At 53.0% G+C, this 66603-nt stretch overlaps 5 protein-coding genes across 15 annotated transcripts in view; 4 read left to right on the top strand and 1 right to left on the bottom strand.

Moving 5' to 3' along the window:
• The first annotated feature begins 1624 nt into the window (after positions 1 to 1624).
• Positions 1625 to 17639, top strand: ATP2A1 (ATPase sarcoplasmic/endoplasmic reticulum Ca2+ transporting 1). 2 transcript variants are annotated; one of them, XM_030871644.2, is made up of 22 exons: positions 1634 to 1782; positions 2090 to 2107; positions 2444 to 2526; positions 3919 to 4023; positions 4715 to 4853; positions 6784 to 6864; positions 7749 to 7834; positions 7986 to 8283; positions 8477 to 8643; positions 11462 to 11550; positions 11818 to 11920; positions 12169 to 12300; positions 13590 to 13712; positions 13838 to 14056; positions 14712 to 15047; positions 15245 to 15465; positions 15562 to 15764; positions 15957 to 16042; positions 16141 to 16274; positions 16388 to 16505; positions 16670 to 16787; positions 17546 to 17639. In XM_030871644.2, exons 1-22 carry the CDS (start codon positions 1665 to 1667, stop codon positions 17569 to 17571), a joined length of 3003 nt encoding a protein of 1000 aa, XP_030727504.1. In that variant the 5' UTR covers positions 1634 to 1664; the 3' UTR covers positions 17572 to 17639. The 2 variants fall into 2 exon arrangements, with proteins under 2 accessions (XP_030727503.1, XP_030727504.1); XM_030871643.3 differs by lacking the exon at positions 17546 to 17639 and having other exon boundaries at positions 1625 to 1782; positions 16670 to 17370.
• A 152-nt stretch (positions 17640 to 17791) lies between these two features.
• Positions 17792 to 29831, bottom strand: RABEP2 (rabaptin, RAB GTPase binding effector protein 2). Of its 4 annotated transcripts, none has more exons than XM_060284931.2 (14): positions 29299 to 29826; positions 28584 to 28793; positions 26377 to 26534; positions 23762 to 23872; positions 23123 to 23470; positions 22095 to 22190; positions 21912 to 22010; positions 20558 to 20842; positions 19563 to 19740; positions 19401 to 19412; positions 19253 to 19308; positions 19103 to 19156; positions 18894 to 18980; positions 17792 to 18452 (listed from the first exon to the last, which is right to left on the bottom strand). In XM_060284931.2, exons 1-14 carry the CDS (start codon positions 29357 to 29359, stop codon positions 18351 to 18353), a joined length of 1857 nt encoding a protein of 618 aa, XP_060140914.1. In that variant the 5' UTR covers positions 29360 to 29826; the 3' UTR covers positions 17792 to 18350. The 4 variants fall into 4 exon arrangements, with proteins under 4 accessions (XP_060140914.1, XP_030727493.1, XP_030727495.1 ...); XM_030871633.3 differs by having other exon boundaries at positions 18894 to 19010; positions 29299 to 29808; XM_030871635.3 differs by having other exon boundaries at positions 18894 to 19010; positions 20558 to 20713; positions 29299 to 29446.
• Positions 29832 to 34502: 4671 nt separating this feature from the next.
• On the top strand, positions 34503 to 40508 carry CD19 (CD19 molecule). Its single transcript, XM_070043641.1, has 15 exons — positions 34503 to 34593; positions 34843 to 35130; positions 35453 to 35656; positions 35766 to 36059; positions 37088 to 37198; positions 37456 to 37504; positions 37828 to 37916; positions 38304 to 38417; positions 38540 to 38644; positions 38727 to 38795; positions 38903 to 38959; positions 39059 to 39115; positions 39694 to 39786; positions 39889 to 39991; positions 40102 to 40508. The coding sequence occupies exons 1-14, from the start codon at positions 34503 to 34505 to the stop codon at positions 39975 to 39977; spliced, it is 1710 nt and encodes a 569-aa protein (XP_069899742.1). The 3' UTR covers positions 39978 to 39991; positions 40102 to 40508.
• A 7206-nt stretch (positions 40509 to 47714) lies between these two features.
• Positions 47715 to 58447, top strand: NFATC2IP (nuclear factor of activated T cells 2 interacting protein). Its single transcript, XM_030871613.2, has 8 exons — positions 47715 to 48131; positions 49413 to 49485; positions 51796 to 51910; positions 52615 to 52695; positions 52786 to 52972; positions 54214 to 54358; positions 54484 to 54593; positions 56195 to 58447. Exons 1-8 carry the CDS (start codon positions 47745 to 47747, stop codon positions 56351 to 56353), a joined length of 1257 nt encoding a protein of 418 aa, XP_030727473.1. The 5' UTR covers positions 47715 to 47744; the 3' UTR covers positions 56354 to 58447.
• Positions 58448 to 64453: 6006 nt separating this feature from the next.
• Positions 64454 to 66603, top strand: part of SPNS1 (SPNS lysolipid transporter 1, lysophospholipid) — a 7924-nt gene continuing 5774 nt past the window's right edge. Inside the window, exons 1-3 of one of the 7 annotated variants that reach the window (XM_030871592.2) lie at positions 64454 to 64539; positions 64788 to 65078; positions 65177 to 65242. In XM_030871592.2, the coding sequence (XP_030727452.1) occupies positions 64518 to 64539; positions 64788 to 65078; positions 65177 to 65242 (379 nt within the window). In that variant the 5' untranslated portion in view covers positions 64454 to 64517. Of the gene's footprint in view, positions 65079 to 65176; positions 65243 to 66603 lie in introns of all 7 variants that reach the window. The other 6 variants (XM_030871597.2, XM_030871595.2, XM_030871594.2 and 3 more) reach the window with 6 other exon arrangements.

Here is a 66603-nt window from a genome sequence, read left to right on the forward strand (position 1 = left end):
TCTTCCCCTGCCTACAGCCCATGCTACCCTCTTGTCTGTTCCTCCCGCAGCTGGTAGTAACCAAGAGACGCCCCTATCCCAGAGCAGGGATGGGGGTGGGGTGTTCAGAGCAGCTGCTTCTCTGAGGAAGCTGATACTGAGGCCAGCCGCTCAGCGACAGCTTGTGGCTTTGCACCTAGCCCTGGGCCCCCACCCACCTGGCTGCCGCGTGCCAGCTCCCTGCTGTCCCTTTTCCCCACTGCTCCTCAGACTTCCCTCTGACCCTGGCAGCCCTGTCTCTATTCCCCCAGCTATGACTGTCCTTATTTCCCCTAGACCTGTCCCCATCAATCTGCCTGCCGTCCATTCCTTTGGTCCAGAGCCTCTGCTCTATCCGGCTTCCCCGAGCCCCTTCCCTTAACGTCCCTTCCCTCAGCCCTCTGCCAACAGGGTATGTGCCCAGGGTATGCCTGAGCACACAGCTCTGATCTTCACTCCCTTTGAGGACAGCTACTTCAGGGCCAGGGCGGAGTGCAACCACACGCCACGTGGGGTCTGCCATGTAAACCCCGTGGGTTAAAGAGAGCACAGTGTGGGATGAGGTGACCCTTATTCCATGACTTGGGGTGACCCCTGCCCCCATTCTGAAACATTGATCCCTCTCCCCCTGCCATCAGCACATTCTGTAGGCTCTTGGGTTACCCGGCTGCCTGGGTATCCCATTTTCTTGGTGGAGGGGATTCCCTGTCAGGGATGCGAGGCCCTGAAGGCTCTGTTCCCAGTGGCTGAGTTAGAGTGATGGGGAGGGGTGGGGAGGGGAGAGACAGGCAGTCCTGGCTTTGCTCACCAGGGCCTGGACACTAAATCCCTTGTTGATGGCTGCGGCATCCCCTCCCTAGGGTAGGGTTACCATCTTCTGCCCTGTCCCCTTGACCCTCTCCCCTCCCTACTTCCCCTTGTCCCTCTAGAGCCACTTCCTCTCGCCCCCAAGGGATGTTCTCCCCCTTTTCAATCCCCTGAGGGTTGGAGTATCTCTGCTGCCCTTTCAACAAGGTAAGTGAGAAAGGAGGAGACAGGGGCAGTAGAAACAGGCAGGTTCAGGGAGATGAGATGGGAAGGGGACACGAGGAAAGGGAACGGTGAAGGCCTGAGAGGAGAAGTGGGTTTAAGGGAAGAACTGGAAGGGGTGAGGTTGGAACAGGAAATTCAGTGCAGCTGAAGAAGTCGAGGCAGTTGGGGGAGGGCTCAGTAGCAGAAGACAGAAAGTGAAGTCTCTCTCTGCCCCCCCTTCCCTGGGGCTGGGGCCACCTTAGCTTCCCTCATGAGTGACATCTCAGGCTGCAGCCCCACTGTTCCCCCTCTGTCAGCAGAAATATCTCTCTCTTCTGACCCCTCCTGCTAGAGTCTCAGCCAGCCAATCCCTGATCTGGGGGAGGGGGGAGCCTGGCCCCCCCCACTCCCTCATAAGGACCAGCTGGGGGCTGGGGCGGGTGGCTGGCTGCTGCAAGTGGAACGGGGCCGGGGCTCAGAGCTTCGTGGAGGGAAGAATAACTTGGGGGGGGGCAGAAGAGAAAAAGGAAGAAACCCAGACAAACAGGCAGGTGGACACACTGAAGAAGGCCCCTGACGTGTGAGAACCCCCCAGAAGGAACACACCGCCCCCTGGCCCCCAGGAAGGGAGCACAATGGAGGCTGCACACTCCAAGACCACAGAAGAGTGTTTGGCCTATTTTGGGGTGAGCGAAACTACAGGCCTTACCCCGGACCAAGTTAAGCGGCATCTGGAGAAATACGGCCACAATGGTAAGTGTCCCTTGATGGACACACATACACACACACACACACACACACACACACTCACACTCAAACACACTGGAGCCTCTCCCTCCAGGGTATCTTAGGGAAGAGGCAGGACATGGTCCAATGACTGCAACGGAGGGGAGGATACTAAGAAAACAGGGTCCCTGAGACCCTGATTTTTGGGAAGTTTTATGGGATAAAAAACTTTTGGTGGCCTGATTCTCTTACCTTAGCCACAAAGTCCTGGGTGTGGGCGGCATTAGACTGAACTCCAAATGAATATGTCCTTTTCTTCTTTTTCCCTGGGCAGAGCTCCCTGCCGAGGAAGGTAAGTTACTGGAAGCCCTGAGCTCTCATAAATGACACCTCCTCCCCTCTGTGCCCCACTCCCTTCTCCCTGCCCTTTCCTTCCAACTCCTGGGGCAATCGTTCCTCCCCAAAGGTTAGAGTCTGGCTGGGGTCAGAAGTTTCCAGGCACTTTCTCCTTGAGGCATCCAGTCCTTGAACAACTGCCCACCACTTTAAGGAGCCTGTTTCTGGACTCCGGGCCAGCTCCTCTCAGCCCTTTTCTCAGTACCAAATGGCCTGCCGGCACCTGGAGTCCCAGCCGTTCATCCGTTAGACCTTAACCCCGGGGGCCCCCTCCCCTTGCCTCTTCCCTCAGGGAAGTCCCTGTGGGAGTTGGTGGTAGAGCAGTTTGAAGACCTCCTGGTGCGGATCCTTCTCCTGGCCGCCTGCATTTCCTTTGTAAGTGTGGGAGGGCATCTGGGGGCAGGCTGGGAGCGTGGGTTGGGGGATCTGGAGAGTCTGCTGGCGGGCAGCTCCAAATCATCGGCTCCTGTAGACCAAGCATTCAGCATCCTTTCCTACAGACCAGAAATGAGGGAGGTGGGGTGACGCTGATTTGTATACTCCTCTGTCCTCCCCCACACCCCGCAGGCAGGTTTTATTTTAAGCTTTAAGGGTGTTCTCAGCCAAAACACTGAAGTTAAGCCGCCCCCGGAGCTTCAAGGGCTCCGAGGGCTCGGGTTACCCCCGCGAAGCGCTGGTCTCCGCGGCTCCAACGCTGCTGCTGTTCCCAGGCCACCGCTGCTCCCAGCATGCCCCGGGGGCACATGCACTGCTCCACCAATCCCGCGGCATCCTGGCGCCCCTGCCCCGCCCTCCTGACACTGATTGGTCGAGGCAGAGACTCCCCTCGTAGAGGCGGGAAAGGGCTGCTGGTGCGAGGGTGACTCCAAAGAACCAGAGCCTCTCCTGTCTCTGGGCCTCACCTCCCTACTCACCCCATCAGGGCTAGAACTCCCAGGATCCCCCTCGTCACCTACCTGGCCTGACCCTCCCCTTCCTCCTCACAGCCTCAGGGCTGCCCCACGCCGGGTCTCAAGGCCCTGCCACCTCTCCTGCCCTGGAGCTCCCCTCTGCACCCACCATCCTAGCAGGCCGGCCTGCGTTTTGGAGTTTCTTCCTTAACATCTTAATGGTCCTGGAAGACAAGACTCTGGAGGCAAAGAAGTCTCTCTGTCCCCTGGTGTCTTTAGTGGAGGCCCCTGGGCCCCTGAGTGTAGCTGGCAGGGCCTCACTTCTCCCTCCTCAGATTTGCTCCTTGACATTTGCCTGAGGCTGTTGCCTGGCAGAGGCAACAGCTGGGGTGGGGTGTGCACAGGAGGCCCCGTAACACTATCCCCCACTTCTGCTCCCTCATGAAATTGGAGCTCCCCTGCCTTGGGCTGTTGGGGGAGGGCCGTGCGTGGGCCGGGCGCCTGCGAGGACCACAGGGTTTTTCCTACTGAGTTTTGGCTCCCGGGGGATGGATGTGGCTGCGGGGGTAGTTGGCCTGGGTGTCCCCTGAGCTTCGTTTACAAGCCAGTAACTTGGTCAGGGAAACCTGAAAGCATTCCCAGTTAATCCCCTAGCTGCGCATGTCTGTGCCGGCCTGCACCCGCTGAATAACAGTAGTGGCCACGCTTACGTGAGTTCGAGCTGTGGAGCACGTAGACCCTTAAAGGGATGTGGGGCTGCAGTGCCCCCGTGGTGCCCTGCCCCGTTTGCTCCTGCACATGTTCTCACCTCCATTTCCTCTCCTTCCTCACGTGAGGGGCTTTAGAACCTGTTATTCTCCCTTCCCTTGCTCCCCAGGTGCTGGCCTGGTTCGAGGAAGGCGAAGAGACCATCACCGCCTTTGTTGAACCCTTTGTCATCCTCTTGATCCTCATTGCCAATGCCATCGTGGGGGTTTGGCAGGTTAGCTTTGACCCCGCCTTGTTCCTTCACATCCTGACACTGGACATGAGGCCAGCCTCCCTCCCTGTCTCCTTCTCCTCCATCACTTACCCTGGGCTTGCCTTGTTCTGAATTGGGCAAAAGGACCAGAATGTTGGAAAGAGGCAGGAGACTGGTGTTCCCACTCTCACTTGCTGGTTGTACAACCCTGGGCAGGTTCCTTCATCTCTCTGAGTCTCAGTTTCCTCATCCATAAAATGGGGCTCATAATCCTATCCCTCAGAGTTGTGGTGAAATTTAACAAGATGATGAGTGTGAAAGTGCCCAGCCCTGTGTCTGGCATAAAGGAGGATCTCAGGAAATGCTAGTTTGATGTCCTTCTTTCTCTTACCTTATACCATCCTCTGCTTCTCCTGTCCCCTGCTTTCTGGTTTTCTTTGTTTCTCCTTCCTTCTCTCCCCGAAACCCCCTTACCTGTTCTCAGCTGTGGGTGATGGTTTCCTTAACCGTCATGTGGGGTTTGTCTGCTCCCCTGGGCCAGGAGCCAGAACTGCATAACCTGCCTCCTTCTCTGTGATGCCCCTACTTCCCCTGAGACTCTGGCCCCTGCTCCTGCATCCCTACACCTCCCCATCCTCCCTGACCAGTCTTCTGTCATTCCACAACCTTCCTCCCTCTGCTGACCCTCCCCTCCCCAACCCTGTCCCCCCAGGAAAGGAATGCAGAGAATGCCATTGAGGCTCTGAAGGAATATGAACCAGAGATGGGGAAGGTCTACCGGGCTGACCGCAAGTCGGTGCAAAGGATCAAGGCTCGGGACATTGTCCCCGGAGACATCGTGGAGGTGGCTGGTGAGTGATGGGGACGAGTGGTCCAGGATGGGTTCGAGGCCAAGAAGATGTGCATGTTGGGGGCTGGTTGGGCCCTGATCCCCACTGTCCAGGAGGTAGCCAGGATGGTAGAGTCTCTGCTTCTCCTTCCCAGACTCCTCAGGAGGTCACCCCAGGGCACTGTGGCCACAGCACCCCCTCTCCATCAGAGTCTCAGCAGGAACAGCCAGTCCTGTCCCTGACGCTGCAGGCAGACCCCTGCTCCCCCTCCTCTCACCCAGCACTTGCAAGTAACAGGTGGAACCCAGTCCCTGCCAATGGCCCTGTCTCCACCCCCCTCCTGAGGCCTGGCTTCCCTCTCCTTCCACCCACCCCCAAGCTTGGTCAGCTTTAAATCTTGACCTCTCCGTACCCTTGAGGCTTCTCAAAGGGGAAGGAGCAAGGGTAGAAGGGAGGAGGGGGGCCGGAGGCTCAAGCCCCCGACCATGTAAGGGAAACTCAGGCCCCAGCAGAGAGCACGGGACTGGGAGGAGGGGAGCTCAAGGAGGGCCCCGCCTCTCCGGTGAGGGACACTTAATGCCTGACCAGGGAGGGGTGGGGGCCGGGAGGCTAAGATTACTGGAATTCTGCCCCCTTCAGCGGTTTTTATATTTGCCCTGTGCAGGCCTTCCCACGGCTCCAGGCCCCTGGCATAGGAAGATGTGTCTTTCTAGGCCTACTTCCCTCCACCAGATACCCAAGTCCCCACCCTGGGAAGCTTGGTGACAGAGAGGGCGGGTGGGCTGAAGACTCCGGTGCCCCATCACAGGGCCGTTCTGCCACGGTGACAGTTTGGAGTCAGCGCCATGAATGTCTATAAATATCGCTTCAGTTTGGGTGACAGGGTGTCCCGCCCAACTCCATTGCCGACCTCCTCCCTCCTCCATCAGCTTCCTCTGGCACCGGAGGAGGAACCTTGGGGATGGGGAAAGGAAAGCAGTCAAACCCCACCCCCAGGACCATCCTTGGGACCAGGCGGGATGAGGCTGGGAGGCAGTTGGCTTCCTTGGAGGCCTCGAAGTCTGGTGGGGCATCTGCCGTGTTCCCCAGCAAGTTTCCTTTGTGGACCCCCTCCTTCTGTGCACATCCCTTGCCCTCCCCCTCCCTGTTTTCTCAGCTCTCTGTTGTGTATGGCTTCCCCCCCCACCGCCCCCCACCCCCCCCAGAGCCTTGTTTCCTGCAGACTCCCCTTCTCTGCTGCCGTCTCCCCAGCTCGCTCACCGTGGCTTCCTGCCTTCCCCAGATACTCAGACCAGGGCCCGGCAGGCTTCTGATGTGCGTCCCATCCACGCCGTGTGGACCTGCCAGGCCTGCACCCTCTGCCTCCGCTGCTCCGCCCTCTCCGCCTGCATCTGTCCTTCTCACACTTCCCTCTCCTGCTTCTCACTCCACATTTTGTCTGGGTTGACACTGATTTTCTCAATTCCCATATTTTCCTCCTGTTTCTTGCTGCCTTCTCCGGCTGTTCCACTTTGTTCTCCGCCACGGACGCAGGTCTGTGAGACTTACCCTGTTTTCTCTAGTTCTTTTCTTGCCTGTCCCTCATCACCTTTCTCCCTCGTGTTTCCCTCTCTGTTTTGCTCTCTCCCGGCCTCAGTTTTAGTTTCTCGTTAGATGACAGGATTGGCCCTGATTTTCCCTGTGTCATTCAGGGTACATTTAGTGAGCACATACTGTGTGCCCAGACCTCCACTCGCCAGGCTCACAGCCTGGTAGGGAGAAAAACATTCAGCAGGGGGGACAATTGGAGTGAGTGTTAGAGGGGGATGCTTGCTTGGGTGACAGGAGCACAACCCGGGTGACCTCCCTGAGACCTGAAGGATGAGGTGAGATCATCAAAGACTGGGTTTTTCTTAGGAAGAAAGAAAACTCCCATCTCAGCTGACTTCACTCTCCTCTCATCTCTCCACAGTGGGGGACAAAGTCCCTGCAGATATCCGAATCCTCACCATCAAGTCCACCACCCTCCGGGTCGACCAGTCCATCCTGACAGGTCTGCTGGCCAGGGTCAGGGGATGCATCAAAGGGGAGGGTGATGAGGATTTGATGAGGGAAGAGCTGAGTGGACAGACAGGGATGAAAGGGGACCCTCAGCAGTAGGGCCCCCTCCTGGCCCCGTAGTGGCAGCGACATCAACCCTGCTCAGCTTTGCCCACTGCCTAAGCCTGGAACACAAGGGGTCATGGGAAATGGCGGGATGTTTGTCCCCATTTCCAGATGGCCATCAACCCATCCCTTCCACACGGACATACGGACACGCTCACCCAGAGAACTATCCTGCCTCCTCAGAAGCCCCCAACTGAGGAAGCAGAGATTCTGGGATAGGATGCAGGATTCAGATACACTTAAAACCTCAGCTGCTTCTCCTTTTGTCCTGGGAGAGAGAGGGTGAAGAGCCAGTGCGCATGCTCCATGGTCCAAGGAGGCAGGGTGGGCTGGCCCAGGGTGATTGCCTGAGCTCCTGCCATCAGGTGAAGGAGGCAAGGTCCCAAGGGTGGGGGCCTTTCCCTCCCAGGAACGTGCTCTCCAGTTGACTGCGCACTTCCACATACGTCAGCTTGTTTGACTTTCACCAAGACCTTGCTCTGAAGTGTACACATCCTTGTCCCCATTTTACAGAAGAGCAAACCAAGGCTAAGTGATCCAAAGCCATGCTGCTTGTGAGTGGTCAGGCTGGGACTGGGGTCAAGGTCTTTTCACTCTAAGTGCAGTGGGTTTCCCATCTGCCTCCAGGGCCTTCCTCCAGAGTCCAGACTTCCTCCAGGATTGTTGCTTGGTCCTTACCAGGCCCTGTCCCGCCAAGCAGAGAGTTAGGGGGGGGAAGTATGGGAGAACGACATGATGTCATCTGAAAACCCCTCTGCCCCTTCTCCACAGGCGAGTCTGTCTCTGTCATCAAGCACACAGAACCTGTTCCCGACCCCCGAGCTGTCAACCAGGATAAGAAGAACATGCTCTTCTCGGTGAGGCTTCCAGGGCCAGCTGTCGTGCGCTCAAGCCGGGGGCCCTGGTCTGGGAGAGACATGGCGGTGTGGGAAGAGATGAGACCCACAGCTGGGGGGATGCGGCACGAGGGGCGTCACCTGACTCCCTGCCTCTTCTTCCCCCTCCAAGGGCACCAACATTGCAGCCGGTAAGGCCATAGGCATCGTGGCCTCTACCGGTGTGAACACTGAGATTGGGAAGATCCGTGACCAAATGGCCGCGACGGAGCAGGACAAGACCCCTCTGCAGCAGAAGCTGGATGAGTTTGGGGAGCAGCTCTCCAAGGTCATCTCCCTCATCTGCGTGGCCGTGTGGCTCATCAATATTGGCCACTTCAACGATCCCATCCACGGGGGCTCCTGGATCCGTGGTGCCATCTACTACTTTAAGATTGCCGTGGCCCTCGCTGTGGCTGCAATCCCAGAAGGTAGGGCCCCCTCTCTCTTTCCTCCCATTCGCTGATCTCATCTGAAGAGATCCTTTACCCAAATAACGTAACAGTTACGCGTTCCAGGGATCGGGACCGATACCTTTGGGAGCTGCTCTTCAGCCTACCCCACTAGGCCTCTCCCTCCCTCCCCCAGTGTCGTTCCCTCACCCCCTCTCCTTCCTCGCCACAGGCCTTCCTGCAGTCATCACCACCTGCCTGGCCCTGGGCACCCGCCGGATGGCAAAGAAGAACGCAATTGTGAGGAGCTTGCCCTCCGTGGAGACGCTGGGCTGCACCTCTGTCATCTGTTCCGACAAGACAGGCACCCTCACCACGAACCAGATGTCTGTCTGCAAGGTCAGGGAAGGGTGGCAACTCCCACTTAGATGGGAGGTGAAACGAGCCCTCCAAAGTTGTGGTTACCCCTTCATCATGGGTAGCTTTTCATTTTGGCCTGAGAAAGAAATGCTTAGATGGCACAGAGAGTGCCATCCTGCCAGCTAGGAGAGGGAGCAGAGAAGCCCCCCTGGCCCAGGCAGGCAGCTCCCTGCAGCCTCCGTCCGTGTGCTAGGTGCTGCCCTGTGTTATCTCTAATCCCCCAGAGCAGCCCTTCAGGGGAAGGTCTTGTTTACCCAGTTTTCCCAAAGAGGGAACTGAGGCTCTAGGAGATTCAGTGCACAGTTAATAAGGAGCAGAATTGAGTTTCAAACCCAAGTCTGTCTGGCCCTAGAGTGCCTGCCTGTGCACCAGGCTACCCTCCAGAGTGGTCATCCATGACAGGGCCCGGGGAGCCCAGCCACACGAATCTTGAACAGCATTTCCTGAACCAGGGCCCTTGATCTTTTCCGTGCCTTGGACTCTTTTTTATATATATATAAATTTATTTATTTGTTTATTTATTTTTGGTTGCATTGGGTCTTCATTGCTGCACGTGGGCTTTCTCTAGTTGAGGTGAGCAGGGGCTACTCTTCCTTGCGGTGCGTGGGCTTCTCGTTGCAGTGGCTTCTCTTGTTGCGGAGCACGGGCTCTCGGCTCACAGGCTTCAGTAGTTGTGGCACGCAGGCTCAGTAGTTGTGGCTCGTGGGCTCTAGAGCGCAGGCTCAGTAGTTGTGGCGCATGGGCTTAGTTGCTCTGCGGTATGTGGGATCTTCCCAGGCCAGGGCGGTAATCCATGTCCCCTGCATTGGCAGGCAGATTCTTAACCACTGCGCCACCAGGGAAGTCCCGCCTTGGACTCTTTGGCAGTCTGGATCTCTACATTTAATATTTTCAATGTATAAAATAAAACGCACAGGATTCTGTTTCTAAAATACATCGGATTGGGAATTCCCTGGTGGTCCAGTGGTTAGGACTTGGTGCTTTCACTGCAGTGAGCCCGGGTTCGATCCCTGGTCAGGGAACTAAGATCCTGCTAGCCACACAGCGCGGCCAAAAACATAAATTAAATAAAATACTTTGGACTGGGCTTCCCTGGTGGCGCAGTGGTTAAGAATCCGCCTGCCAATGCAGGGGACATGGGTTCAAGCCCTGGTCCGGGAAGATCCCACATGCCGCTGAGCAGCTAAGCCAGTGCGCCACAACTACTGAGTCTGCACCCTACAGCCCACGAACCACAACTACTGAGCACACGTGCCGCAACTACTGAAGCCCACGCCCCAGAGCCCGTGCTCCTCAACAAGAGAAGCCACTGCAATGAGAAGCCCACGCACCACAATGAAGAGTAGGCCCCGCTCTCCGCAACCAGAGAGAAGCCCGAGCGCAGCAATGAAGACCCAACGCAACCAAAAAAAATAAAAATAGATAATAAAATAAATAAATTTTAAAAAACTACGCATTTAAAAAATAAATAAATAGAGTGTCTCTATTAAAAAAAATACATTGGATTACAGAGGAAGCCAATGATTGAAATACAGTAGTCAAAGTATTTTAAAAACAGATTTGTACGTATAGCTGATTCACTTTGTTATACAGCAGAAACTAACACAACATTGTAAAGCAATTATACTCCAATAAAGATGTTAAAAAAAAACACAGATTTGTGATTTGGTAAAACGTATGCTTCTTTATTAATGTATTAAGTAGCAAGTCCAGCAGTGGGTCTCACAATTGCCATAACGCTGAAGCAGTGATGAGCGTAAATGCTGTTTTGAGAGCCCTGCAACAATACAATGTGACAAGAGAGTATTTGTGATTATATTGGTGGCCAAGTCACAGGTTTTGCTAATATTAATGTGGTCCATTGCCCCCATTCATAATTGGATGGAAATGCTAAATGTCAGAGAGAAAATAAAAGATGTAATTTTTGTTTCGCCATCAAAGTTCACAGACACCCTTGGTCCGGGGTGTCATCCATGGACCCCAGGCAAAGAACCCCTGACCTAAACAGAGTTTTCTGGAATAGCATGTTTGTGAAACAGAAATTGGTGTCCTAAGGATCAAGGGTTGTGTGGTCAGACCAGGCCGAGAAAGGCTGTACCACATGCCTGTTGGCATTTGAAAGCCTCGGAGAAGGCTGACCATAGAGAGGGTGGATTTCGCTCAGTTTAAACGAGTTTGCCAAACTTACCTGGCCACAGAACCATTTTATCCTGGAGCACATCTTAAGCCCCATCCCTTCCACGCGTGCTCTGGCTCAGAGTGGGCTGCTCCCCTCTGCTCTGTGTGATCTCCATCCCTCCAAAGCACAGGCTTCAAAGCCAGACCACTGGTCTTCTGTCATGTTTCATAAAAATGAATTAATTGCCCACATTTGAAAAGTCAAGGGATATCATAGGAAAATAACCTGAATTTCTAATTCTTCCTGCAAAACTGGAAGATCTGGCCACAAGAGGCTGGAGCTGTAGATGGGCCATGTACTGACAGGTAGACTGGTGGCCACCACACCTTGTGATGCACGTCTTATTTTACTAATTGATCTGGAAGAACCTCCAGCATGGCCTTTTGTTTTAAGGCCATGAACACAGAACTTAGAGAATGATTTGCAAGGGAGTGGTGTGAGAGGGGAGGAAAAGGGAGGAAAAGGGAAGGACGAATCAGGGGATGATGGTGGGAAGTTGGGTAAGTCCTAGCAGATGGCCGGGTAGAGGGACACTTGGGGCACGGGCCCCCTCAGTGCAGACTGCCTTCGGGGATGGGGAGAGTTAAACATCTGTGTGCATGCCCTTGTCCTCTGCAGATGTTCATCATCGAAAAGGTGGACGGGGACATCTGCCTTCTGAACAAGTTCTCTATCACTGGCTCCACTTACGCTCCAGAAGGAGAGATGTAAGTTCCCCCAAAGTCGTCTTCCCAGTTCCTCGTGCCCCTCCCCACCACACACACACACACACACATATCCTCTCTCCCTGGGGCCTCCCTCTAGTTTTGTCTTCCTGTTTCTCTCTTGTTCCTTCCCCAACCTTATTCTCTCTCCCACCTGATCTCCAAGTTGGTTGCCATCTCCTTGCTGCATTCCCTGTGCTCTCTCTGCATCTCATTCCCTATCTTCTCTACCTGTCTCTTTCCCTTCCTTCCTCCCCACGCGGCCGCCAGCTTGAAGAATGATAAGCCAGTCCGGACAGGGCAGTATGATGGGCTGGTAGAGCTAGCCACCATTTGTGCCCTCTGCAATGACTCCTCCTTGGACTTCAATGAGGTAACCTCTCCACTCCTGAAGCCGCCCCTCCTTCCCCCTCCAGCTGCCTCAGAGTCCAGGCCTCCTCGACAGGCTGCAAGGAAGGGCTCGGGGGAAGGGGGTCCCTTGTACCAAGCCCTCTCCTGGGTGTAAGGGGAAGGGAGTGGCTTGCTCCCTTCCTGTTCTAGGTGGAAGGTGGGCATGATAGATGGGAGCACGGGGCTGGGAGCCCAGGGCACCTACTTTCTCTTCCTCCTCTGCCCTCTCAGGCCAAAGGTGCTTATGAGAAGGTGGGCGAGGCCACCGAGACTGCACTCACCACCCTGGTGGAGAAGATGAATGTATTCAACACTGAACTGAGAAACCTCTCAAAGGTGGAGAGGGCCAACGCCTGCAACTTGGTGAGTCTAGGCACTCCCTCCCACGGTCCTTCTCCAGCCCATACTGTACAGGCCAGGACCTAAGGAACCTCAGGAGACAGGGCCCCCCACCCCCACCCAGGTCAGGCTGGTCAGGGCCTTGTGCCCCATGCTGGGACCCAGCCGGCACAGGCAGAGAGCCTCTCCGCAGCTTTCCTTGGCAAGGCTGACTTGGGGTAGGACCTACTGCACCTGCACTTACACTGCTCTTCCTGGTGCCCGGTTGCAGCATCCCTGGAAGAATTTAAGATCACTTTTCCTGTCGTGTCCCTAGTTGAAAGGGACAGAGCTGGACACAGAAACCACAAGTGACCCATCCTGGGACAGCCCCAATTTCAACTATTTCCCATTGTCTCTAGAAACACACTTGTTTTTATCAGATCACAATGCCTGATTTAGGATTTGGGAAATATGACTGCCTCATATGCCTCTGCTTCCCCGTGTCCAGGTGAACAAGCCCAATTCTGTGACTGTCACTCCAAGTTCTTGCTATTAATATTTACTGAATGTCTCTATTGAATTCCTCTGGGGTATTATATTATATTCCCCACACCACTCATTCCTTTTTTTTTATATAGGCAAGATGCTCATGGCTGCTTTATTTAATATGACAAAAATAATGCAAACAACCTAAGTATTTATCAATACAGGATTCATTTTAAAAATTTACAAATGATAATAAAAACATCAAATTATTTTTAATTTTATTTATCGTTTTTATTTTTGTTTTGTGGAGAAACATCTAGAATGCATTTGGCACATTCACTTTTAGGGAGTGCTTAGTACTACGTGCCAGGTACCAGCTCTCCACTGTCTAGCAACGTACGTCTGTAGACTCACACAGGTGGTTGTCTACATTTAAATGATTACATAAAAGTAGAAACTCAGTTCTTCAGCTGCACTCATCACATTCCCCAGGCTCAGTAGCCGTTGTTCGATTGCACTGTATTGAACCATCCAGATTATTAAACATTCCCATCATCACGGAAGGTTCTATCGGGCAGTGCCACACTACGCCATCCTGTTTCTATTGTGCTTTAACCTGAACATAGGAAGACAGTGGCAGCACTAGCCTTGGAATTCTCTCCATTTCTGCTGTAGGCAGCAGACTTAGCTTTATCTCAGACTCAGCTTGGGGTCTGCTCTGACCTCCAGATCCTTTTCGACTATGTTTTAAAGGGTCTGGGACTCTTCCCTTCTAGCATAGCATCATCACTCTTTCTCCACTGGTCTCATATCTGGCCTCTCCCTCCCTGTCTCCTCTCTCTCAGGTGATCCGCCAGCTAATGAAGAAGGAATTCACCCTGGAGTTCTCCCGGGACAGAAAGTCCATGTCTGTCTATTGCTCTCCAGCAAAATCCCGGGCTGCTGTGGGCAACAAAATGTTTGTCAAGGTCAGGAATCCGAGTGCGCCTCAGCCCCGCTTCTTCCCAGTCCTGAACCCTCCTCTCTTCTCCCTGCCCCGCTCACCGTGCACTGGAAGGAACAGTAGTCTCTGAATACTGTTCTGTTCTCCTAGGGTGCCCCAGAGGGGGTCATCGATCGCTGTAACTACGTGCGAGTCGGCACCACTCGGGTGCCCATGACAGGGCCGGTGAAGGAGACGATTCTGTCGGTAATCAAGGAGTGGGGCACTGGCCGGGACACCCTGCGCTGCCTGGCCCTGGCCACCCGGGACACCCCCCCAAAGCGAGAGGAGATGGTCCTGGATGACTCTTCCAGGTTCATGGAGTACGAGGTGAGCAGACGGAAGCATCCCGTTGTCCCAGAGTCACCTGCCTCACCCCTTCCACCACCCTTGTCATTTCCTACTTCGTCACGGGGCCTAGAATCACAGGACGTTAGAGTTTGAGAGAACCTTAGGAATAATCCAGCCCAGGACTACTTGGCATGTGGTCCGTGGACCCATCTGAGATGAGGTGAGGTGCTTGCTCCAGAACAGAAGCCAGCCAGGTCCACTCGGGTTTAGCTGATGTGTTTCCACAGTGAGGTTTTCTAAGGACGTGCATCAGCCTCCATTCTGGCACTAGCGCTTTATCTCGTAGTGGACCTGCTCTCTGAACAGCACCAAAGCCCACTCCATCTTACAGAGGGAACAGCGTGGCCTGGCAGGTAACACAGATTTGCTCCAAGTTGTAGATCAAGTGAGCAGCCCTGCTGAAAGCAGAAACCACCTGCCTCACTTCCAGTTCAAGTTCTTTCTATGAAAGACACGCTCTGCCACCTACAATGGGCCTGGCACCGCCAGGCCTGCAGACACACATGTGAACATTTCCCACCCCTGAGCTTTGAGGCCCCACTGAGGTTTAAACACCAGGCCCAGGGACAGCTCTCCCCTCAGCTCCCCCCAGGCTTCCTCCTTGACCCTGTCGCTCTCTTCTCTGTCTCCCCAGACGGACCTGACATTCGTTGGCGTGGTGGGCATGCTGGACCCACCCCGCAAGGAGGTCACAGACTCTATCCTCCTGTGCCGTGATGCTGGCATCCGAGTGATCATGATCACTGGGGACAACAAGGGCACAGCCATTGCCATCTGCCGACGAATTGGCATCTTCGGGGAGAACGAGGATGTGGCTGACCGAGCCTACACTGGCCGGGAGTTTGATGACCTGCCCCTGACCACGCAGCGGGAGGCCTGCAAACGCGCCTGCTGCTTTGCCCGCGTGGAGCCCTCGCACAAGTCGAAGATCGTGGAGTATCTGCAGTCCTACGACGAGATCACAGCGATGGTGCGACGACTGGCGTGGGGCGGTCTGCTTGGTGTCTATTGACATGACCGTCCTGGGGAGCTGGGGACCGAGGGAGGACGGGGCTGAGCAGGGGCCCTGGCGAGATGCACGGAGGGGAGGGATTCGGGCCCCGATGGAAGAGTCTCAAGGAGGGTACGAGGAAGGGGCTGGTGCCCACCTTCTCTCCCTCCCCACAGACAGGTGATGGCGTCAACGACGCCCCTGCCCTGAAGAAGGCGGAGATCGGCATTGCCATGGGATCCGGCACCGCCGTGGCCAAGTCGGCCTCCGAGATGGTACTGGCCGACGACAACTTCTCCACCATCGTGGCTGCCGTGGAGGAGGGCCGCGCCATCTACAACAACATGAAGCAGTTCATCCGCTACCTCATCTCCTCCAATGTGGGAGAGGTGGTCTGGTGAGCAGAAGGGCATCTAGGAGGAGCTCGGGGCTGGTGGGGGGTGACCACAGGCCTGGGAGGCAAGACAGACATGTGACCTCCTCCTTCTGGCAGCATCTTCCTGACAGCTGCCCTGGGGCTGCCTGAGGCCCTGATCCCCGTGCAGCTGCTGTGGGTGAACCTGGTGACAGACGGGCTCCCGGCCACAGCCCTGGGCTTCAACCCCCCCGACCTGGACATCATGGACCGGCCCCCCCGGAGCCCCAAGGAGCCCCTCATCAGTGGCTGGCTCTTCTTCCGCTACATGGCAATTGGGGGTGAGCAGGATGAGACCCCACACCCCTTCCCGACCCTCAGGGCTGATCCCCTCTCTGGGACACCAGCTTCCCCACAGCAGCCACTGCGGCGGGCCCTCTTCCTCCAGCTGCTGTTCATGGCCAGGAGGCCCTCTCAGCTCCTCCCGTCTCCCCAGCCCTGGGCCCCCAACTCCCATCTTCTCTCCACCACAGGCTATGTGGGTGCAGCCACGGTGGGAGCAGCAGCCTGGTGGTTCCTATACGCTGAGGACGGGCCTCACATCACCTACAGCCAGCTGGTAGGGCAGCACGGAGGGAGGTGGGAGGAGGCGAGGGGAGCAGGAGGGTGCCGTGGAGGCTTTTTCGGAACCCCGGCTTCTCCCCTCTCCTCCTGCAGACTCACTACATGAAGTGTGCGGAGCACAACCCTGACTTTGAGGGTGTGGATTGCGAGGTCTTCGAGGCCCCCGAGCCCATGACCATGGCCTTGTCCGTGCTGGTTACCATCGAGATGTGCAATGCTCTCAACAGGTGGGGTCCGCGCTCCCTCACTCTGCGGCCCTCTGGAGGCCACCCTCCCCCTGCTTACCGCTTCTCTCCCCTTGTGCCTCCACCCCTGGCTCTGCCCGGCCGCCCCCTTGCAGCCTGTCTGAGAACCAGTCCCTCCTGCGGATGCCGCCCTGGGTGAACATCTGGCTGGTGGGCTCCATCTGCCTCTCCATGTCCCTCCATTTCCTCATCCTCTACGTGGACCCTCTGCCGGTGAGCCTTCTTCTGGCCAGGGGCTGCCTGCCCCCCCCCCACCCACAGGGGGCCTCTGCAGGGGTCCGCGACCACAACCCCTGCCAGAGGGAGGAGGGCGGGGTCAGGCTGGCGCAGTGGCAGCTCCTGGGCTCCTTCTCACTGCCCTTCCCGCCTCCTCCCAGATGATCTTCAAGCTGCAGGCCCTGGACCTGCCCCATTGGCTCATGGTCTTCAAGATCTCGTTACCAGTCATCGGGCTAGATGAACTCCTCAAGTTCATTGCTCGGAACTACCTGGAGGGTAAGAGCGCGCCGCCCCCAGCCCTGTCAGCCCCTGGCCCCTGACACAGCCCCTCCCTCCAGGCCGTGAAGGCGCCTGCCCCGCTTCCTTGTCAGGTGGGTGAGTTCCCAGAGCCCCTGCAGGCCCCGTGTCCTCCGCTGAGGGGCGCACCCAGCCCCTGCCCCGCCTTTGCCCGCTCCTCCGAGCCCGTCTCCTTGGCGCCCCAAAGCCTCCTCAGCCCTCTTGGTCCCCTGCGCCCACCTCCCTCCCTCGATAACGGCTGTCTCTCTGTCCTCTCTGGCCATAGGATAACTCGTTTCCCCCTCCTCCATCTCTCTGAGCCGTGTCACAGGTATCAACCCCCTTCTTGCCCGTGCCCTAGCTGCTGTGCCCCCTCTGCCCACCCCCTCTCCCCCTCAGGCGGCGCCGGGGTCACGTGCCCTCACAGCTCCACCTGGAGCCACCGCCGCCGCCGCCACTGCCGTGCTTCCAAGTGGGGCTGGGCTGCTGCCTCTACTCTGCGGGGGTGGCACTGCCCGGCCCCGGGCACCACTGTCTGCTGGGCTGAGCTGCGTCGCGCTGGCTGGCCGCTGAGCCGTGTGCCGCTGGGGCTGCAGTGGCTGGGGGGAGTGGGGGCTGGGGACACAGGTGAGTGGGGGGGTGGCGGGGGGCCTCCAGGTGAGTGTGCTGGGGGACTGGGACAGGTAGGGAGCTGAGAGGGACTTCTCCTCTCCTGTGCCGCCCTGCCACCAGTCTCATCCGCCCCCTTTTTCTTCCAGATCCAGAAGATGAAAGAAGGAAGTAACCAGTCCTTTTGCCCTCCCTTCCCCACCCTGATAGTGACACGTCTTCAGCCAGAGCTGTGGCACAGGCCGCCACCACGTGCCCCCCAGCCCGACATTCTTGTTTATAAACATAATGTCCCCTTCACGTCTCCTCCCCCCTCAGCAACCGCCCCCCCCCTTTGCCCTTGTAAAACCTCCCCTCCCCGACCCCGTGGGGCTTGCAGGGACAAGGCGACCGACTGAGCTGAGCTGCTTATTTATTGAAAATAAATGACAGAAAAATCTGGCCTTGTCTCTGTGCACACCTTGGGGCCTGGTTCGGGCCCCTGGGGACAAGCATCTTAGTGTCATGCAGTCCAGGAAGCAGCCACCTGTCCCAGGGCGCGTGTGTGGAGGGACCCGGGGACACAACCCAGGGCTCCCGGCCACCACTCACAGCTCGGCTGTGCCTGGGGAAGGGGACGGAGGTAACAGGCATGGCTGTTAGGCTGGGTGGGGGCGGGGGCGGGAGGCTTGGAGCCCAGGAGGCAGCATGGCAGCCAGAAAGCCACAGGGCTGAGCCTGCCCCTCTGGTTTCCAGAGGGGGTTGGGACCCTCACCCAGGTGTCATCTTTGGAAGCAGAAGACCCAGCCGCCCCTGGGAGGAGGCGCTGGAGGGACAGGGCAGCGGTGGCCCCGTCACCTCAACCCCAGGCTTGGAGAGGGTGAAGACTCCATCCTGAGACCCCCCAAAGCCTCGGCCTCACGGTTCAGGAGTGGAGAAAGACGGTCTCCCCCCAGGGTGGGTGGTGCTGGCCCCTCAGGTGTCCTTGATGTCCCCGACGTCCCTGAGGGGCGCCTCGTCCATGATGCTGCGCACCTGCTCCAGACTCTCTGCCTGGCGGATCCGTTCCAGGCGCACCTGTGGGGGCCGGCGAGGGAGGCAGAGGGCCCTTGGTGGGAAAATGCAGCCTCCACCCCATCGGCCAGCCCCCTGAGGGGCAAGAGCACGGGACCAGTGTACCCATGTACCTCACCTCTCCCAACCCCCAGTGAAAATGGTTCAAGGGAAGAAATGGATCCTAAGAGAGCAGCCTGAGGAAGGGTTGGCAGGGGCAGGTGGAAGTGACGTGATGAGCACGGGGCACGTCGGCGTGCCAGGCCCTGGGCCACGGGCTTCGCACCACCGACAAAGATGGAAGCACAAAATCTTCAACGTTTTTTGAGCACTAGCTCAGAGGAAAGAACCATGCCAGCCCCAGAGGGAGGGAGAGGACTCTTCTAACTGGGAGACTATCCTTGCAAGACGGAGGACAAGTCACCTGGAGTCATGCCAGTCTGGTGGGGAGGGGGCACGCCGTACCTGCAAGGCCTGGGACAGTCGTACAAAATCCCTCTGCACTTGCTCACTGGTCTCCAGCTCAGCCTGCAGCCGCAGCATCTTTGCCCTCTGTTCCGAGAGGAGGTCTGTGAGCTGGGCCTAGGGGCACAGGACGCAGAGCTAGGGCCCTGGGCTGAAGAAACAGGATGTCTGGACAGGGTAACCCCTTCAATATCGCCCCCGATCCTCACCTCTTCTGTGCGGCCCGAGCCCAGTGGCTGCCTCAGGACTTCCTGCTGCCTGGCCTAAGGGAGACATAAAGGGCAGCAGGGGCTGGTGAGGGTCCTCTCCACGCTGCCACCCTCCTCCGCCATCCCGGCCTGGCCCGGGTCCTGCCTCACCTTGCTCTGCTCCTGCTGGACCCGCTCCATCTCCATCCTCAGGCTGCACAGGGAGGCTGGGAAGTCAGGCAGGGCCAAGGCGTCAGGCCCACAACCTCTCTCCTTCCCCGCCCCGCCCGGCCCAGCACAGGCTCCAGCCCATACTCACCCTCTAACACCTCTGTGCGGGAAGGAAAGAAAGAGAGGTCAAAGCTCATCATTCTCGCACTGCATCCTCTCTCCCCTCCTGGTGCCCAGGCAGTCCCCGAGGGGGTGGGGACTCAGCCTCCTGGGGAGCGAGGGTGGGGTGGCTCGCTGCCTCCTCCCTCACCTGTCTCCTCCCGCTGCCCCCTCAGCTGCCCCTCCAGGCTGGCCCTCGCCGCCGTCTCTTCCTCCAGCGCCTCCCGCAGGGTCACGATCTCAATCCGCAGCCGCTCGGCCTCGTGCTCCTGGGCCTGCTGGTGGGCCCGCGCCTCCTGCTGAGTGCGGCGCACCAGCTGCCGCAGCTCCTGGAAGGATGCAAGTCACGGGCTGGGTGCGGGGCCGGCCAGGGGCCAGCGGCTAGAAGGGGATTGTGGGGAGGGGAAAGGAAGGAAAGAAGGAAGAAAACATAACAGAGGAAACAACCCGAACACCCATCACGGGGAGAGTGGACAAATACCCTGGGACGGCAGTGAATGTTTTCCCACAGCACAACCCGGGGTGGAGGACCTCAGGAGCGGTGCTGAGTGAAAGCTCCAGGAGACTACCCAGAGCAAGATTCTGAGTTTTTATAACTAAAAACAACTAAAATTAGCACTCCACGGTTTAGGCAGACGTGTATATGTAATAAAAAGGATCCCAGAGAAGGGCAAGGGAATGATAAAGCTCAGGACGGCAGGAAGAGAGCCAAGGACCACGGGGCGGGGCGCACGTAAGGCGATGTCAGTTACAGTTCTCAAGGTGGGCAAGGGTTCCGGCTGACGTTCATATTTTTAATAAATTCAATCAGCAGAGGCCACACACAGATCAATGATGACAGCTTGTTATGAACCAAAGATGATGATGAATTCAATTTTGTGGATCTCATGTCACTTAAAAATAACAATCCAAATTACTGCTTCCTTTGCATCAAGCATTCTGTTAACTCGTTTTCTCTCTGTGCTGATGCTGGGAGGGGGGTGTGGTCCCATTTGGCAGAGGAGGAAACTGAGCCTTAGAAAAGCTGAGTGAGTTGGCCGTGGTGACGCAGCTAATACACAGCAGCCTGGGTGCGTCCCCGACTCCCGTGGCCCCAGGCCAATGCTTTGCTGTGCGTGGAGAGGAAGGGCCTGTCCCCCGCCTTACCAGCAGCGAGCCGGGCAGCGACTCCTCCTGGCCCTCATCCTGCTCCAGGCCCCGGGGGACTGAAGACGGCGGCTGCTCAGCCCGGAGCCCTTGGTTTTCCTCAGTCAGTCGCTTTACCTCGTGGCTCAGGCACTTGTGCGAGGTAGCCAGCTCTGCCTGGGGATGGACAGTTAGGACGAGGCGATAAGGGGACAGGGGGTCTCCAGTCTCCCGTGAGGCCAAAGCCTGAACACTCCTCCCAGTGGTCAGGAATGAGAGCCAGGAAGCCCACGCCCTCCTTCTAGGCTGAGAAAGAAAGAAACACCCTTTAGTAAGCGTCTTTGGCTCCCAAGCTCTTTTTTTTTTTTTCCTGGCCACACCACGTGGCTCACGAGATCTTAGTTCCCTGACCAGGGATCGAACCTGGGCCCCCTGCAGTGGAAGCGTGGAGTCTTAACCAATGGACTGCCAGGGAACTCCCTCAAGCTCTTTCTACACCGTCCTCAATGACTTGGAGGTCACACAGTGGCAGCCACAGGCCACATCGGGTGTTTTATTTGGTCCATATGGGTGTTTTTAAACCTTAAACAAGGGGCTTCCCTGGTGGCGCAGGGGTTGAGAGTCCGCCTGCCGATGCAGGGAACGCGAGTTCGTGCCTTGGTCCGGGAGGATCCCACATGCCGCGGAGTGGCTGGGCCCGTGAGCCATGGCCGCTGAGCCTGCACGTCCGGAGCCTGTGCTCCGTAATGGGAGAACAGGAGAGGCCACAACAGTGAGAGGCCCGTGTATCGCAAAACAAACAAACAAACAAAAAAACCTTCAACAAGTACAACATTAAAAACTGGGAGACTACACACAAACATCCGGATCTCTGGCTTCTCCCAACAAATGAGAAAACCAGGCAGCATCAAGCCTGCACTCCCACGCACCATGGGCAGCGAGTCAAGGGGCACTAGCTCCCTTTACAGGGTCTCTTGGTTTGCCCTGCTACTCCTTCCTGCCTCACACGTGGCCCAGTTCAATCATCTGCCTCTCTGGTCTCAGGAAGTATCTGATTTTGCAATCCCTGCTTTTCATTCTCACAACTCTGTAAGCTAGGACCGATTATCTCAATTTCAAGGCATCAAGGCTGAGGCTCTGGGCTTGTGGGATTAGCTCAAGATCACAGTGAGGGTGTGGTGGGTTCTTCTGAATCAGTACCAGGTGCCCTTGAAACCCTTTTACCCTCCTGGCACCAACTCCAGGGCAAAGCCAGAGCGGCTGGTGGGGGGGGGGCAGGGGGCGAGGAAGGACAGGTGCCTCAACCTTCCACGTGGCTCCCTCAACCAATTCCCGTCCCACTCCTCTCCCTCCCGTCCCGGCCCCCAGCCCTCACCATCTGCAGCTGAACCCGCTCCTGGGCCTGGCTCACGGTCCCCTGCAAGGTCCGCAGCAGCTGCTCTGAGTTCTGGACCTGGGCCAGGAGCACCTGCATCTGTGGGTGGAAGGAGGGCAAGGGTGAGGCCAGGCCAGGAGGAGGCAGGGAGCGGAGGCCCTGCGGAGCAGAGGCTGAACCCACCTGCTTAGCGCAGTCCTCGTTACTCCGTCTCAGGCCCTCTTGCAGCTCATCCCGCTCCCGGCTGATGCTCTCCAGCTCCTTCTGCAGCTGCCGCCCCTGCCACAGACGCCGGCCTCAGCCCCAGCCGCCAAGGGGAGGCCTTCCCTCCTCGCCAGACCTCTCACGCCTTGCTCCCTGCACCTCGGTGGGCAGTGCCATCTTTCACCCAGTCGTTCAAGGCAAAGGCCCAGGAACGGATGCTGACTCTTCTAAGTCCTCCACTCCCCAGGTCCAACCCACCAGCAGTCCCTGCCCGGTGGCCTCCAAAGTGGATTCCAAATCCACCCATTTCTCTCCACCTCTGCTGCCATCTCCTGGTCCCAGTCACCACCTTTCTCTAAACTATGTCAAGCATCGCCCTCCCAACCGGTCACTACCCTGCTTCTCCCGTTGCCCCCTCCCCCAACTGCAGTCCATTCCCACCCAGAGGCCCCAGTGACCTGATAAAGGCCTGGAGCAGAGAAGGCTTCTCCCTGCCTGACACACCACAGAGGCTTCCTGCAGCTTCTCCTCTAAGATGCAAACTCCATGGCTGGCCCCAAGGCCAAGGCCGACCTCCTGTGACCCCTGCCTGCCTTTCTGACCTCATCTCTCTTCCCCTCCTCTGTGGCCTTCCTGCTCCTCAGACACACCGTGGTCTGTCCGTCCTCTGGGCCTTGGAAACTGCAGTTCCTTAGGTCCCCAATCTTCAAAAAGCACCTCACTTTCCAGCCAGGATGGTCTCCTGCATTGCCAGTCTCTACCCCATTACCCTATTAAGTCTTGTTCTGGGTGTCTCACCCAGTGACACTGTCTTCCTCATGTGTCCATGTGCATGTTTGGGCCTGGCTCCCTCACTAGAGGAAGCTCCAAGAGGGTGGGAAGTTTCTTCTTCACTGCAGGATCCCCAGCTCTAGCTCAGGGCCTGGACATAGTAGGTGCTCAGTAAGTACCTGAAGCAAGAAACGGATGCGTGCACGTCGGCTGCCCACTCCACCCACTCCACTCACCTCCACCTGCAGCTGCTCCCACTGGTTGTCTGGGACGAGCTGGTAACCAGGAGGGGGCAGGTAGATGCCCTCAGGGACCAGGGTGCCCGTGGACACCAGAGAGGCTGTCTCCTCCTGCTCGGGGCTCAGGCCATGGCGGGTGCGGGGCAGGGAGGCACTGCCGCTGGCTCCACCGCCGAGGGAGAAGGAGGAGATGGAGGCGCTGTCATCACAGTTGTGGGCGAAGGCCTCCGCCGCCGCACCCCCGTCTCCACTCAGCTCCTCAAGAGGCTCCAGTGGTGGAGATGGGTCCCGGGACAGGAGCAACTCCGCGGAGCCGTGCAGGGAAGGGGGATGCCGGGGACGTCTCTAGGGAGAGGGGGCAGGGAAGAGGCTGGGGGGCCAGGGTCCTACGGCGCCGCTTCTTCTCTCAGCGCCCCCTGGCCAACCCCTCACCTGGATCTCTTTTTTTTTTTTTTTGCGGTATGTGGGCCTCTCATTGTTGTGGCCTCTCCCATTGCCGAGCACAGGCTCAGCGGCCACGGCTCACGGGCCCAGCCGCTCCGCGGCATGTGGGATCTTCCCGGACCGGGGCACGAACCCGTGTCCCCTGCATCGGCAGGCGGACTCTCAACCACTGCGCCACCAGGGAAGCCCCACCTGGATCTCTTGGATCAGCTCCTCTGCCCTCAGCAATTTCGCCTTCAGCTCCTCAATCTCCTGCTCCATGGGCAACACGATCTCCCGCAGCTTCTCCGAGTCCTCGTGGGCCTGAGGAAGGGGGGTTGGGCAGTGACTGTCCCCCTCTCCCGACTGCAGGACCCTCAGGACTGTTCAGAGCTTTCCCTCTAAGCACATCAGCTCTTCTAATTCTCCCAAGCAGGCACCGTCCACCCCCACTTTATTTATTTACTTTTTAAATATTTTATTTATTTATTTTTGGCTGTGTTGGGTCTTCGTTGCTGCGCGCAGGCTTTCTCTTGTTGCGGCGAGCGGGGGCTACTCTTTGTTGCGGTGCACAGGCTTCTTATTGCAGTGGCTTCTCTTGCTGTGGAGCACGGGCTCTAGGCGCGCAGGCTTCAGCAGTTGCGGCACGTGGGCTCAGTAATTGTGGCTCGCGGGCTCTAGGGCGCAGACTCAGTAGTTGTGGAGCACGGGCTTCAATGCTCTGCAGCATGTGGGATCCTCCTGGACCGGGGCTCAAACCCGTGTCCCCTGCATTGGCAGGCGGATTCTTAACCACTGCGCCACCAGGGAAATCCCCACCCCCATTTTAGAGAGAGGAACACAGAGGCTCTGAGAGCTTACATGACTTGCCCCAGGTCACATGGTACAGAGCCAAAGTCACAACTACCTTCCTGTTGCCCACTTGTAGAGTGACATACATTTCTTTCCCAAACATCATGTATCCCGTTTTATCATAGAACGTCACATTTTTAGTTGGGCTCATGACCTAAATTCTAGAATACCATCTACATTTCTCAGCTTCCCTATAACTAAGCATGGCCATATGATTAAGTTCCAGCTATGAGATGTAGGCATATGTGTCAGGTGCAACTTCCAGGACAACTCCTCAAAGGGAGAGGGTATGCTTTTCTTTACTCCTCCTCCTTCTTGCTGGCTAAAATGTGGATGTGATGGCTGGTGCTCAAGCAGTCATCTTGGACCATGAGGCAGTAAGCTACCTATGGCAAAACAGCAACATAGGAGAAGCCTGGGTTCCTATTGACTTGTTGAGCTGCCACATAAGTCCTGGAATGTCTACCTCTGGTTCTAAGAAAAACAGATTTCTATCTTATTTAAGCCACTGTTATTTGGGCTTTCAAACTTTGTCCTAATCAATATGTCTTCCCATATTCCCATTACTGGCATATTTCTGGCCACTTCTTTTCAGTCTTTTCAGGTTTGGGATCCTGTCGAACTTGCACAGCCAACAGCCTCTGGACACCTCCACTTGGATGTTGCACAGGCTCCTCTGTCCAAGTACAGCCAAATCTGAAACAACTCATGATGCCGTTTCTCCTCCCATAAGCGCTAGATTGGCGAGAATGACACTGCTATCCACCCAGCTATCCAAGGCAGAAATCTGCCAGTCATCCATCCTCTTCCAAGTCATGCCATTTCTACCTCGTGAATCACTCAAAAACCCGTCTCAGACAAGTTCAGTCTAACCCTCCAAATCTCTTGTGTGCACAGTGGCAACAGGTAGGGTAAGCCTGCATGCTCTGCAGATGCCCACGCCGTAGATGGATGCAAGGCCAGGACTGGAACTTCCCGACTCTGGCCCTGTGGCTCCTTGCGCTGTACCAGGTAGCCTTAATTCACCGGAGTCCTCTCCTTCACCACCCTGTGTAACCGCTCCCGGAGGAACACTCTGAATGCAAGTAAGTAGCAGCCTCTGCTGGCAAACTGTGGGTTGGAACCTTCCTTTCTTGGGCTCCTATTTTGATCTGTGTCCTTCTAACCAGGCAACTTACTCCATCTGCCTGAGTCGCAGTTTCCTCACGTATAAAGTGAGGTAAGTACCTACCTCACAGGGCAGCTGTGTGAATCAAATGAGGGAAGATGTGAATTTGCTCTGAAAGATGAAGAGTTTGGTAATATGTGCTTCCTACAATTGTTCATGACAAGAATAATGGAGGCAATATACCACAGAGATTAAGAGCAAAGCTTTAGAACCAGACTGCCTAGATTTTAAAATCCCAGATCTGCTCCTTTTTACGTGCATAACCTGGGGAGAATTACTAAACTTCTCTGAGCCTCACCTTACTCATCTGTTAAATGGATCTAATGGGTCCCTCTTTTAGGGGAAAGACTGGGGAGACTTGAATCCGTCAAGCAGGTATTGCAATGCCGAGTGCATGAGAGGTATCCTTAAATGCTAGCTCCCTCCCCTCTACACGACATGACTTTTTTCTTTTTTTTGGCTGCGCCACGTGGCTTGCGGGATTTTAGTTCCCCGACCAGGGATCGAACCCGGGCCCCTGCAGTGAAAGCACAAGTCCCAACCACTGGACCGCCAGGGAATTCCCTACATGACTTTTCTTAATTTGAGGGGTAAACGCACCTGGCCATCCCACTAGTAAGTGGCAAGCCAGGACCGTGCTGAGTACAGGGCTCGTGTATGTTATACCTAGAATTATTACTGGGTGCCCTGCTCCCAGTGATGTGGCAGTGGGACACAGATAATCCCTCTGCCCCACGGTCACCTTTGGCTGCTTCAACATATTTCCAAATCCCTGAGGAGGGGGCGGGTAGGCTATCCCAACCCCAACCTTTTCCATCTGCTTCTCCAAGGAGTCCAGGGGGTGAGCCCTGGACAGCAGCTGCTTCAGGCGCCCCAGCTCCCGCTCCTTCTCCTCACAGTCCTGCTGCTGCTGCTGCCGCTCCTGCTTCAGAGACGTGATCTGGGCTTCATAGCTGCTGATGGAGTCTGGCGAGACAGGAAGGGCAGAGGAGAGGGAGGGTCAGTGCACTAGCCATACCTCGGGGCGAGCGGGGGGCGCTCCATCACTGCCGCTCTCTGCAAGGCAATTTACCATAGCAGTGATGACAGTGGACTTTGTGGTGGGATGGTCCTGGGCAATCAGTTCGCCTCTCTGTATAATGTCCTCGGCCAATGATTATCCCACTGGCTTGTTACAGGATCAAATGACGTGATATCTGGAAGGGGTTCAGCCCTCTTCCTGGTACATAATAAATGCTAAAGATAGGCTATCTGTTGCTATTAATACATACCGATAACAATCAAAATCTAGTAAGAGTCATAAATATTCACTCTGGACCAGACTCTGAGCTGGGCTCTGGAAATAGAGAAATTAATCAAACACAAACCCTGACACCAGGAGCCCACAGTCCAGTGAGGAAGACAGCCGTGGAAATAGTTACAAAGCAGTGTGAGGAGAGCTCATGAAAGGACCACTCCTGGGCTTGCGGATCCCAGAGGAAAGAGCCCCTCACTCTACCTGCCAGGCCAGGAGAGACACCAGCAAGTGGTAAAGGATGGAAAGGACACATTAAGTAACAGGAGCAAAGGCTCACAGGTGGGAAGGTGGATGGTGTGGCTGGGGCATGGTGGACACATTGGAAAAACTGGAGTGAAGATGTAGGAGGAGATGCTGGGAAGGGTGAAGAGGGTGGCCGTGAATGGCTCCTAAGGCCTTGAATGCCATGCCAAGGAGTTTGGGATTTATCCTACATGTCAGTGGGAGGTAAGCGGATGCTGGGCGGAACATGGTCATTTTTCATTTGCATAGTTATTTATTTTAACACATACTAACATTAGAAGTAAGGGTTCTGTTGCCAGACTGCCTGGGTTCAAATCTCCTTTCTATCTGTATGACCTTAGGCAAGTTATCTAACCTCTCTGGGCCTCAGAGCTTCCTCTGTAAAATGGAGATGGATAATAGTTCCTTACTCATAGAGATTATTATGAAGATTAAATACTCATAAAGCATTTAGCTCAGTGCCTGGCACTCAATAAATGTTAGTTATTGTAATTATTATTACTATTATTATTATTTAGGACACAGTTTCTTACAGGGACAGGAAGTTCCCTTTAAAATAAATGTATATAGGTTTTTAAAAAGTGGATCTATTTAAAGAACAATATTAAGTAGATGACAGGGTAAGTCATACAAGGACAACCATGTTGCACAGATGGTACATGGATGCCTGAAATGTGGGGAACCATGGCCCCAGAGAAGTCTGGAGCCAGGAGCAGCTGTTAGAAAGGGAAATGACATGGTGGGACGGGAACTGTAGGAAGTTTACTCTGGAAGTCAATGTCAAGGCCAGATTATAGAGGGAGACTTGTAAGAAGGCTGGGACAACAGTCCGGGGAAGTTGACGAGAGCTTTGCTACAGCAGTGGCCGTGGAAGCAAAGGGGTGGGATGCAACTGGGAGCTATTGCAGAGACTCTGGCCTTGGACTACAGGAGAAGGGGAATGGAGGAAAAGAAGCTGGGGGATCTGGGATAAGGGGAGCTGATGCGTCCCAAGTACAGAGGATGAGAGGGGAAGAAGTCGGTGCATGTGGGGCGGGGTTGCGGGGAGGTTGTGCGCAGATGCAGGGGTGTTTGGGGAAGAAGGGAAACCAGATGATGAGACTTACAGAGACTAGGCCCAGGGCCGAGTCTGAAGGCCAGAGGCTCAAACGAGTTCTCAGGGAACTGAGAAGCTGCTCACTTTCAGGGTTGATCAGTCATCAGTGAGGGACAAGAAATGACACGACATGGGGCCAGGGAACAGGTAGCAGCTCCGAGCTAAACTTAGCTGGAACTGACAGAGCTGCTGCTAGCGCAGGCAACGCCGCTATGCAAATTAGAAAAGGGCGCGTCTCCCTCTGAGCCCCTGGGTCTGCCCTGCGCTAGGCAGCCCTGCTAACCTACCCCATAGGTGTAGGTTATGCCCGCTGACCCCTTTCTTGTCATGTACTCCCCCTTATGGGGCTGAGGGAGTCTGGGAGGAGTGCCTGCCTCACCTTTCAGGATGGCCTGCAGCGAGGCCACCTCCTCTTGGCATTGCCGCTGCACTGCAGCCACAGCCTCGGCCTTCGTGCTCTCGCTCACCTCGGCCACAGCCTTCATGGTTTCCATTTCTGCCAGGGCGCCTGCCAGCTCAGCCCGAAGCCGGTCGAGCTCCCCTGACTCGGCCTCAACTTTTGTCCCCTCCGGAGTCTGGGGGTCCAGCGCTGTGAAGGACAGGGATCAGCCTCTTTTCTCATCACTCTCGGATTCCCAATATTCCCAGGGCATCAAATCCTCAACTTCTGCAACTTAGTACAGCAGCCAAGGTCCCTGCACCTTTACCTAGCCCCGCCCCCCTCACCTGGCCCCTCGCCTTCCCCGACTCCTCCTCACCTAGCTCTGCCTAGTGTTGCCTAGAGCCCCGCCTCTTCCTCCCTCGGTTCACCCAATCCCCTCTTTTCTCTGACACGACCCCTCCCTTTTAGTGGCTCGCCCCTTGTCCACCTGGCTCCTCCCCTCCCACACTGGGCCCCACCTCTAACCTGCCACTGGCCCTCTCCCTTGAATCGCTAGACCACGCCCCCTCCGTCTCCCCCCCCCACACACACCGGCGGCGTGGTCCCGCCCCTTTCTCCAGGCTCCCCGCACCACCCCCCACCCACCGACGCCAAGCTCGGCCCCGCCTCCGGCCTCGCCGCCCCTCGCGTGCACGGACGCATCCTCACATACCGGCCTCCGGCTGCCGCCGCCGGGCATCCTCGCCCGCGGCCGCCGGCGCAGGTGCCGCCATCGCCTCCGCTCAAACGGCGGGTTCCCGCACTCCCTGGTGACCGCGCTCACCGCTTCCGGGTCCTCTCGGCTGTTTCCGGATCCGCTCGGCTGTTTCCGGATCGGCCCTGGGCTCGAGGCTGAGGCCGGAGTTGGGGAGGGGTGGCCGAGACTCGGCCGAAGACTTCCGAGTGGACTCCCGGGCGCGGCCCCAGGTCCCGCCCCTCCCCGCCTTCTTTGTTGGGCAGCGATGCTCGAGAAGGACGCCTGCCGTTCAAACCACGAAGTAGTTCTTTCGTCAAAGGCCTTTGGGCGTCTCCGCGTGACCTTGGAAGCTTTGCTCAAATTACACGTCCTCCGGGACGCCCACTGCCTCAGCCTACGGAGGGCGAAGCTCTCGCGGTCTCTCCCAAGCCTCGGAGCTGACCCCTTTGATCGGTTCCTGGCCGCCCTTCCGCCTGAGCTAGGCTCACGTTACAGCGAATTGTGGTCTGGCCTCCTTGCACCTCCGCTTTCGTGGAGCGTCCTCGGGGCAGGGCTAATGGGTCGACTTCACTTTTCTGGGCGCCTGGGTCCCCGCGTAGTCAGTCGTAGAAGTCAGAAACTTCCAAGTCCCCATCCCCACTTTGATATTCAGCCGGTCACCGCTTCCTGCTAATCCTCCCTCCACCTCCCAGTGCCTCTCAAATCCCTCCTTTCCTCTGTTGGCCGCTGCCCTAGGTCAAGCTCTCATTATCTGTGACCTCTCCCCTCCAACAGCCGACCTGATTTCTCCCCTTGGACGGTGACAGGTAACTCAAACTTCAGTCTAGAGCCTTGATTGCCTTTCTCCCAAACCCGTTTCTCCCTCTGGAAAGTACATTCCAGGAGCCTGCAAGTCCTTGGTTCTTCGTGTCCTCCTGCAAGTCCTGTAAGCTCTACCTCCAAAAGACTGAATATTCCAGAACGGGTCCCTTTTTCTTCATCTTCAGCTCTGACACCTAGCCCCAGTCCCACCATCACTAGCCCCACCCAGCCCCAGTCCCCATCATCTCTTTCCTGAACTTCCACGCAGCCAGAGGCTCCCCCTGTGTTGCCATTTGGCCCCTTTAGTTAATTCTCAAAGCAATTAAGAGTGATCTTTGTAAAACAGGTCATGTCTCATTTAAAAATGGGCGAAGGACAGGAATAGACATTTCATTGATGTCGCAGATGGCAAATATGTGCATGAAAGAAGATATTCAACATCATTAGCCATTAGGGAAGTGCAGATTTCCTACTTGCACACCTACCAGGACAGCTAAAATTTAAAGAGTGATAATACCAAATGCTGGTGAATAGATGGAGAAACTGAGTTTCTCATATATTCCGGATGGGAATGTAAAACGGTATAGCTACTGTGGAAAAGGGTACGACAATTTCTTACGAAACTAAACATGACCGGGCTTCCCTGGTGGTGCAGTGGTTGGGAGTCCGTCTGCCGATGCAGGGGACGCGGGTTCGTGCCCCGGTCCGGGAGGATCGCACATGCCGCGGAGCGGCTGGGCCCGTGAGCCATGGCCGCTGAAAACTAAACATGACCTTACCTGAACACATCAAGCTTTTCCCCACCCCAGGTCTTGGCTCCGAAGTCACCTTCTCAGTGATGCCTTCCCTGACCACCCTATCTAAAGTAGCCACTTCTATCACCTGTCCACCATTAGATCGCGTTAGAGACTTCTCACCACCTGAAATTGTTTATTGGTTAACTTATTTATTATTTATTAACAATTGGTTAACCAATTGTTTACTGGTTAACATGTTTATTACCCCCTTTAGCCTTCTGTGGCCCCCAAGACTTGAATCAGAGCTCCATGAGATTAGGAACATTGTCTTTCTTGTACCCTGTTATTTTCCCAGCACCTAGCACAGTGCCGGGTAAATAAACAGTAATAAATAAATATTTGGTGAATGAGTGAATGAACACTTTCCTTACTGATCTCTCTGGCCTCCCTCCAACCCCCTCCCCTCCCCCACCCCACTGCAGCCTGGGTAGTTTTAGAAAATGCAAATCTGACCAGGTCAACTCCTAGATTATAAATCCCCAAGAGCTTCTTGCCCTCAGAATAGAGTCCAGACTCCCTGTATATGTGGCAGGGTTTCTTGGGAAGGGCATGAAATGATGCCTGTAAATAAGGTTCCGGTCAACTATCAGGCTTGGATTTTAACCCGAGACCCTGGGAGTCATTGAAGGCTGTTGAGCAGGGGAAGCACAGGGCTAATTCCAAGGAAACACTCTCTGTGAGGAATGTGAGGAATGTGGGTGGGAAGTAAAGGAAGTAGAGGACAGAGAGCCCACAAAAGAAGCTGTTGAAATGGTTCTGGTTGAGAAGAGTCCAAAATAGGAGAAAATTGACTCTAGAAATATTGAGGATAGAAAATGAACTAGCTTTGGTGACTGAGTACATGGGGGAAAGAGAAAAAGTTTCCTGTCACTCTTCCTAACTTCCTTCCCCTTTTTATTTATTTATTTATTTTAGTTGATTTACAATATTATGTTAGTTTCAGGGTACAGCAGAGTGATTCGGTTGTGTATATATATATTTTTTTCAGATTTTTTTCCATTATAGGTTATTACAAGATATTGAAGATAGTTTCCTGTGTTATACACTAAATCCTTGTTGCTTATCTCTTTTATGTATAGTAATTTGTATCTGTTAATCGCATACTCCTAATTTATTCCCCCCCCCCCGTTCATTTCCCCTTCGGAAACCATAACTAACTTCCTTCCTTTATACAACAAACACTTATTGAGCACCTACTGGATGCCAGTGAACCAGGCAGTAAAGAGCCCTGTTGTAGCACAATGAATAATCTAGGGCAGGTGGCTAATGAGAAGACTAAAAAATAAACAATCGAACTTTGGGACTGGGGCAAATGCTGGGAAGGAAATAAAACAGGCGTGTGAGGTTAATTTCAAAGTACCTGGGGTGTCAGGAAAGGCCTCTCTGAGGAAGGAATGTTTGAACTGAGAGTTGAGCAATGGAAAGGAGCCAGTGGAGTGAAGAGCAGAGAGTAGATCCAGGAAGAAGGGCAGTAAGTGCACAGGCCCTGAGTCAGGGGCAGCGTGGCGGAGAGTTGAGGTAGGAAATGTAGTCACGGGCAGCCTCCCTCAGGCCTTTGGAATATTTATTTTAGGCAGATAACAGTCTCTGGAACCTTCTAAGCAGGGAGCTGGCATGCTCTAGCAAGAAGACTACGTGTGAGGCAGCTGGGAAGCTAGTGAAGGGATGAGAGAGATTCTGTTGAAGGAAAGGCAGATGGGGTCCTGCCCCCTCACTGGCTCCATGTTCTTCCCCCCTCCCCAGCCACCCCAACCCCCCCAAAGGGAGGTGGGGGCCCTGCCAGCTGGAGGGTCCCCTGGGGTTTGCCTAAGGCAAACAGGAAGCCACAGCCCAGTGAGACAGGCCTGGGAACCAGCAACTGAGAAAGCAGGTCTCCTGGGTCCCTGGCCCTTTTCCCTCGGTGACTGCAGCAGTGACAGACACAGAGATTCACATGGACGGGGTGGGGTGGGGTGGGGTGGGGGGGAGAGAGAGAGAGAGAGAGAGAGAGAGACATGGAGGGGTGTGTGTCAGAAGAACAGATTTAAGAGTCAGGACGCCTGGGTTCTGGTGCCCAGTTGTACCACCAGCCCAATGTGTGATCTCAGGCAACACCCTGCCTTTGTGTGTGTGGGGGGGCTCAATTTTCCCACTTCTAAATGGGTTCCTTCCATAACTGAAGCAGGGGCTTCCTGGGGAAGAACTGGGAGACAAAGGGGCATTAAGCGTCAGTCATTCCTCAGCACCGCTGCAAAGGAGCCCCAGTAGCAGAATGGCTTGAATCCTTAGCTATTAATGGACACTGTCTCTCACGAACTGAGAGTGCTTGCTATGTGCTGTGCTAAGCTACAAGTGCCGTATGTATATCATCCTGTTTAATCTCCACAAACAATATATATACATTTTTTAATTTATGAAATTTATTTTCTTATATAAATTATGAATTTCTCTGGGCAGACAGCCTTCACCTTACTGCACGAATAGCACATCTGTAATACCAAGCTACAGGACAAGTCTTAACAAGGTCTGTATTCAACATAGCACTTGTCTACCGGGCACTGTAGAGCAGGATGAGGAAAAGCCAGGATCCATCTCAGGGGAAGAAGGGCGAGGGGGCAATGTGTCTCCCTTTCTGACAGTTGGTTTTCTCCCGGGAAGGGGAACATGCAAAGTTATGTCTGGATTCTGGAAGTGGGAGGAGATCTTGGAGGCCGAGAAGCCCAATGCAGCACTGCAGCTCGGCTCCCTTTATCTCTGAGGGAAGCAGGGACTCCTCTTTCACTCATCTGTAACACGTCACTCTGGCCCAGCTGATGCTTTGGGGAAACGGGGACAGGGGTCATCATCGAATTAGCAGCAATTAAGAACAGGCCATACACTGCCACAGTGTGGAGGTGTCATCCTGGCCCCAGGGACCTGAAAGCACAAACAATATTTTGAGACTACGGTTATTATCCCCAGTTTACAGAGAAAGAAACTAAGGCTTAGAAAGATGAAGACATTTAGCCAAGTGGCGGAGGTGGAGGATTCACACTCAGGTCTGCCAGATCCCACCGTATGTGTGATGGGCTGCTTGTACGGAGGTGGAGAAAGGCCCAAGAGACGTTGGTTGAATGAATGAAGGGTGTGTGTGTGTGAAGGGAAATGAACTAAGAGCCTGAGGTTGAAGGAGGGAGGAGGGGGAGAAGGAGGGAGCCTGGACCCACTCATTCAATAAATATTCCTTGGGTGCCTACACAATAACGTGCCAAGCACTGTTCCGGGGCACTGCGTGTACAGTTGTGAACAGGACAAAGTCTCTGCCACAAGGGGCTTTCTAGTGGGGAAACAGAAATCCACCAAGAAAGGAGACACGCAAATAAGATCACCTCACATGGTGGTAAGTGCTGTGATGAAAATAAAACACGGTAGCAGGGAGGAGGCGAGTTTTGTGGCTCTGGAGGGGTGCATGGAGAAAGGGCCTGAGGCATGACCACCCCTTCCTCTCCGGGGGGACTGCCTGTCCTCCCCCACAGACGCCCATGGTTCAGTGCCCACCAGGTCCCCGCCTGCCCCAGCATCCCCCGCGCGGCGAAGCTGGGTGCCCCGGGGAGTCTGGCCACCATGCCACCTCCTCTCCTCCTCTTCTTCCTCCACCTGTTCCTTACCCCCATGGGAGTCAGGCCCCAGGAAAAACACCTACTGGAGGCTAAAGGTATGTCCGGAGGGCAGAGGTGGATGGAAGGGCTGGAAACCTGGGTTCCGGTTGGGTGCCCTTGGCCAAGTCACTTACCCTCTCTGAGCCTCCATTTTGTTACTTGTAAAATTCAGGGGACGACTGCAAGGACTCTGAGGACTCTTCCACTCCCAGCTGGTGGGGTCGTTGGCTTTATAACCCAGTGTGAGGAGTGAAGGGGGCTAGGGGCTCCTCACTCCCCACCCCCATCCTTCTCTCTCTCCACAGAGGGAGGCAATGCTGTGCTGCCATGCCTTGACGGTCTCTCAGATGGTCCCCCTGAGCAACTGGCCTGGTTTCGGGGCTCCCAATCAACACCCTTCTTAGAGCTGAGCCTAGGGTTACCAGGCCTGGGCATCCATGTGGGGCCCCTGGGCACCCTGAAGGAGCCCCAGGGAACCTTGCTGTTCATCTTCAATGTCTCCGACCAGATGGGGGGCTTCTACCTGTGCCAGCGAGGCCCCTTTTCTGAGCAAGCCTGGCAGCCTGGCTGGACGGTCAGCGTGAAGGGCAGCGGTGAGGTCCGGGCTGGGGCAGGGAGGGCTGGATGAGAAGAGGGAGGCCCACCGTAGATGGAGGAGGTCCAGCAGCTGAAATGGATCTGGAGGGAGGGGCTGGAGGGTCCGAGGGACAAGCTGGGAGCCAGTTTTAGGTGGCTTCTAAAAACTGCTGTGGCTTCGTGACGTCAGCACTGCGCGCTCTGTATTTGTCTTTCACTCTTTTCTCTGAGTCGCTGTTTCTCTGTCTCTCTCTGGGTCTTTGCCTCTGCCTTTCTGGGTCTCCGTATCTCTCTGCCTCTCCTAGATGTCTCTGTATCTGGTTCTGGGTATCTTCCCAGGAGAACTGTTCCGGTGGAATGCTTCAGACCTAAATGACCCAAGCTGTGGCCTGCGGAACAGGTCCTCAAAGGGCCCCAGGCCCTCTTCTGGTCACCCCACAAGGTCCCAGGTCTATGTGTGGGCCAAGAACAACCCTAAGATCTTACACACAGACTCTGCCTGTGCCCCACCTAACGGCACTTTGAACCAGAGCAACAACCATGGTAAGGTGCTGGGGAGATGCCAGGAAGTGGTGGGATGGGAACTGGATGGTGTGCAGGGGAGGAGACCCCAAGGACTACACTTCCCTAGCCTTGGCTCTCCTTGCCCCAGACCTCACGGTGGCCCCTGGCTCCACACTCTCGCTGTCCTGTGGGGCATCCCGTACCTCACTGGCCAGAGGCCCCATCTCCTGGATCCATGTGCGTCCCAAGAAGCCTAGGATCAAATTGCTGAGCCTAAACCTGAGTGAGGATGCCCAACTCAGAGAGATGTGGGTCATGGGCACCCTCGGGGGAAAGGCTGTTCTGTTGCTGCCCGAGACCACAGCTCAAGATGCTGGCATCTATCACTGTAACCATGGCAACGTGACCACCCAGATGCAGCTGAAGGTCACTGCCCAGTCAGGTAGAGTTTCTCCCAATTGTGGGGCATCTGAGTGGGGCTACTGGGAAGAACCGGAAGCCCGGCAACCTTGGTTCCCCAACCTGAGGGCTAGTAGCAGCCTCATCCCGAGCCCCAACCTCTACACTGAACACTGACCCCAACTTTTTCCTCCCTTGCTTCCAAGACACTACTTTTCTGGGTCTTTTGCCACTGGTTGTTTCTTCCCATCAACTTTGGGAGAGGCTTCCTTCCTCCCTCATTCCTCACTGTTGGAGCCTTGAGCCCTCTTCTTATCCCTGTCTACACTTTCTCGCCCTTGATTACACACTCTTCTTGTTTGACCTCCTTTACTCCCATGGCTCCTTAGGCCACCATGCCTTGGTGACTCAGCTCCATACACCCCACAGCCAGCCAACTCGTGGCATTGCCATTTGATGTCCATGGACATTGCAACATGTACAAAATCAAACTCGATATCTTCCTCAAGCACAGTCTTCTAGGTGGCCCTAGAAGTGAAGGACACTACCACCTGCCCGTGTGCCCAAGCCAGCAACCTGGGCATCCTTCCTTTTCCTCCCCTGTCCACCAAATTGGCCGTAATGTTCTGCCCATTCTGTCTCCCTTCTTTCAATCCTACCATGCTACTGCAACCACAGTTCTCAAACTCATCCTGAACTTTCCCTCCAAACTCGACCTCGGCAGCACATTGCCGCATCTCACCTCTAACCTTGTGAACTTGACTTTGCCCTTTACGTTGACCATGGCTGTCCTTAACTGCAGCAGGAAGCTGATAATTATGCTCCCCTTAATCCTAACATTGTGTCTGACTATAGTCATAGTTTGTTCATGGTTTGCTTAACAGATGCCACTCCAGGCTCCGTGCCAGGCTCCGGGTCCTCAGAGGGAGGGAGGAGAGCCCTCCCTGTGGCTTGGGACGTTGAGGATCTGTGTCTTGCCCCGGCCCCCCAGACTTAGGGCCCTTTGAGGTATTGAGGCTGGACAGCAAGATGCCAGCCCGGGGTCTTCATCTCATAGCTCCTTCCCCCTAGCAGTATGGCATTGGCTACTGGAGACTGGTGGCTGGATAGTCCCTGTTGTGACTTTAGTTTATCTGATCTTCTGCCTGGCTTCCCTGGTGGGCTTTCTTCATCTTCGAAGAGGTGAGTCATGTCCCCCAGCTGGTCTTCCCGAACTTACCCCTCCCTCCTCAGGAGAGGCCACACTGGCCATCTGTTTCTCATCCCACACCTCCCCCACAGACCTCAGAATCCTGCCCCCACTCCTTTTCTACCCCCTCCCCCAACTACCCGAGCTCTTTGGAATTTGAAATCCCATCTCCTCCAAGTGACTTCCCCAGCATCCCCCAAATCTTCACTCTTGAGTCCCTCCTCTGATCATTCCCCTTAACTCCCCCCAGCCCTGATCCTGAGGAGGAAAAGAAAGCGAATGACAGATCCCACTAGAAGGTAATGATGCCAGTGCTCTCCAGGCTCCCACTCCTGCACTTTCACCTTATGCTTTGCACTTGCTGTTTCCTCTGCTCGGGGTGTTTTTTCTCCATCTCTATGGTTGAAATACTGCCCAACCTTCAAAGCCCAGCACCAAAGCTACCTCCTCTGTGAAGTCCCCCTTCGAGTGAGCGCAGACCCCTCTGTAGGCTGTGGCAGAACAGAGGTGCTCATAACAAGTGACCACATTTTAACCTCTGAGGGTCTAGCCTGAATCTTGAGTGTCCCCTCCAGTCCCCTCCAGACCTGGCCTCACAGTGCAATTCCCCTTCCTCCGCCAGGTTCTTCAAAGTGACGCCTCCCCCGGGAAACGGGGCCCAGAACCAGTACGGGAACATGCTCTCCCTCTCCACTCCCCACTCAGGCACGGGTAGGAGGCACCGCCAGGTCCCTGACCCAGAGCTAGAGCCCCACCCACTTTCCTCATCCTTCTAGACCCCTGAGCTCCTAGCCTTCCCGAGCTCGGAGCTCCGCCTTCAGAAAAGAGCCCGCCCCGAGGTGCGGAGTCCCGCCCAGACTTGAGCCCCGCCCCCAGGACCAAGGCCCGCCCCCAGAACTCGTATCCCCGTCCCCAGACTCGGCACCTGAAGTCCGGTTCTGACCCCAGAACCTCGCCCGAGACTTCAGGCCACGCCTCTAGATTTAGATCCCGCCCTGCTGGCTCAAGGCTGGGTACCTAGACCCGGAGTCCTCCAGCAGGCCCTGAAACATCCTCTGCCCGTAGCCCTGACCGCCCCCGTCTCCTCTCACCCGCCAGGACGCGCCCTGCGGTGGGCTGCGGGCCTGGGAGCCACCGTGCCGCCCTACGGAAATCCGCGCAGCGACGTCCAGGAGGCCAGAGCCTCGGAGTCCCGGAGCCCACCAGGGACCGGTGATTGAGGGGGATGGTTACTCACGTGGGAGGTGTTGGAGCGGTCTGTGGCAGAAATAGTGGACTGGGGCCTGGAGGAGGGGGCCCGTGACCCGGTTCCCACCCCCATCCCCAAACCCCAGGCCCAGAAGAAGAGGAAGGGGAGGCCTATGAGGAGCCGGACAGTGAGGAGGGCTCCGAGTTCTACGAGAACGACTCCAACCTTGGGCAGGACCAGCTCTCCCAGGGTAAGACTGCCCTCCCTCATCCTCACCTTCTCAGCTGGGGCGGGCTGTGAGCCCTCCCTGGATCCCCCTCCTTCTCCACCAGATGGCAGCGGCTATGAGAACCCTGAGGAAGGGGTCCTGGGTCCTGAGGATGAAGACTCCTTCTCCAACGGTAATCTGGGGTACTCGTGGGGCCTCACAGACTTGGGAGAACCCACAGGGCTGTGGATCCCCTACAGGGCCGGAGTGGTCCCTGGAGTTCTCTTTTTTTGGCAGCAGCTGAATCTTACGAGAATGAGGATGAAGAACTGGCCCAGCCAGTTGCCAGGACAACAGGTGTGTGTGAGGATGGTCACATTCCTGCGGGGTGGATGGGTGGTGGTGGTGGTGTGTGTGACGCGAAGGCCGGGAGTGACTTCCCTCTTCCTTCTCCAGACTTCCTGAGCCCCCATGGGTCAGCCTGGGACCCCAGCAGGGAGGCAACCTCCCTTGGTGAGAAGTGCTTGGGACCTGCCTGTCTTTGTCCAGATTGGGTTGATGTGGCCTCGGCTCTAATGTCAGGCCCGACCTTGACCTTGGTTCTGACCCCAAACCCAAGCCCAATCCTGACCTTAGATTTGACTCTTAACTCTAACCTCAACACTGACCCCAATGTCCATCCTGACGCCCAGTATTCACCCCGTCCCTCATCATCAACATCAGCCCCAACCCCAATCCAGTTCCAGCCTGGACTTTGACCTCCAGCTCACCTCAGCCACAATGCAGGCCTCACCTTTGACCCGAGCTCTCTCTACAACCTCCTCACAACTCTGACTTTGACTCCTTCCAATTCCGTTCTTCACTTTTTCTCTGACCACTACCATAATCTAACCACACGTGATCAAACCCTACAACAAACAAGGGCCCGGAATCTGATGCTAACCCTGTCACTCCTTCTTAGTACAATATTGTTCAAGCCTTCCACTTTCCTCTGCCCCTAAGACTCCCTCAGTATCTTAGGCTGCACTTCCCTTCCCCAAGCCCCCAGCATGGCTCCCAGGCTTCCAACTCTCCATCCCCTGGCCAAGCAGGGTCCCAGTCCTATGAGGATATGAGAGGGATCCTGTATGCAGTCCCCCAGCTCCGCTTTGTTCAAGCCCAGCCTGGTCCCAGTCATGAAGAAGGTGGGTGCTTCTCCTGCTGTCTCCCATTGTCCTCTGAGGCTTCCTCCCTCCCAGCTGACTTTCAGCTCCACTTATATCTTACTCCTTCCTGGTCCTGACCAGATGCAGACTCTTATGAGAATATGGATAATCCCGATGGACCAGAACCAGCATGGGGAGGAGGGGGCCACATGGGCACCTGGAGCAACTAGGTGATTCCCTTCAGGTGAGCTGGGAACTGCCCTCCAAGGATGGGAAAGAAGGAGGGAGATGAATAGGGATGGAAGTGGGGTGCTGGCTCCTGGACTGCTCCCCATTACCATTTCTTCTGCGTAGCATGGGCCTCCTCAGGCCCCTGAGATCCACACCTGACTCTGAAATCTGGGGCCCCCAGCAGATGGCGCCAGCCTCTGGAGCAGTGTTACTCAGGACGCGTGTATCTGTGTACACACACAGTGTACACAAGCGAAACTTCGGCCCCCTTTGCACTCCCCAAATAAACTCAGTGAGCTCTTCCAATCCTGTGACATAGTGCCCTTGTGTGGGAGGGGAAGGGAAGGTGAGGATGCGTGTATTCCCATCCCTTCTTGAATCCAGCGGAGGAGGGAGAACTGCATCTCCGGAACCACAGGGCCTTTTCCCACCTGGGGATTGACCTGCACTCATCTCCCTCACTTGCCTGCCATTCCCGCCAGCCAGTCATTCGGTCATTGTTCATTCAGCAGTTGTATTTGTGGCGCCCAGTGAAGACGAAGCAATCCAGGAATTGGCAGTCATCACTGCCATTTATTGAGCATCTACTATGTTCTAACATCAATGAAGGCATTAATCATCTGTTATGTGCCAGGATTGTATCAAAGTATTTTATGTATATTTTAAGTGTGTGTATGTTTATATATATTAGCTCATTTTATCTTCACAAACAACCCTGTTTCATAGATGAGGAGACTGAGGCAGAGACCCTAAATTACATGCCCAAGACTTACCTAGTTAATAAATGTTGGGGTCAGGACTTGAACTCTGGCCATCTAATTCCAGACCCTATATCATTCTTGACACTCTCTCTTCCTAGGTGCAGTTGTGTAGATGGAAAACTGAGGGTTAGAGAGGCCAAGTCATGCGAGTAGCACTTCACAGAGCTGAATCCAGAAATCTGGCTGCTGTTCTAGCCATGGTGCCTACTGCCTGGTAAACTGCCTATGATATAAACCACAAACACAAAGACTTCAGAGCTAAAAGTCTCCAGGCCCTGAAACCATTATGTAGCAAGCTCTACCACTCCCAAATTCCTGCCTGTCTCAGGCAAAGGTGGACTCAGTCATTGATAGTCTTGGTGTCTTCTGCCTGGTCTCCCCAGCTCCAGTGCTCTTCTGAAACCCAGGACTGGCATCTGAAACCTAGTCCCTCTCCTCCAGAAGTTTCAACGCTCTCTGTAAGATGGTCTAGACTTTTTCAGTACCTATATTTTTATTTCTAGAATTCCTTTTTTTTTTTTTTTTTTTTGCGGTACGCGGGCCTCTCACTGTTGTGGCTTCTCCCGTTGCGGAGCACAGGCTCCGGACGCGCAGGCCCAGCGGCCGTGGCTCACGGGCCCAGCCACTCCGCGGCACGTGGGATCCTCCTGGACCGGGACATGAAGCCGTGTCCCCTGCATCGGCAGGCGGACTCTCAACCACTGCGCCACCAGGGAAGCCCTAGAATTCCTTTTCTTAATGTACCTGTTCTTTCTTCATAATGTCCTGTGTTCGTTTTTGAGACTCTATTCCTTCTTTATCTCGGAACCTTTAAAACTTACTTTAACTGTATTAACGCCATCATGATGTGCCAGGCATTGTTCTAATAAATGCTTTACAAGTAGCAGCCCATTTTATCTTCATGACAATTCCATGGGGAAGGTACGCTAAAATTATTGTCACCTTAGAGCTGAGAAGACTGCGGCACAGAGAAATTAAATACTTCAGCTGCTAGCTCACTTTAGGCACCTTACTCAAGCTCAATGGCCCTCAGTGTTCCCAGGCATAAAGTAGCATTAGGGAGGAGGCGATTATCGCCATCTGTGCAATGGGGTGAAGCCTCCCACGGTGTGTCACCATGGAAGCGTTCTTCGTGTTTCTCCTGCAGGAGTCCTTTGCCTCACTCACATCTTCTGGGGCCAGCTTGCTTTGGCTTCTGCCACAGTCTTACAGGCTGCACAGGTTTCTGACCATTTTATTTAGAGCAGGCTTTTGCCCTAGGGGTTTGGTCTGACTCGAAGCCCATACTCTGGTGACTCTGGGGATTCTGATTTCCTGCCGTGACTTTTTCCAAACTGCATCCCAAGGCCTGTGGATGGATTGTTTTCCCCTCTGTCTTCTGTGCCCAGGAGAGACAGGCCTTTCTCAGCTCCCAGCTTTGCACATGGGGCTTAGTTTCAGCAGCCAGATTTCTGGATTCCATCTCTGCTCTTCCTGGGGCCGCAGCCTTAACCTCTGTCCCCATGGGGACATTAAAACTCCAATCCCAGGGATCCCAGCATTCCCATGCGCTGCCCTCTCAATGTTGTAGCTTTGATTTCCTTCGTTATTTCTAGAACCAGGGAGATTCTGTCCTGCTTTTGAGCTCAGGTATCTATTAAGAAAAAGAAAAGAAGGAAAGCAATGCCTCTTGTTATATTTGCATAGTGTACGTTTGGAATGCAGGGGATGGGAAATGAAACTTCAGCATTTCCTTGGCCTTCCCTCTTGGACACAGTCCATGTGGCAGAAACAAAATTAAAAAAATAATAATAAATATCCCAGATCTAGCTCAGGATTCACACCCTGACCTGACCTTACCCTTCAGCTAATGTAAGCTTTGCATATTGCCAAAGTCCCCACCATTCCCTATTGCCTTTCACCCAGTCTGCTTCATTCATGTAGGTCTCCTGCCTGTGCCTGAATCATTTGAACATGACACTCCTGGTGAAAACATCCTACCTTCTCAAGGGTGAATCCATGTCTGGGTCTTCTCTGTGCCCCTGGTACCCAGCCAGGGGATGGCAAAGATCAGGAGCTCAGGAAATGAGTGGGGAAGGAGGAGTGAATGAAGGACTGTGCCAAGTCCTGAGATTCAGGGGCCAGAGGCTGGAGCTACTCCTGTGAGCTCTGCTACCCAGTGAAGTCTTGGGAGAAGATGAGGAACAGAGGTGTGCTAACTCCAGCCCAGTGCTCTGGAATTAGACTACCTGAGTTTGAATCCCAGCTCCAACCCTTTCTGGCTGTGTGACTCAAACTCTCTGTGCTGCAGTTTCCTGGTCTGTAGAACAGGGATAATAATGATAGCTACCTTAGTGAATCTTAAATGAGATGTAAAGCACATGACAGTAGCATAGTAGGCACTCGAACATTAGCTATTATTATTATTTGGCATTTATTAAGGGCCTACTGTGTCCCAGGAGCCAGAGGGCACACAGAATATTTGGATTAGGAACTCCTCCAGTGCAGGGACCTGCTCAGAAGAAAGCCACACTCCAAAGCTTCACAGATTCCCACCCCATGACCTGTTTCTTTGGCAGGGACTGGATCACTTAGAGTTCCTGAACAAGATTTAGGGAGAAGGAGGCTTGAGAGAGGTTTCAGGCCCTCAGGGTCACCCCTAGTTTGCAGGGGCCTCCCAGGTAGGGACCGAGGCTGCAGAAGGGCTTTTGGTGTAATCTCTATGCTTCCAGCCTTACTATAAAGAGTGGATGAAGAGTTCCCAGGGCTAGGAGGTCCTTGGAGTCCACTCTGCCAGGTCCAGAGTCTTTGTTCCTTGGGGAACAGCCTCACCTGCTGGGGTTGTGTGCTTTCAGTCTTGACCTTGGCTGAGTCTACGTGGAGCACTTGAAGTGTGGGCTGAGTTGGGGTGTGTGTTTGGGGGATATCAGTGTAGCAGAGGAGGGGGATGGGATGGGATGTGGGTGGTCATCAAGATGCTGTACTGGGGGAACTTCCCTGGTGGCGCAGTGGTGAAGAACCCGCCTGCCAATGCAGGGGACACGGGTTTGAGCCCTGGTCTGGGAAGATCCCACATGCCGTGAGCAACTAAGCCTGTGTGCCACAACTACTGAGCCCGCGTGCCACAACTACTGAAGCCTGAGCGCCTAGAGCCTGTGCTCCGCAACAAGAGAAGCCACCACAATGAGAAGCCCGCGCACTGCAACGAAGAGTAGCCCCCACGCGTCGCAACTAGAGAAATCCCGCGTGCAGCAACAAAGACCCAACGCAGCCAAAAAAAAAAAAAAAAAAAAAAAGATGCTGTACTGGGACTTCCCTGGTGGCGCAGTGGTTAAGAATCTGCCTGCCAATGTAGGGAACACGGCTTTGAGCCCTGGTCCGGGAAGATTCTACATGCCGCAGAGCAACTAAGCCTGTGCACTGCAAGTACTGAGCCTGCGCTCTAGAGCCCATGAGCCACAACTACTGAAGCCCGCACGCCTAGAGCCCATGCTCCGCAACAAGAGAAGCCACCGCAAGGAGAAGCCCGCGCACTGCAACGAAGAGTAGTCCCCACGCGTCACAACTAGAGAAAGCCCGCGCGCAGCAATGAAGACCCAACACAGCCAAAAATAGATAAATAAATTAATTAATTTGTAAAAAAAAAAAGATGCTGTACTGGATGGATGTGTGAAGTACAAGTTATGTGAACGTTAAGTGTGTGAGAGACAGGTGATATTGGGTGTATGCTGTGTGGATGTTATGTGTGAAGTATAGTGTGGCGTGTATAGTGTGAGGTGTCAGGGGAGTGAAAATTAATAAAAGGAAACCTCACTAAAATGGAGTCTGAAGGGGGAGCTTTCATGCTGTACCACTTGTCATCAATTACAGGAAGAACTGTCAGTTAAAGACCCCAACAGAAGAATCATGGACAGGAAAGAATTATCAATTACAGGTCCCAACAGGAAAAGATGTACATTAAATCTCCTAGAAGAAATCCACTACCCGAGCAACTCAGGCAATGAGAAACCATCATCACCCTGAACTTTCACGTTTCTCCAATGGACTTTCCTTCAAAACGACCCCTCCCAATGTCCTCCCTTTTCTCTATAAAATAACCTTCTTTGTTGGACTTGCCTATGGCTTTCGCCAAAGCTTCCTTGTCCCAAATTGCAGTTCCTCTGCTATTCCTGAATAAACACATTCTTGCTGGTAGAATAACTGACTTTTATTTCTAAGGCCAACGAGGGTCATGCAGTTGGAGGCAATATGGGAGGTGTGAAGTGTAGGAGGGGTGTGTCTGTGTTAGCGTGCAAGTTCGTGTGCCCAATGCACAGTGAGGCCAAACAAACCAAAACATCGAGGTTTGGAGCAGAGAAAAGTTTATTCAGGGCCCTGCAAGGAGACAGGTGGCTCCTGCCCTAAAAAGCCTGGAGCTCCCCAAATGGTTTCGGCAAAGCATAGTTTTAAAATTTTATTTATTTATTTATGGCTGCGTTGGGTCTTCGTTGCTGCACACGGGCTTTCTTTAGTTGCAGCAAGCGGGGGCTGAGCAGGGGCTACTCTTTGTTGAGGTGCGTGGGCTTCTCATTGCTGTGGCTTCTCCTGTTGCGGAGCAGGGCTCTAGGCGCGTGGGCTCAGTAGTTGTGGTTCGCAGGCTCTAGAGCGCAGGCTCAGTAGTTGTGGCACACAGGCTTAGTTGCTCCACGGCATGTGGGATCTTCCCAGACCAGGGCTCGAACCCGTGTCCCCTGCATTGGCAGGCAGATTCTTAACCACTGCCCCAAGTCCTGGTGGGGGGTTTTCACATCTGTAAAACAACTTAGGAAGTGTGCATCAAATATTGTTATCTAGGTATCAATACTTCAGAGAGGAGCTAAAGCAGAAGATATGGGGGGGAGGGCCTGTCCCAGGAAGGCCCCATGGGGTCCTGATCGGTTACATCTGTGCTGCGTTGGGGTGCATGTTGTACAGGAGTTGTGGATACAGTAGATGTGTGGAGGATATGTAGCCTCTGAGGTATGCAATGTCGTTGGTGGGTGTGTTGGGGAAATGAAATGAAAAAAACAAAACCTTCTTCCCACCCAGAAAACCTCTACACAGAGGTAGTAGAGACAGAAAACAGTTTTATTATTATTTTTTTGAATATTTGAATTTTATTTAATTTATCTTTTATACCGCACGTTCTTATTCGTTATCTATTTTATACATATTAATGTATATGTGTCAATCCCAATCTCCCACTTCATCCCACCGCCACCCCACCCCACCACCACCCTCCACCGCCACTTTGCCCCCTTGGTGTCCATACGTTTGAGAAAACAGTTTTATTATTGAATAAGCATTAAACAGAATGCCAGGCACGTTACAGGCAATCCCCTGAGAGATGGATTGCAAAAGCAGAAAGAAATCTCACCATTTTATATAGCCAAGCAGGTACCACCCATTATCCTGTTTTCAAGATAAGTTTTCAAAACCCATGTCTTGTTTTCAAGATAAACAATGACTAGGCCTCAAGTAAGAAGACTGGACACTACCTTTAGGCACACGTAGATCATCCTAACTTTATCATGGTGATTGGCTTTTATCCAAGGGCAAGACAAACTTATGACATCTTTTTTTTTTTTTTTCTAGAGTCTGATTTATCTAGTTTCGTTTCTTTTCTTTTTTGAAAAATTTTTATTGGAGTGTAGTTGTTTACAGTATTTTTGATGGGAGGTGGTTTTGTATATTGCAGCAGAGCCTCCATGAAGTTAGGCTGTTATTCTCCCGCTGGAGCTGGGAGATGGGGAGATTGGGAGCTATTTCCCCTGATGCTTGCATTTCAAAAAGATGGCTCCAGAACTTATTTACAAAAGAGGAACAGACTCACAGACATAGAAAACAAACTTATGGTTACCAAAGGGGAAAGGGAGTGGGGTGGGGGGTGGAATAAATTAGGAGTTTGGGATTAGCAGATACAAACTACTAAATATAAAATAGATAAACAACAAGGTCCTATTGCATAGCACAGGGAACTATATTCAATATCTTGTAATAAACTATAATGGAAAAGAATCTGAGAAAGAAAATATATGGAAAACTGAATCACTTTGCTGTACACCAGAAACACAACATTGTAAATCAACTAAACTTAAATTAAAAAGAAAATGTCTCCCAGGTCCTGGAGTTCTGAGTTATGAGACTGGCAAGAGGCTTAGTTAGCCATTACAAAGATTTACATACATTTTGAAAAGTTCCAAGAAAGAAATTCTGAAAGAAAAGGGAGAAGGGGGAGAAGTCACGTCCCTTATTTTCAACAGGGAGAATTAAGCCTCTTACTTTTCACTTGTATTTGCCCTTCCAGGTGTTTGTGAGGCGGGTTGTGCTTAGGTGTACGTTGTGGGAGGGTGTTGCAAGAGTGTATGTTGGGTTGACTTTGCCCGTGAAAAGTGTCTGTCGGGACCTCCAGTGTGAGGGAAGGTATGTATGCTGTCGAAGGTTATGCGAAGAGTTGCGCGGTATTGAAGTGTTGGTCCAGGGTCGTATTGTGCGGATTCTGTACGTGAGGAGGGGTCGTGTGCGAGGGGTCGGCGTCGAGCGGAATTACTCAGCCCACCAAGCGGTTGGGGGAAAGAATAAACGGGACACCCGTGAGGTCTGCAGTTTCTAAAAGCAATTCCCAGCCGGACTCCTTCCACTCTAGCCTGAGGGCTTGCAGACTACAATTCCCAGGATGCCCCGCTCCTCCACCAACCAGCAAAAAGACTCTCTTCAGTGGGCGGGGCTTTGTAGAAGGATGGTCAGGCCAATGGGTGAGCCGGGACGAGTCGAAACCTACGCCGATTGCGCCGAGGCTGATTGGAATCTTTGGCGCCTTGGTTTCAGTGGTGAATGTGTGATGGGCGGGTGCAGCGACCAGTGAAAAGGCGGAGAGGTGGATCCAGAGGGTGTGGGCGGGGAGAGGTGCTGACTAGCAGGCAGTTCACCCAATGAAGGGCGGAAGCCGCTGGAGGGGGCCAGGCGAGTTGGCTAGAGGCGGGCGACTGTGGCAGCCGGGTGTGTGCCATGGCGGAGCCGGTGAGGAAAAAGGGCCGGCGGCCCAGAGGCGGCGGTGTCGGCCGAGGGGCTCGGGGATCCCGGGGCGGCCGTGGCCGGCGTCCTGGCACTCAACGATCGCCAGCCCGGCGCACCCTGGACTCGGTGCTTGTGGACTTGGTCAGCGACAGCGATGAGGATGTCTTGGAGGTCGCAACGGCGCGGGGCACTGCGGACCCGGCCGAGGTCCCGCTCCCGGAACCCCCCGTGCCGGCCGCGCCCCGGGACGACAGCGACAGTGACAGCGAAGGGGCGGACGCACGGCCGGCTGAAACCCCTCGGGTCTTGGTCAGGCGGCGGCGGCAGTTGCTGCTGGATCCCGAGGAGGCACCGGCGGTTCCAGTGTACTCCGAGAAGGTGCACGCGGGTCCCCGAGAGGGCTAGCGCGGAAGGGCTGGGTTTAGAAATGTTGAGGGTAGGGTTCTAGGATTGGTCTTGGGAGACTAAACGGAAGCAGGGGCTAGGAGCCTTGGGGGCAGGGTTCCTGGGGTTTCTGTAAATTGGGGAGGTGAAGGGGTTTGGAGTGTGCTGGGAGTTTGGGATTCCCAGGAGCTGGAGTGTCGGGGGTATAGAGAGCCTAAGGGTTTGGGATCCCTGATGGTTCAGAGAAGAGTTGAGGCTCCTAGGGCTGGGATTTGGGGCATACTGGGTTTTAAGGTTGGGGCCCACTGCTAAAGATCCAGGAAGATGGGGACTGGGGTCCATGGAAGTTCAGAGAGAACTGGGGGCTCCAGGAGGCTGGAGTCCCCACGTGGTAGGGTGAGCTAGGGGGCTGAGATTCCCAAGGATTCTAAGACAGCAGGATGGCTAGCAGCTTCGTAAAAAAGGGGAACTAACCTTGCATCCTTACAGTGCATTAGGGAAAGGGGTGTCGGAGTCAGAGTACTTATCTTTTTAAATTGAAGTGTAGTTGATTTACAATGTTGTGTTAATTTCTGCTGTATAGCAAAGTGATTCAGTTATACATGTATGTATACACATTCTTTTTTTTTTTTTTTGCGGTGCGTGGGCCTCTCACTGCCGCGACCTCTCCCGTTGCGGAGCACAGGCTCCGGACGCGCAGGCCCAGCGGCCATGGCTCACGGGCCCAGCCGCTCCGCGGCACGTGGGATCTTCCCGGACTGAGGCATGAACCCGTGTCCCCTGCATTGGCAGGCGGACTCTCAACCACTGCGCCACCAGGGAAGCCCTACACATTCTTTTTTATATTCTTTTCCATTATGGCTTATCCCAGGACATTGAATATAGTTCCCTGTGCTATCCAGTAGGACCTTGTCCATCCATTCTATATGTAATGGTTTGCATCTACTAACCCCAAACTCCCAGTCCATCCCTCCCCCCTTCCCCTTGGCAACCACAAGTGTGTTCTCTATGTCTGTGAGTCTGTTTCTGCTTTGTAGATATGTTCGTTTGTGTCATATTTTAGATTCCACATATAAGTGATACTGTACGGTAGGGTACTCCAATTTTGGATCCTGGGGAAGCTGAGCTCCAGAGTCCCTGTGGGAGGGCTGTAATGTCTACATCCTTAGGGAGGACTTGGGAGCTGGAGGAGGCCTGGGTGTGAGGGAAGAATCGACCCCAGTTTTCTCTTTAAGTGGAGGGAGGATTTGGGACTGATCTACTTTTTCTTTGCAGGTGAAAAGCAGCCTCCACCTCATCCCAGACCACAAGTCCCTCCTGAAATTCTGCCCCCCAGAGACTGAGGAAGGTAAGGGAGGGCTTCTAGGGAGAGGTGCCCAGAGCTGGCCTCTTTGAGGAGACTTTCTGGAGTTTACATCCCTGCAGTTAGTTGTTTCCTGAGGCTCAGGGGAAGGACATGGGAGAGGTGACTCCTGCATCCTAGCCAGAAAAAGCTCCAATCCTGAAAGGAGCTGGATTGTTAACCAGAAGGCACAGAAAATGCTGTCAAAACACCCTTCCGCCAACTCTAAAAGGCATAAGAGTGAGCTAATATACAGATTTCCAGGTGCCAGCCCCAGAGATTCTGATTCTGTAATCCTGGGAACAGGGGAGGGGGAAGTGTTAAGAATCTGTAACATCTTGTTACGTCTTCAACAAGTGTCTTGGGAACACTCTGGAGCCAGCAGGGTGTTATTTGAATCTTTTCAGGGCTGCCCAGCCTTTATTCTCCCTCAGTGATGTGATTTTTGCAAACCACTCAAGGGCAGTGAGTAGGAATCAAGTCTAATAGGGAAGCGATCCAGTGGGCAAATGCAGACCTTGGACTAAGACTTTTGCACCATGAGGGAGTATGGCAGGGTGATTAAGAGCTGATTTGGGAACCAGCAGGCCTGGTTTGAATGCCAGTTCTACCCCTTAGTAGCTGTGTGACCTTGGGCGAGTTAATCTCTCAATGCTTCAATTTCCTCATCAGCAAAATGGGGATAAAAAATGGACCTATGTCAAAGGATTCTGGTGAGACTTAATTAAAGAGAATATATAGAAAGCCCCCTCTTGGGCTACATATATGGTTTGCATATATGGTACCTGGAACAGAGAAGTACAAAGGCACCTCTGTCCTTGCCACTCAAAATGTGGACCCAGGAATGTTGGGTATCTTCCAGGCGTTTGTCAGAAACGCAGAATCTCAGGCCTCTGGCAGCTACTAGGACAGGATTTCACAACCTCGGTGCTACTGACATTTGGACTGGATCATTCTTTGTTTGGGGCTGTCCTGTGCCCTGTGGGATGTTTAGCAACATCCTGACCTCTACCCACCAGATCCCAGTATCATACCCCAACCCCTTCCTCCCCTCATTGTGACAACCAAAATTGTCTACAGACATTGCCACATGTCCCCCAGGAGGCAAAATTGCCTCTGAGAACCACTGATCTAGGATTCATTATCACTGTTTTGTATTCACAGTAATTATCTTATGGTTAATGATGATCGTGTGGCAAGCAAATGGAAAAGAGCTTCTGTAGTTTAGAATATTATACCTGATTTCCTTTTATAAGATATTCAAGTTAAAATGAGTGATTTAAAGAAAGATATTAGGACTTCCCTGGTGGCACAGTAGTTAAGAATCCGCCTGCCAACGCAGGGGACACGGGTTTGAGCCCTGGTCCAGGAAGATCCCACATGCCGCGGAGCAACTAAGCCCGTGCGCCGCAGCTACTGAGCCTGCAGTCTAGAGGCTGCGAGCCACAACTGCTGAGGCCACATGCCACAGCTACTGAAGCCTGCGCGCCTAGAGCCTGAGCTCCACAGCAAGAGAAGCCACCACAATGAGAAGCCCGCGCACACAACGAAGAGTACCCCCACTCGCCGCAACTAGAGAAAGCCCACACGCAGCAACGAAGACCCAACGCAGCTGAAAATAAATAAATTAACTTAAGAAAGAAAGAAAGATATTAAATAATACAGAGATATGGCAAAATATGGCAATGACACACGGATGAAATTTGAGAAACGTAGGCTCAGAAGGCCTATACTTACCTCTTTACCTCATTCCCTCCCTGCCCCACACCCCCTCCTCCACCTGAGTCACAGTCTCTCTGTGCCCACCAAACTGAGTATGGGAAGAAAATAAGAGAAATATCAGAAAAAAACCCCATCCTTTGACATTTGTTTTAGTGTATGTTTCATAACATATATAATAGTATGTCCCTGTATAGTACGTAGTATATGTGTATTAAGTAAATACCTGTCTTCCGGGTTGTGTGCTCAGTGTTCTTCATTTGTGGGGTGCATGTGATCAAAAGTGAGAAGAGCATGCTTCAGTTGGGGTGAGCCACTTTCCGACTGTCCACACTCACCACTGTCTCATGCCTTAGCACGAAGTTCTGACACTCTCTTGCTCTCATCTGTCAGGCTCCAGTTCACTCTTCTCTCTGAGGTAGGCTTTTCCCTTTTGACTCACACCCCTTGAGCCCTTCCCCAGTGATTGTGTGTGTCTGGGGCTCCCTTAGTCTCCTCCTTTCTCAGAACCTTCTGAAGCCTCTGACTTGTCTCTCCTTGGCCTCCCGCTGCCCTCTCTTGGCTAACCCTTTCCACTTCCTCCTGCTCTGTCCCCAGAGGCAGACATGGCAGATTCCAGCAGTCTCCACGCTGAGGATTCCCCACGTCCCAATTCTCCCTGGAAGAAGAAGCTGAGGAGTAGGGACGGAGAAGAGAAGAAAGAGATGTTACTGTGAGTGAGGCGAGGGTCCTGGGGCCGCTGGAGCAGAAAGGGAGTTGGGGGGGCTAGGCTGAGGCAGGCAGAACCTTGGCTGGCTCCTCAAAGGGTAAGGAGAAGGACGGAAGGAGTCTTGAGGCTCAGGTGAGGAATTAAGCTCTTCTTGGGGAAAAGAAGAGGTGAGCCCCATCAGAGGATGACAGCGGGCCCTCAGGACCCGCCAGGAAGTGGAGATTTCAGCTTTGTGTCTAAGAAAGTAGTGATGCAGGGGTGAAGGGTGTGGCTCTGCACACTGCCCTGTGGTTCAAATCCGGCAGCTGTCTCTTAGCCAGCCTCTCTGTGCTTCAATTTTCTCTTCTGTAAAATGGGGATAATAGTGGTACCTGGGTCAGAATTTTGGGGTAAATTAAGAGTTAACCCTTGGCCGATAGTAAGTGCTTGGTGTCATTTGGATGTTATCAGACATTTACCTGGGAAGTAACTTATCTTAAAAGTTAGGCATTCTCCTCCCTCATATTTGGGTCATATAAATATAAAAATTATGACTCAGGTTTTCCCTGTCCTTACCTCCCCCTGTCTTCCCATAAGATGGATGTCACCGGAAGATGCTCTCTCTTGATTCTGCAGGTACCCCTCTGGTCCCCAGGGGTCCCATGAGGAGAGGTGTGGGGCTGGGGTCTCACCTCTTTCTCCATCCTGTCCCTCTTTTATCTCTACAGGGTTCAGGACACCTCACCTTTGCCTCCACGTCTGCCCCGGACCAACAGCAGGAAGCATGCTCGGGCACTCCAGAAGTTAAGGTGCCAGGGGCAGGGGGCTCTGGGCGGGGTGGAGAGGGGCAGGGTGGAGGGGCCCACCCTGACTGACCCACAGTTCCTTCTGCACCCCAGAGAGGTGAACAAGCGCCTCCAAGATCTCCGTTCCTGCCTGAGTCCCAAGCAGCCCCAGGGCCAGGACCACCTGAGCCAAGAGGATGAGGTGGTCCTACTGGAGGGGCCCACTCTCCCAGAGAACGCTCGGCTCTTGCCGCTCAAAATCCAGTGCCGGGCTGACCTGATCAGATTGCCCGTCAGAATGGTAAGTGCCTGAAGAGCCTGGGAGAAGGGTCCCAGGAACTGTCTGTGGAGAGACTGTGGTGTCTGGGCAGAGGGACCGTGGCTTCCTTTGCCCATCCTGCTGTCTGGAGCTGCCCAGCGCTTGTTCAGCCCTGTGCGCCTTTGTGCTCACTCTTCCCCTTGGGAGATTTTTTTCCTCCCTCTCCCCTCTCTTTCTGGCAAACTTCCCACCCGTTTTCAAGGCTCCACTAAAACATCCTAAGCAGCTTTGCTTGGTAGCCCCTCCCCAGGGTGCATCCCTCCCTCTTTCCTTCCCTCGGACCCTGTGCTTCCCTCTTGTGCTTGCTCTTACTGCCTTGGACACCCAGATGTCACTTGGTCATTCCGATCCCCGCTAGCTTCCTGATGAAGGCTACTCTTTTTGTAGGGATGACTCCAATTCCAAAACAAGAATGATAACAGAAGTGACCATTTATCCAGCAGTAACCATGCATCAGGCAAGCAACTAAGCTAGGGCTTGTGAACTGGCAGCCCATGGCCTTATCAACTGTGCTTCTTCTTCTTCTTCTTCTTTTTTTTTTTTGCCCCTGCTGTGTGGCATGCGAGATCTTAGTTCCCTGACCAGGGATCGAACCCCCTGCATTGGGAACGCAGAATCTTAGCCACTGGACCATTAGGGAAGTCCCATGCTTCTTCTTCTTTTGTGCTGTACGGTGCTTTTATTTATTTATTTTTTTGGCTGCACTTCACGGCATGCAGAACTTCCCCAACCAGGGATCGATCCCGCACCCCCTGCAGTGGAAGCGTGGAGTCTTAACCACTGGACCCCCAGGGAAGTCCCATGTATGACTCACATGAACATATGAGTTCATCGCCAACCTTTGCAATGGGTGATTTTGTACCAGGGTCCAGATTTCTGGTTTCTCTTAAATAGGAAGATACAGTACCTGGCCCATATTCCTACATGGTACCAATCAGCTGGAACTGCGGAACAGCTGGCCTGTTTAGATGGGGCGTATCTGGTTCTGGTTGGCCGCAATCCCCACCACTCCCTTTTCTCTCCTAACTCATGGCTGCTTCGTGTCTTTGTGTCACTTGCCTGAACCCCTTGTTAACATGATTTTATTTTATGCCTTGCCAGGTAAATATGGTGGAACTCACAGATGAGGAATTCAGCAAGTAGTTAAGGCCAGAAACTGGGGGTGGGTGGGGGGAAGCACATCAAGGCAGGAAGGCCTCCTTCACTTCTTGTCCCCCTCCCAGTCGGAGCCCCTCCAGAGCGTGGTGGACCACATGGCCGGCCGTCTTGGGGTGTCCCCAAGCAGGATCCTCTTGCTCTTCGGAGAGACAGAGCTGTCCCCTACCGCCACCCCCAGGACCCTAAAGCTTGGAGTGGCTGACATCATTGGTGAGAGGAAGGCAGGGAGGCTTGAGGAGGCTTTTGCCACAGGGAGGGGATATGGGAAGAGGCCCAGAGGGGACCCTGCTTCCAACCCCCGCTTAGGCCTGGCTTCCCGATCCTGCCCCCCACAGACTGCGTGGTGCTAGCAAGTTCTCCGGATGTCACAGAGAAGTCCCACCTGCTCCAGCTGCGGGTGCAGGGGAAGGAGAAGCACCAGCTGCTGGAAGTCTCGCTGCCTCGAGTGAGTGGGGGAGTTGGCTCTCTGTGCCCCTTGCCCCGTGCTCTGTGGTCTCGTGTCAGTGGGTGGAGGATGGAGTCACTGCCCTCTGTGGTCTTGGGTCCCCACCCATCCTAGATAGTGGAAAAAGCCCAGTGTTCAATTTCCCTCCCCCTTCTGCTGGGAGCCTGGCTCTGGTCTCCTAACTCCTGGTTGAAGTCAAAATCACCCTTGGACAGTAACCAATAAAACCCATCGTAATTACAAAAGAAGTGACAGTCCCTGTGCTAAGGATATTTACTTCACATTCAGGATATTATTGAATTTCACAACAATCTTGTATGGGAAAGCACTGTTGTTACCCTCATCTAACAAATACGGAAGCCAACCTCTATAGAGGTGGAGTAACTTGGCCATATTAGTTTCTGAGAGCTGCTATAACAAAATACAACAAACTGGGTGGCTTAAAACAATAGAAATGTATTCTTTCACAGTTCTGGAGGCTACAGGTTCGAAATCAAGTTGTCAGCAGGTGGGACGAAGTGAGAGAGTGGCAATGACATATATACACTACCAAATATAAAATAGATAGCTAGTGGGAAGCAGCTGCATAGCACGGGGAGATCAGCTCGGTGCTTTGTGTCCACCTAGAGGGGTGGGATAGGGAGAGTGGGAGGGAGATGCAAGAAGGAGGAGATATGGGGATATATGTTTATGTATAGCTGATTCACTTTGTTATAAAGTAGAAACTAACACACCATTGTAAAGCAATTATACTCCAATAGAGATGTTTAAAAAAAAGATATATTGGACAGAAGAGGGGAATATAGCCATTATTTTATAATAATTTTAAATAGAGTATAATCTATAAAAATATTGAATCATGATGTTGTAAACCTGTAACTAATAAAATATTGTAAATCAACTATAAAAAAAGAAAAGTTGTCAGCAGGGTCATGCTCCTTCAGAGACTCTAGGTAGAATCCTTCCTTGCTTCCTCCTAGCTTCTGGTGGTGGCTGGCAGTCCTTGGCTCACAGCTGCATCACTCCAGTCTCTGCCTCTTTCCTCACATGACGTTCTCCCTGTGTGTCTCTCTGTGTGTCTGTTTTCTCTTATAAGCACACCAGTCCTGTTGCCTTAGTGCCCACTGTAATCGAGTATGACCTCATCTTATCTTGATAACATCTTCCAAATGAGGTCACATGCACATTTACCAGGGGTTAAGACCACAAGGTATCTTTTTTGGGGGACACAATCAACCCATAGCACTTGGCTAGGGTTATACATCCATTTCAGTGGGAGCGCCTGGCCCCCAGCTTGGGTCAGAAGCCAGAGCCCGGCTGGCTTCCTCCTTGTGATTCATGCCTCCATCGTAGGTGAGGAGACCGGCTTTGGAGAACCTGCCTGACCCACAGCCGACATCCCAGTCCTGGGCTCTGTGGCCCAGCTCCCTAGAGAGGAACCAGCTTGCCGCTGGCCTCTTCAGCCAGTTGCCTTTCCCTCCGTGGGCTCTGACTTGACTTGTCCCCTTGTCCTCCCTGTCGCAAGTCCTCTGTCTGTCCCTACAAGTTCTCCTCAGCCCCTCTTTTCAAATTCTTACATCCAGTTTTTCCTCTCCATCCAGGATTCTCCTCTCAAGACCCTCATGTCCCGCTACGAGGAGGCCATGGGACTCTCGGGCCGCAAGCTCTCCTTCTTCTTCGATGGGACAAAGCTTTCAGGCAAGGAGCTGCCGGCTGATCTGGGCATGGAATCCGGGGACCTCATCGAGGTCTGGAGCTGAAACCCCACTCCCTGTTTAGAGGCCCAGCTTGGACTTGGGGAGAGCGGCTGCCCCCTTTTGGCCCCATAAGGGCTCGCTGAAACTGAGGTAGAACGTATCCTCAAGCGGAAGCAAAATCAAGGGGTGAGCTTGGACCACCCCCGCCCCGCCCCGTCGACCCTGGTTTCCAGCCGTTAGCTACCTGATTAGTTGTGTGGTGGTCCTTGCTGCCCTGGGAGGACTGTGGCTCCATCCACAGGGTGTGCTGAGTTTTGCAGTCCCCTGGGACATGGAGAAGGTATCCCTTACCCTCACCCTTTCCTCCACCATCACCCTTTCCTTTATCGAAATGTCTCGTTATGAGACTGCTCCTATTGAAAGAGTGAGTTGAAATCAACATGAAATCCCTGGTATGGGATTCCAGGCCTGGCATTTATGCCACGTCCAGGACCAGCAGTGGCCTCAGTGTCATTGGGGGGTGGGGGTGAAGTTTGCTTGAAGCACATACAGGGGTGTGGCTCCTCAGCCTGCAGGAAACTAGAGGATCGAGCTCACACATGTATTAGCTTCAGCAGAGGCAGACGATGGGTTATTCTTTTGAAGAATATAGTAAATTCTCAGGCTTGGGTGTCTTCCTCACCCCAGGACCCTTTCAAGCCACCTTCCTGATGCACACACATTATTTAAGGCATAATTGAGCACCTTGAGCCTTTTGGTTTTGGATCTCAGGATTCCAGTCCACGCAAGGCTTCTCTGGTTTTATGGCTTTTCCCCTTCACTCCATCCTCTCCCGTAAGCGTCCATTTTAATGTGTTGATTACATGTTTTTGAATGTGAATGTATCCTCGAAAAATGCCATGTTGTACGTGTGCATAGACTTTTTCCACATGTAGTATCATGCTGTAGATCTTGTAGCTTTTTTCACTCAACCTGTGTTGCTTATGCTACATCAGCTTTATTTCTTTGAACTGCTCTGAGGTATTCCATGGTGGGTGTCAACTGCATTTTGTTTACACGTTTGCTAAGTGGTGGACACCTGGGTGCCTCCAACTCCTCAGCATGAACATCTTTTTATGTGTCCCCTTCCATATTTTGTGAAAAGTTCTCTGGCAGAGGTACCCAGGACGGGAATATGGGTCGGACAGGTTAATTTCTCTATTTGTTTTCAGAATGGTCATTGACTCTCCCACTTAAAGCTTCCTATTTCTCCTCATCCTCACCAGCACTTGCTACTGCCCAACTTTCTAATTTTTGCTGGTCTGCTGGGTGTAAAGTGGTGCTGTATTTTAATGTACATTCATCTGATCACCAGTAATTTGGGGAATTTCTTTATATACCTGTCAGCTTTTCTGGTTTCCCTTTGTGTGAATTGCTCATTTTCTCATGGGGGCTTCCTATCTTTTTTTTGTTTGTTTACTCTCAAAAGTTCTTCGTATATTCCTGGGCAGTTGCAAAAAACTCTCAAAACGGCACTTGTGTTTGTATATTGAGGGGTGTCCTTCACTGAACAGAAATTCTTAATTTTAATGTAGATGAATTAACTATTTTGTTGCTTTTTGATTTCTTATTTAAAAGTAGTTAAGATATTTTACATTTTTCTTCTGTTAGTTTATTAGCTTTTCTTTCACATTTAGGCCACTAATACCGGGCTGAAGTCCAGCCAGTACACACTGGTATGTGCTGGCATCTGCTTTGCATGGTCAAATATTTGTTCTCATTGGTTAATGCCAGGCTGTACTGGCTGCTGAAATGTTGAATACTACCTTTAAACTATTTGAAATTCACCTTTGTCTATGAGATCCAAGTTTTAGTTTCACCATATAATGAGCCAGTTTTCTCAGCACCGTCTACTAATAAAGCCATGAATTTTCCACTGATAGGTGGTATAATTTTGGCAAAAACATATCACTCTCTTTAAAGAGTTTTTTGTTGGAATGTGGTATTCCTTTGAACTTACAATGTGGGAAATATAGAAAGAAAATTTTTTAACATTTAAATAATCCGTGATATGGTATAACTCATTTTTTTTCAGATATTTTATGTCCATTAATAAGTCTGAACACATTAAAATTAAAATATGTTCAATCTCAACAGAATAAACGGGAATACATTCAACCTGTGTATATTTGAGGATTTCTGTCTCTCTGTCCTTCCCGTGACCACGCCCTCCCCATGACCCCTGTGGCTCAGACCATTTGTTGTCCGCTCACACCTATTCTTCCTCCTCCCAGGGTAACAGAACCCCTGGTTTTTAGGAAAGCACAGAGAATTCAGAATGAAGACAGTGCTTGCCAGCCTCCACTGTAGCCAAGTGTGGCCAAATGCCAATTCAGACGAAGGTGTGCGACTTCCAGGACACGTCCCTAAGCGGGCAGTGTGTGCCCCTCTCTTTGGCTTTCTTCCTGCTGCTCACTGGAAGTGGAGCATCCCTACTGACACAAGGTGACCTTGGGGAAGGAAGCCATGCAGGGCAGGACAAGGAGAGAAGGCGCCTGGGTCTGAGCTTCCATGCAGCGTCTTACCATCCCTGCACTACTGACCTCTGGGCTTTGGCGAGAAGGGGAACTTCCTGTCTTGTTTAAATCACTGCTATCGGGTGGTAATTCCCTGGTGGTCCAGTGGTTAGGACTTGGCACTTTTACTGCTGGGGCCCGGGTTCAAAACCTAGCCAAGGACTAAGATCCTGCAAGCCGTGTGGCCAAAAAAAAAAAAAAAAAAAAAAAAATCACTGCTATTGGAGGATTTCTGTCACTTGTAACCAAACCCCGTTCTAGCCCCCCAGTATGTTGCTATCACAGGCAATATTGTGGTGACCCCGAGTGGGATTTTTCTCAGGTTTATATCCAGGAATGGAATCACAGATCATTGGATGTGCACCTACCCATTTTCTCTTGAGTACAAGTAACTGGACCTCTTTATAAATCCATTAGCAAGTGCTAGAAGGTTCCAGTTTCCTCTTTTCTTCCCCAGTGCTTAATCTGGGGAAGATACGGAAAGACTACTCATTGTAAAAGGATTTGCATTTCTTCGATGATGAGAGTGATTATTCATCCTTTTGATCAAAGAGATTGATCACTCGTCAGGGAATCTTTCTAAAACTCCCCTGATTAGAAACATTCAAAACTTTAAGGAGGGCTTCCCTGGTGGCGCAGTGGTTGAGAGTCCGCCTGCCGATACAGGGGACACGGGTTCGTGCCCCGGTCCGGGAAGATCCCACATGCCGCGGAGCGGCTGGGCCCGTGAGCCATGGCCGCTGAGCCCGCGCGTCCGGAGCCTGTGCTCCGCAACGGGAGAGGCCGCAACAGTGAGAAGCCCGCGTACCGCAAAAAAAAAAATAAAAACTTTAAGGAGCCCTGATCTGGTGCCACAGCTTGGCACTTTTCCTACTCTCATTCATCCTCAGAGCAATCCTGGGAGGCAGGTGTTATTATTCCCATTTTACAGAAGAGAAACAAGCTAAGATGAATTAACCTGTCCCAGACCACACGGCCACGGAATGCAGAGCCAGATGGAAATCCAGGTGGGCCTGTTGAAGACTGCTCCCTGCCCGCTCCCCGCCCGCTCCCCAGCCAGCCTCCCTCTCTCACTGCTCTCCACACTGCACTGCTTTCAGACCCTGGTGTTCATTAGGCTGCCTTCTGTGGCAGGACCTTTGCACATGCTTTCTGCTGCTTGGACTGCTCTTCTTTCCCTCCTGGAAAGTCAATGACCGCCCCTCCCCCACATCTGAGGTTTTATTCAGGGACTTACTGGGGACTATAGCCTGGGAGACAGCCTCTCAGATAGCTCTGAAAAACTGCTCCAAAGAGGTAGGGGGTGAGACCAGTTTACATGTAAATATTTTGGTCAGGGAGTACAAGCAATCGATATACATTTTGGTAAAAGATTACTGCCGGTCACAAAGAGCGTTTTTCTCAAGTTAATGATTATAGTGCTTTTCTATGTATGGGAAGATCCAAGAAGCTGGGTTCGTTAGAATTCTTCCTGAAATGCATATTAGCTACCTAAAAGCCTGTTTATCCAGAGCACAAGCATCCTGTTCTCCTTAATTTCCTCCGTCTGGAGCAGAGTGCTTCATCCCGTTATCTGCTTAATCTCTGCATCTGAAGCACCGAGTGCGCTGTTGGTCAGCTGCTGCAGCAGGTTAATCTTTGTAGACTTGGATGTTGAGCAAAATGCTCTTTGCTTTTCTTTTGTTTGCAGAGCTCAGGGACCATTTCTTCAGAGAGGCTCTCAGACCTCCCTGACCAGGTCAAATGCCCCTGCTATCAGGTCCTTATAATACCCATATGCCAGACTTTTTTGTGGCACTTGTCATGGATGAACTTTTTTTTCCAAGAAATTCCACATGTACTTATATTTCACAAACCACAATTTCCAAAGCTAATAGAGCAAAAGTTGGGCTCCAGTTGAAACCAAGAGAACTGTACAGACATATTTATTTATCTGAACTTAAAGGAATTTTAATCGAGAGATCCATAAAATTAAAAGGCACCTTGGGCAGGGGGTGGGGTGGGGGGGACTTCCCTGATGGTCCAGTGGTAAAGAATCCACCTTTCAATGCAGGGGAACGCTGGTACGATCCCTGGTCAGGGAACTAAGATCCCATATGCCGTGGCGCAACTAGGTCCTCGCACCACAACTATTGAGCTTGCGTGCCTCAACCGGGAGAGCCCACATGCCACAAACTACAGAGCCCATGCGCCCTGGAACCCACGCGCATGGGTGAAAGAGAGAAAACCCGCACGCCACAACTAGAGAGAAGCCCGAGCGCCACAACTAGAGAGAAACCCAGACTGCGTGCCATAACGAAAAGATCCTGCATGCCTCAATAAAGATCCCGTGGACCACAACTAAGACCTGACTCAGCCAAAAAAAAAAAAAAGAGCCACCTGGGGGAATTCCCTGGTGGTCCAGTGGTTAGGACTCAGCACTTTCACTGCAGGGGGCACAGGTTCGATCCCTGGTGGGGGAACTAAGATCCTGCATGACATGCAGGCGTGGCCATAAATAAATAAATAAATAAATAAATAAATAAATAAATAAATAAATAAATAAATAAATAAATAAATGTCACCTATACTTGGGGAAGGACCAAATATTTTTCCCATTTGCCAAAACCAATTAGCATCAAAATATTTGTCTTTATAACCAGAAAGTTTTATTTTCATTAATATCCAGAGGTACTGTGTTTGGACTACAGATTTTTAATTTTTTTTTAGCTTAATGGAATTTAATTTACATGCCTCAGCAGTCACTCATTTTAAGTCTACAGTTCAATGAGTTTTAGTAAATGTCCACAGTCCTGCAGACGTTTCCTGGTGCCTCTTTGTACCTCCTCCTCCCCCTGGCCCCAGGCAACCACTAATCTGCTTTCTGTCACATTAGTTTTGCCTTTTCTGTATTTTATATGAATGGAATAATACAGTATGCAGTCTTTTGTGTCTGGGGTCTCTCACTTAGCATAGTGTTTATGAGATTTACCCATACTGTATGTATCATTGAGCAGTGTTCCACTGTATGAATATACTATTCACCTGTCGATGGATACATGGGTTTTTTTCAAATTTTTTGGCTATGATGAATAATGCTTCTATGGACATTCACATACAGGCTTTTGTTTGGATATGTTTTCATTTTTTGTTGATAGATACCTAGTAGTGGAGTTGCTGGGTCATATGGGAAGTGTATGTTTAATTTTTTTTTTAATTTATTAAATTTATTTATTTTTGGCTGCGTTGGGTCTTCGTTGCTGCGTGCGGGCTTTCTCTAGTTGTGGCGAGCGGGGGCTACTCTTCGTTGCTGTGCACAGGCTTCTCATTGCAGTGGCTTCTCTTGTTGTGGAGCATGGGCTCTAGGCACACAGGCTTCAGTAGTTGTGGCTCGCAGGCTCAGTAGTTGTGGTGCACGGGCTTAGTTGCTCCGCAGCATGTGGGATCTTCCCGGACCAGGGCTCAAACTCATGTTCCCTGCATTGGCAGGCGGATTCTTAATCATTGTGCCACCAGGGAAGCCCTGTATGTTTAATTTTTAAAGAAACTGCCTAATTGTTTCTCAAAGTAGCTGTACTCTTTGCATTCCCACAAACATTCGTATCATTTCCGGTACTTTATCAGGGTATTTATTTCTTTATTTAGGCCACGCCTTGCGGCATGCAGGATCTTATTTCCCACCCAGGGATCGAACACATGCCCGCTGCAGTGGAAGTGCAGGGTCTTAACCACCGGACTGCCAGGGAAGTCCCAGTGCGTTTATTTTTTTAAGCTATTCTAGTATAGTTGTATCTTAATGTGTTTTTAATTCTATCTTCCATAATGACCAATGGTGTCATATACTTGTTGGCCATTCATATATCTTTTTTTTAACATCTTTATTGGAGTATAATTCCTTTACAGTGTCGTGTTAGTTTCTGCTGTATAACAAACTGAATCAGCTATATGCATACGTATATCCCCATATCCCCTCCCTCTTGCATCTTCCTCCCACCTTCCTCATCCCCCCTCTAGGTGGTCGCAAAGCACCGAGCTGATCTCCCTGTGCTATGCGTATATCTTTTTTTGTGAGATGTCTGTTCAAATCTTTTGCCCACTTAAAAAATTGTGTTTTTGTCTTACTGAGTTTTAAGAGTTCTTTATACATCTGGATAGAAGTCCTTTGTCAGATACATGCTTTGCAAATGCTTCCTTCCAATCAGTGGCTTGCCTTTTCATTTCACAGGTGCACCTTTTGCATGCAAAAGCTCCTTCAGCTAAGCTCTATGAGGGTAGGTAAATCTGCAGTTGCCTGACACCCAGCACAATGTCAGGCATATAGTAGCTGCTCAATAGTACTGAGGAAATTCAGTGACTACAATCTGAAATTCCTCTCCATCTCTTTCCTTTAGACCCTAAAGGGAGACCAGGCTTAAGGTTCTGAAACGTGAAGTACTCCTGGGGCAACGCCAAGCAGGACAGTGACTCAAGAGTTTCTGATAAGGCCTCTTGCAGGGGTCCCAAGAACATGAGACTCTAGAATTTCGGCAGGGGGACTTAAGAGGTCTGGTTGGAAGAGGGGTCTTGAAGCTGCCTTTGCATAGAACTACACTAACTTTACTTAGAGTGTATGTTTATTAGCTGTAGCTTGGCGATTGGGGCGGCGAGGCACTCAGGAACAAAGCTGTTTTGGTGCCAGGGCTCTGTGGTCGAGCCCCGTCCATGGCTAGGAGTCTCCTTAGCCCCTGGCTGTTCCAAGTGAGACCATCAGAGGGCGCAAGTTGGAGGTGAGGAAAAACTGGCTCCAGACGCGGCCGGTGGGGTCTGGGGACACTTTCTTAAACGTCTGCAGGGAAAGCTCAGCTGGATTGGGGAATCCGAAGGGTAGGGACGGGGGCCACTGTTCACCATTCATTCATTCATCCAACACTTACTGAGCACGTATGAAGCCCCAACCGGACACCGTGGGGGAAGAGAGTAAGAACTGTCTGTTGGGACTTCCCTGATGGCGCAGTGGTTAAGAATCTGCCTGCCAATGCAGGGCACACAGGTTTGATCCCTGGTCTGGGAGGATCCCACATGTCATGGAGCAACTAAGCCCGTGCGCCACAACTACTGAGCCTGCGTTCTAGAGCCTGCGAGCCACAACTACTGAGCCAGTGCTCCTGAACAAGAGAAGCCACTGCAATGAGAAGCTCGCGCACCGCAATGAACAGGGGCCCCCGCTCGCTGCAACTAGAGAAAGCCTGCGCGCAGCAACCAAGACCCAACACAGCCAAAAAATACATATAAATAAATTTTTAAAAACACAACTGTTTGTTGGCACGTTTAGAGATATTTACAGTACTACTGTATTTCCAGAATCTTTTAAGGTTCCATTATCTCGTTTGATCTCGTTCAGTAAGAAGTCTGCCAAGCAGCGTCGCAGATAAGGAAGCCGAGATTCAGAGTGGGAGGGACTGTAACAGCTCACCCAGACACCTTTAGGTCGGCTGTCACGGCGGGAACGCAGCCGAGGACCGTGGCGACCGGCCACAGTCACGTGACGCGGGAACGTCGGCCAAACCGCAGGGGCGCGCGCGGCCTCCGTAGTCGCGTCAGGGGCCGGCCCGCAGTGGCGTCCACCGCCCCCGCCCCTGCTCCAGTGTCACATGACCGGCTCTTAGACAACATGGCGGTGGCGGTGGTGCGGCGCTGGGGCTGACCAACCGCGAATGCGGTGGGCTCCTACCCGGGGTGAGGGGTGACCTCAACCGGGAGGGGGCGGGGGATCGGACTCTCCTCAACCCGTTCCTGTCTCTGATCTCACCGGAGTTCCACTCGTCCCTCCGCGCGGTGTGTCTGCCGGGGCGGGGACGCATGATAGAGCCCGGGTTCCATCCCCCGTGATCTGTGCTTCGGGGCAAGCTCCTCTCGGTGTCCGAGCGCACTTCCCTCGCCTGGGTTCCCTCCATCCTCCTTTCTCCAGCCTCCTCCCCTCGCAGGTGGGATCGTCGGTGGGACCGTAGCGCGGGCGGGCGCGGCCCCCGGGACCATGTCCGGGTCCGACACCGCGCCCTTCCTCAGCCAGGCGGATGACACGGACGACGGGCCTGCGCCCGGCACCCCGGGGTTGCCTGGGTCCATGGGGAACCCGAAGTCCGAGGATCCCGAAGTCCCAGACCGGGAAGGACTGCAGCGCATCACGGGCTTGTCTTCGGGCCGTTCGGCTCTCATAGTGGCCGTGCTGTGCTACATCAACCTCCTGAACTACATGGACCGCTTCACCGTGGCTGGTACTGACTTCTGGGAGCAAGTTAGAAAGGGGGATGGGAGCGGGGTCCCGAAGGTGGGGCTGCCTCGGCCAGCCCATCCTGAGTCTTCTCCTTCCCAGGCGTCCTTCCGGACATTGAGCAGTTTTTCGACATCGGAGACAGTAGCTCTGGCCTTATCCAGACGGGTGAGTGGAGGCCCCTCCTGGGCACACCGCACCTCTTCTTTCTGTTCTACCCCAGTTGGGACCACACGCTGGCGTGCCTGGGGCCTTATTTTTGGGAGGTCTGGTGTCTGAGCTAGGGGAGGAGATGGCCATGGCTCTGCCCTGAGGCTGTCCTGTTCGATTAGGACACCACATTTAAAGAGATTTAAAGAGGGAGTCGGTTTTGTATAACAGTTAAGACAGACCTGGGTTTATATACCAGCTTTTCACTTAATGTGATGGTAGGCAAGGCCCTCAACCTCTCTAAGCCTCACTTTCCTTGTCTGTGAGCTGGAGCTAGTAATAACCCCGGCTCACCTCATAGGGCTGATGTGAGGATTAAATGAGATAATGTCTGTGAAGTGCATAGTACAGTATTGGAAAATGGTAGGCGCCCAGTAAATAATGGCAGAAGAGGGTGTCTAGAAGGGGAGGAGGTGAGTTTTACTTGTTCAGAACTTTGGGATTTATGGGAAAGGCAAAGCCAAGGCCAAGTCCTATTGTCCTTCCTTCCCTCCTTCCTTCCCTCCTTCCTTCATTTCTGAGCACCTACCATGTGCCAGGCCCTGGAGGAAGTACTGATAACATCCAAAGAATTTCGCAAGACGTTTTACCCCCATTGTCTTCTAATCCTTTATCAGCCAAGGAGTTATTATTCTTGTTTTATAAAGAAAGTAGGTAGTATCATCTACATTTTATAAAGAAAGTGAGGCTTGGAGAGGAGTTAAGACTTGCCTAGGGTCACACAACAAGTTCGAGGCAGAAGAGGAGTTTGAAACCAGGTCTTGCAGTGTTCTTTGCTCCACTCCAGGCCACCAAGAAACTGGAGTTATTTAAGCCAAAGTTTAATGGAATGAGAATGGGATCATAGGTCCAGGTCTGCAAATCTCTAAAGAGTTGTTGAGTTAGAGAAGAAATAGGTCTGGGACTTCCCTGGCAGTCCAGTGATTAAGACTCTGTGCGCCCAATGCAGGGGGCGGGGGTTCAATCCCTGGTCCTGTAACTAAGATCCCACATGCCCCGTGGCTCAGCAAAAAAAAAAAAGAACAAAAAAAAACCCCAGGTCTTTCTCGGCAACCTGTTCACGTTTTCATTCAACACATGTTTGTTGAGCACCTGTTTTGTGCTCGGCAGTGTGTTAAGTGATGGAGACACAGTCATGGCCAATACAGTCCTGTCTTCCTGGAGCCAACATTTTGCTGTGCATGAGGGGGGCAACAATCCCTGAAAACCTAAACTAATAATGAGATAATTTTCTATAGAAATAACTGTTATGTAAAAGAAGACAGAGTAGCTGTGATAGAGAGAGACTGGATATGTGGTGGTTGGGAAGGTTTCTGAGC

This window comes from Globicephala melas, chromosome 15 (assembly GCF_963455315.2).
Source record: "Globicephala melas chromosome 15, mGloMel1.2, whole genome shotgun sequence".
Classification (NCBI taxonomy): domain Eukaryota; kingdom Metazoa; phylum Chordata; class Mammalia; order Artiodactyla; family Delphinidae; genus Globicephala; species Globicephala melas.

Coding starts and splice junctions, on each gene's coding strand:
- CD19 (XM_070043641.1), top strand. CDS start 34,503: ATGCCACCTCCTCTCCTCCTCTTCTTCCTCCACCTGTTCCTTACCCCC. Junction 37,199..37,455: donor CTTTCTTCATCTTCGAAGAG/GTGAGTCATGTC, acceptor AACTCCCCCCAG/CCCTGATCCTGAGGAGGAAA. Junction 39,787..39,888: donor TGGTCCCAGTCATGAAGAAG/GTGGGTGCTTCT, acceptor GGTCCTGACCAG/ATGCAGACTCTTATGAGAAT.
- RABEP2 (XM_030871633.3), bottom strand. CDS start 29,359: ATGGCGGCACCTGCGCCGGCGGCCGCGGGCGAGGATGCCCGGCGGCGG. Junction 26,535..28,583: donor GCTGCAGGCCATCCTGAAAG/GTGAGGCAGGCA, acceptor CTGTCTCGCCAG/ACTCCATCAGCAGCTATGAA. Junction 22,191..23,122: donor GGGAGCAGCTGCAGGTGGAG/GTGAGTGGAGTG, acceptor CGTCTGTGGCAG/GGGCGGCAGCTGCAGAAGGA.
- ATP2A1 (XM_030871643.3), top strand. CDS start 1,665: ATGGAGGCTGCACACTCCAAGACCACAGAAGAGTGTTTGGCCTATTTT. Junction 6,865..7,748: donor CGACCAGTCCATCCTGACAG/GTCTGCTGGCCA, acceptor CCTTCTCCACAG/GCGAGTCTGTCTCTGTCATC. Junction 16,043..16,140: donor ACATCACCTACAGCCAGCTG/GTAGGGCAGCAC, acceptor CTCCTCCTGCAG/ACTCACTACATGAAGTGTGC.
- NFATC2IP (XM_030871613.2), top strand. CDS start 47,745: ATGGCGGAGCCGGTGAGGAAAAAGGGCCGGCGGCCCAGAGGCGGCGGT. Junction 48,132..49,412: donor TTCCAGTGTACTCCGAGAAG/GTGCACGCGGGT, acceptor TTTTCTTTGCAG/GTGAAAAGCAGCCTCCACCT. Junction 52,696..52,785: donor CGGGCACTCCAGAAGTTAAG/GTGCCAGGGGCA, acceptor TCTGCACCCCAG/AGAGGTGAACAAGCGCCTCC.